This window comes from Denticeps clupeoides, chromosome 2 (genome assembly GCF_900700375.1).
Source record: "Denticeps clupeoides chromosome 2, fDenClu1.1, whole genome shotgun sequence".
Taxonomy (NCBI): Eukaryota; Metazoa; Chordata; class Actinopteri; order Clupeiformes; family Denticipitidae; genus Denticeps; species Denticeps clupeoides.
In genome coordinates, this window is record NC_041708.1 from 38,671,149 (window position 1) to 38,739,053 (window position 67,905).

The 67,905-nt window shown below is 45.1% G+C and overlaps 6 protein-coding genes across 26 annotated transcripts in view; 2 read left to right on the forward strand and 4 right to left on the reverse strand.

Moving 5' to 3' along the window:
* The first annotated feature begins 8,129 nt into the window (after positions 1–8,129).
* Positions 8,130–18,836, forward strand: LOC114784793 (SH2 domain-containing protein 1B). 8 transcript variants are annotated; one of them, XM_028970490.1, is made up of 12 exons: positions 8,130–8,700; positions 11,637–11,742; positions 11,816–11,893; positions 11,973–12,381; positions 12,485–12,660; positions 13,272–13,385; positions 13,532–13,691; positions 17,029–17,172; positions 17,256–17,398; positions 17,640–17,703; positions 17,794–17,956; positions 18,054–18,836. In XM_028970490.1, the coding sequence occupies exons 9-12, from the start codon at positions 17,265–17,267 to the stop codon at positions 18,092–18,094; spliced, it is 402 nt and encodes a 133-aa protein (XP_028826323.1). In that variant the 5' UTR covers positions 8,130–8,700; positions 11,637–11,742; positions 11,816–11,893; positions 11,973–12,381; positions 12,485–12,660; positions 13,272–13,385; positions 13,532–13,691; positions 17,029–17,172; positions 17,256–17,264; the 3' UTR covers positions 18,095–18,836. The 8 variants fall into 8 exon arrangements, 5 of the variants coding, with proteins under 5 accessions (XP_028826323.1, XP_028826324.1, XP_028826322.1 ...); XM_028970491.1 differs by lacking the exon at positions 17,029–17,172; XM_028970489.1 differs by lacking the exon at positions 17,029–17,172 and having other exon boundaries at positions 13,532–13,682.
* Positions 18,837–21,462: 2,626 nt separating this feature from the next.
* Positions 21,463–28,623, forward strand: cip2a (cellular inhibitor of PP2A). 2 transcript variants are annotated; one of them, XM_028965965.1, is made up of 21 exons: positions 21,463–21,942; positions 22,007–22,154; positions 22,234–22,346; positions 22,433–22,527; positions 22,599–22,695; positions 22,779–22,901; positions 23,051–23,196; positions 23,288–23,363; positions 23,632–23,859; positions 23,950–24,109; positions 24,184–24,316; positions 25,044–25,143; positions 25,210–25,328; positions 25,392–25,575; positions 25,674–25,748; positions 26,527–26,637; positions 26,950–27,146; positions 27,653–27,766; positions 27,845–27,927; positions 28,007–28,125; positions 28,198–28,623. In XM_028965965.1, the coding sequence occupies exons 1-21, from the start codon at positions 21,841–21,843 to the stop codon at positions 28,345–28,347; spliced, it is 2,673 nt and encodes an 890-aa protein (XP_028821798.1). In that variant the 5' UTR covers positions 21,463–21,840; the 3' UTR covers positions 28,348–28,623. The 2 variants fall into 2 exon arrangements, with proteins under 2 accessions (XP_028821798.1, XP_028821799.1); XM_028965966.1 differs by having other exon boundaries at positions 25,680–25,748.
* Positions 26,864–33,911, reverse strand: hhla2b.2 (HERV-H LTR-associating 2b, tandem duplicate 2). 7 transcript variants are annotated; one of them, XR_003744479.1, is made up of 11 exons: positions 32,547–33,911; positions 32,168–32,314; positions 31,675–31,752; positions 31,067–31,384; positions 30,714–30,971; positions 28,902–29,368; positions 28,631–28,750; positions 28,184–28,239; positions 27,958–28,083; positions 27,710–27,861; positions 26,864–27,532 (listed from the first exon to the last, which is right to left on the reverse strand). XR_003744479.1 is itself a non-coding variant. In XM_028965989.1 (8 exons), the coding sequence occupies exons 3-8, from the start codon at positions 31,745–31,747 to the stop codon at positions 28,661–28,663; spliced, it is 1,128 nt and encodes a 375-aa protein (XP_028821822.1). In that variant the 5' UTR covers positions 31,748–31,752; positions 32,168–32,314; positions 32,547–33,911; the 3' UTR covers positions 28,396–28,660. The 7 variants fall into 7 exon arrangements, 4 of the variants coding, with proteins under 4 accessions (XP_028821822.1, XP_028821816.1, XP_028821812.1 ...); XR_003744481.1 differs by having other exon boundaries at positions 27,958–28,239; positions 28,631–28,747; XR_003744476.1 differs by having other exon boundaries at positions 27,958–28,239.
* Positions 33,912–34,243: 332 nt separating this feature from the next.
* LOC114773834 (adhesion G-protein coupled receptor G2-like) lies at positions 34,244–47,510 on the reverse strand. 7 transcript variants are annotated; one of them, XM_028966005.1, is made up of 30 exons: positions 47,279–47,504; positions 47,059–47,184; positions 46,917–46,989; positions 46,119–46,207; positions 45,015–45,602; positions 44,873–44,911; positions 44,636–44,770; positions 44,409–44,459; positions 43,367–43,431; positions 43,263–43,294; positions 43,131–43,176; positions 41,759–41,793; positions 41,560–41,678; positions 41,378–41,480; positions 41,134–41,220; positions 40,669–40,976; positions 40,392–40,584; positions 40,143–40,299; positions 39,884–40,063; positions 39,690–39,809; positions 39,567–39,612; positions 39,373–39,479; positions 39,193–39,299; positions 38,785–39,056; positions 38,616–38,703; positions 38,232–38,515; positions 38,061–38,162; positions 36,384–36,533; positions 36,228–36,303; positions 34,244–35,430 (listed from the first exon to the last, which is right to left on the reverse strand). In XM_028966005.1, the coding sequence occupies exons 3-30, from the start codon at positions 46,952–46,954 to the stop codon at positions 35,364–35,366; spliced, it is 3,684 nt and encodes a 1,227-aa protein (XP_028821838.1). In that variant the 5' UTR covers positions 46,955–46,989; positions 47,059–47,184; positions 47,279–47,504; the 3' UTR covers positions 34,244–35,363. The 7 variants fall into 7 exon arrangements, with proteins under 7 accessions (XP_028821838.1, XP_028821848.1, XP_028821867.1 ...); XM_028966015.1 differs by having other exon boundaries at positions 34,244–35,288; positions 35,368–35,430; positions 46,917–47,184; XM_028966034.1 differs by having other exon boundaries at positions 40,212–40,299; positions 46,917–47,184; positions 47,279–47,510.
* A 2,144-nt stretch (positions 47,511–49,654) lies between these two features.
* On the reverse strand, positions 49,655–56,920 carry ptchd1 (patched domain containing 1). The gene is made up of 3 exons (XM_028968312.1): positions 56,314–56,920; positions 54,637–55,303; positions 49,655–52,453 (listed from the first exon to the last, which is right to left on the reverse strand). Exons 1-3 carry the CDS (start codon positions 56,662–56,664, stop codon positions 50,796–50,798), a joined length of 2,676 nt encoding a protein of 891 aa, XP_028824145.1. The 5' UTR covers positions 56,665–56,920; the 3' UTR covers positions 49,655–50,795.
* Positions 56,921–59,696: 2,776 nt separating this feature from the next.
* The window catches only part of phex (phosphate regulating endopeptidase homolog, X-linked), a 9,335-nt gene continuing 1,126 nt past the window's right edge, over positions 59,697–67,905 (reverse strand). The window contains exons 2-22 of the mRNA XM_028968512.1: positions 67,636–67,692; positions 67,399–67,560; positions 67,246–67,329; positions 66,932–67,158; positions 66,764–66,832; positions 66,562–66,678; positions 66,399–66,482; positions 66,173–66,315; positions 65,790–65,883; positions 65,588–65,716; positions 65,413–65,514; positions 65,242–65,319; positions 65,066–65,169; positions 64,929–64,987; positions 64,792–64,846; positions 64,645–64,712; positions 64,383–64,513; positions 64,233–64,298; positions 61,812–61,916; positions 60,369–60,445; positions 59,697–60,201 (exon numbers count right to left, since the gene is read on the reverse strand). Of these exons, the coding sequence (XP_028824345.1) occupies positions 60,099–60,201; positions 60,369–60,445; positions 61,812–61,916; positions 64,233–64,298; positions 64,383–64,513; positions 64,645–64,712; positions 64,792–64,846; positions 64,929–64,987; positions 65,066–65,169; positions 65,242–65,319; positions 65,413–65,514; positions 65,588–65,716; positions 65,790–65,883; positions 66,173–66,315; positions 66,399–66,482; positions 66,562–66,678; positions 66,764–66,832; positions 66,932–67,158; positions 67,246–67,329; positions 67,399–67,560; positions 67,636–67,692 (2,114 nt within the window). The 3' untranslated portion in view covers positions 59,697–60,098. The remainder of the gene's footprint in view (positions 60,202–60,368; positions 60,446–61,811; positions 61,917–64,232; positions 64,299–64,382; positions 64,514–64,644; positions 64,713–64,791; positions 64,847–64,928; positions 64,988–65,065; positions 65,170–65,241; positions 65,320–65,412; positions 65,515–65,587; positions 65,717–65,789; positions 65,884–66,172; positions 66,316–66,398; positions 66,483–66,561; positions 66,679–66,763; positions 66,833–66,931; positions 67,159–67,245; positions 67,330–67,398; positions 67,561–67,635; positions 67,693–67,905) is intronic.

A 67,905-nucleotide genomic window follows, 5' to 3' on the forward strand; every position in this document is an offset into this window, starting at 1 on the left:
TCAAAAAACCCACATTAAACCCATCTCTACTGGATAGCTACCGCCCAGTCTCCAACCTTCCTTTTCTTTCAAAAATTCTTGAAAGAGCAGTCCTGGCTCAACTTTCCTCATTTCTCCACAAGCATGATCTTCTTGACCCTTTTCAGTCTGGTTTCAGGAAAGGGCATTCTACTGAAACCTCCCTCCTGGCAATGATGGATGACCTTCGTGCTGCAAGAGCTGCCCGCAGATCATCCGTCCTTGTTCTACTTGATCTATCTGCTGCCTTCGATACAGTTAACCACGAAATTCTTCTCACCACACTCTCTGATTTAGGAGTCACAGGAACCGCACTAGATTGGTTCACCTCTTATCTCTACGACAGGTCCTTCAAGGTATCATGGGGAGGTGAGACATCTGTCCTCTCTAGGGTAACCACAGGGGTTCCACAAGGCTCTGTCCTTGGCCCCCTTCTATTCTCAATATACACTCGCTCACTTGGTCACATCATCCAATCACATGGCTTCTCCTATCACTCCTATGCTGATGACACCCAGCTCTGTCATTCCCACCAGAAGATGCTACTATAGCAACAAAAATTTCGGCCTGCCTCTCAGACATATCGGCATGGATGTCTGAGCGACACCTCCAACTCAACCTATCCAAAACCGAGATTCTGATCTTTCCGGGCAACAATTCTCCTCAGCAAAACCTTTCAATTCAAATTGGATCGCTATTGTTAACACCCACGGCATCTGCAAAAAGCCTTGGGGTTTGGATAGATAACAAACTGAGTTTGAACCATCATGTTGCTGCGATCTCCAGATCCTGCAGGTTCACTCTCTACAACATTCGCAAGATTCGGCCTTTTCTCTCACAACAGGCTACGCAGCTCCTCGTCCAGGCAATGGTCATCTCCAAACTCGACTACTGTAACTCTCTCCTGGCTGGAGCCTCTGCAGTCACCATAAAACCACTCCAGATGGTCCAAAATATGGCAGCCCGCCTCATCTTCAATCAGCCAAAATACACCCATGTTACACCTCTCCTTACCTCCCTCCACTGGCTCCCGGTAGCTGCTCGCATTGAGTTCAAATCCTTGATGCTTGCCTACAGGGCTGTAAATGGAACTGCGCCCTCCTACATCAACACACTACTACCTAGATACACTCCTACACGCTCTCTCAGATCGGCAAACGAAAGGAGACTAAAAATTCCTTCTTCACGGGGTCTCCGATTCCAATCATGTCTGTTCTCCGTTGTTGTCCCTGGCTGGTGGAACAACCTGCCCTCCTCTACACGACTAGCCGAGACTATCACCACTTTTAAGAAGGTGAAAACCCTCTTATTCCAAAAATATTACAGACAAATTTAACACATACACATGCATACACATTTAACAAATAAATATAAAATGTATAAATACATTATAATTTTTCTTAGTCTAGCACCCAACACTCTCCGAGCATGTTCTTCAATGACAAGTCTAAGCCTGATCAGGGCTCTTAGTTTGTATACTTGATATTCTATAGAAATCGAACGAGAATTGCTGGTGTCTTCCCATTGTAAGTCGCTTTGGATAAAAGCGTCTGCCAAATAAAGTAAAGTAAAGTAAAGGAACAGTTTCTACCCTAGTGCCATCAGGCTATTCAACACACAGTAACTGTGGTTCTCTCTCTATGTTCTTCACACAATAATACTGGAATACAAAACAATGTATACGGCACTGTCACCTTACACTTTACTATATGCAACTTAGCCTGTGACTTATTTATTGCTTCTGCACCACTTTGTCTAATGTCTTCTGTGTTACGTCCTGGTCTAGGTCAGGAACGTGAACAATTAGAAAGAGGGAGGGAAACGTCACAACTGTTGGAACTAAGTGATTTTTAATAAAACAAAACAATACAAGTCACGCCTTGACACACAGTCAGGCCACGAAAAGCACCGGGTTGACGAAATGTGAACAGGCCATCTGTCCTGCGTATTTTCCCTCTCTCCTTCTTTTCTGTCCCCCCCTCCACGTCGCAGCACGCCGTCTTTAACGGCATCACTCCGATGGGAGCGCGAATCAGCATCAGGTCTGGGAGGAGTTCCGTAAATTACAGGCTCCTCCTACAAAAAGGAAAAACACCAACAAGACAGAACATACAAACCACACATCACATGATCACGGGACGCAACATCTGTGTATCATGTCCTATGTTCTGTCTGTAAGGGAGGGGTTTAAGTAAGAATTTCATTGTACTCTGTACTTTGTACATATGACTAAACTTCAACTTGACTCACTGATGCTCAACCATGCCTCAGGTCACACAGAGAAATTATAGGATAAAAAAAGGATAATAAAAAAAAAATAATAATAATTTTGTTAGCAGGAACGGCCCACATAGCAGACAGGTCTGGCCCAGATCTGGTGTCAAGCCGGCACTGCTGGCTGACTTCTGGCATGGTAAGTGGTATGTCATCCAGATGTGGGCCAGGTCTGGCAATGATGGCACTGATTATGTAATTGCATTCCACATCTGGCCCAATTGTGGTTTGGTTTATGCATCCCAGATATGTCACCTAACAGGCATGAATGTGTTTTCTAGCAGCATCAAGTTACTATTTGCAATCAACTTTTCTCGACTTTCAACCGCCTCCTGAATCCTCCACCCCCTCCACTTCTCTCTCATCTGAAGACTTTGCTACCTTCACAGAGAAGGTGGCTGACATTAGCAAACAATTCTCACCGCCTAACCCCAGACCCCATCCTGCTGTTACCTCTGAAACCAGGACACTGTCTTCCTTTACTCCCCTCTCTGAATCAGACGTGTCTAAACTTCTCCAGTCTAGTCACCCCACCATCTGCTCCCTGGATCCAATCCCCTCACACCTACAGCCCACCATATTATCTGCTCTGACACAAGTCTTAAACTCCTCACTCACAACAGGAACATTTCCCACTGCTTTCAAACAGGCAGTCATTGCTCCCCTGCTCAAAAAACCCACATTAAACCAGTCTCTATTGGATAGCTACCGCCAAGTCTCCAACCTTCCTTTTCTTTCAAAAATTCTTGAGAGAGCAGTCCTGGCTCAACTTTCCTCATTTCTCCACGAGCATGATCTTCTCGACCCTTTTCAGTCTGGTTTCAGGAAAAGGTATTCAACTGAAACCTCCCTCCTGGCAATGATGGATGACCTTCGTGCTGCAAGAGCCGCCCGCAGATCATCGGTCCTTGTCCTACTTGATCTATCTGCTGCCTTCGACACAGTTAACCATGAAATTCTTCTCACCACACTCTCTGATTTAGGAGTTACAGGAACCGTACTAGATTGGTTCACCTCTTATCTTCACGACAGGTCCTTCAAGGTATCACGGGAAGGTGAGACATCTGTCCTCTCTAGGGTAACCACAGGGGTTCCACAAGGCTGTGTCCTTGGCCCCCTTCTATTCTCAATATACACTCGCTCACATCCAATCACATGGCTTCTCCTATCACTCTTATGCTGATGACACCCAGCTCTGTCATTCCCACCAGAAGGTGCTACTATAGCAACAAAAATTTCGGCCTGCCTCTCAGACATATCGGCATGGATGTCTGAGCGACACCTCCAACTCAACCTATCCAAAACCGAGATTCTGATCTTTCCAGGCAACAATTCCCCTCAGCAAAACCTTTCAATTCAAATTGGAACGCTACTGTTAACTCCCACGGCATCTGCAAAAAGCCTTGGGGTTTGGATAGATAACAAACTGAGTTTGAACCATCATGTTGCTGCGATCTCCAGATCCTGCAGGTTCACTCTCTACAACATTCGCAAGATTCGGCCTTTTCTCTCGCAACAGGCTACGCAGCTCCTCGTCCAGGCAATGGTCATCTCCAAACTTGACTATTGTAACTCTCTCCTGGCTGGAGCCTCTGCAGTCACCATAAAACCACTCCAGATGATCCAAAATATGGCAGCCCGTCTCATCTTCAATCAGCCAACATACACCTCTTCTTACCTCTCTCCACTGGCTCTCGGTAGGTGCTCGCATCGAGTTCAAATCCTTGATGCTGCCTACAGGGCTGAAAATGGAACTCCGCCCTCCTACATCAATACAGTACTACCTAGCTACACTCCTGCATGCTCTCTCAGATCAGCAAACGAAAGGAGACTAAAAATTTCTTCACGGGGTCTCCGATTCCAATCATCTCTGTTCTCAGTTGTTGTCCCTGGCTGGTGGAACAACCTGCCCTCCTCCACACGACTAGCCGAGACTATCACCACTTTTAAGAAGGTGAAAACCCTCTTATTCCAAAAATATTACAGACAAATCTAAACACTTACACGCACATGCATACACATTGCACAAACAATACAAAAATGTTTAAATACATTATAAATTTTTCTTCGTCTAGCACCTAACAATCTCTGAGCATGCTCTTCACTGACAAGTTGAGCCTTATCAGGGCTCTTAGTTTGTAAACTCAATATTCTAGAGAAATTGAACGAGAATTGCTGGTGTCTTCCTCTTGTAAGTCACTTTGGATAAAAGCGTCTGCTAAATAAAGTAAAGTATTTTTACTGGATGTCGCAAATCCTCACATCCTGTGAGTTCGGATGCAGATTAAATCATTTTTATGTTCAGTTTCCGGGAATTTTAATTTGATGTTAAAAAAAGGTACAAAGTAGATGGTGTGTTGGTTTAGCCACCATATGACTCATTTCTTTTACATGAAATGTGTTAAAATTGTAATGAAACAGAGTCATAATGTCAGTTTGCTGATAATGTTTGAATTTAACAAGCCAATAGAAACTCAAGGCATGCATTTGATTATTGATATATGGAATAATAGCTATTCGTTGCAAAAATAAGTCTATATTCATGGAGACTTGGTTAGAAAAAAAGTCTGGCTCATTGTACTAGAAATACCCATTTTGGATTATCTAAATATCAAGTATTAATATCTCTATTCAAGGCTCCAAAAAAGTAACAAAAGCACTCATCTGTTTAGTGAAAAAAAAAAACAGTATAGGTAATATCTCAGTGCCTAAACTGAAAAAGATTACAGTGGAAGGTGTGGACCTTTTAACTGATAAATGTAACCACCATTTTTTGAGACAGCAAATAATAAATATATTATATCTTTGTCCAAACAAAAGATCCTTCCTCTTAAAAATATTCTAAACGTGAATTTTGAGCCATGAGAATTTCCTATTCCCAAATCCAAGTCCCTAAAAAGAAACTACTTCCCAAACCATAAAACGTTATAATTTTTTCTTGGGATGTAATTTTTCATAGCCCCTTGTGTGTTAACTATTCAATGATTCTACTTCTGTAATCTGTATTTCTTTTTGTTTTCGGTACATTTGACCTGACAATCCTGGCATTTTCTTGTGGCTGGTGGCTTGACAAACAACCGACAGATCAAACTTGTCCTTCACGCTCATTGGCTCTCCCTTCGTTTCCTACGCCGTCATTGGTTCTAGCTACATTCTGTTGCAAAGAGCGCAAAGAGGAACGGATGCGACATTTCGAGCAGAGAGAGAAGTCAGGGTGAGTTTACAATTTTAAATCTTGTTGGAAAAATGTATATATATGTTATGTAATTACTTCTTTTATTCATATCCTTTAAGCACGAATATGTATTAATCCTTGGAATATTACTGACAACTCTTAATCATTAGCAAATCTCAGAGCAAAGGTTTTAAGTTTGCAGGACAGCATGACTGCGACCTGAGGACCAACAACAAGCAGACTATGATGAACCAGAGTCCAATCACCTGAAGAATCTACAGACGAAGATGAACATGTCACCATGACTCGACCAAAGATCAATTCATAAGACTACGTGTAATACACAATTATTAACTAATATGGTGTGATTTTATGTGAACCCTAATGAACCTACCAAATAAAAGAAGGAGATGCGATGAAGGACGCCAGAGCTTTTGGAGGCCTGTTGTAAGGCGTGACTTCCATTCGCTCTCCTTGCAAGTAAAACGGACTCAAATGCTTTGTGTCTTTCTTCTCTTTGTTTAGTAAATGTTAGACTGACAGATAAACCTAACAAATCTTTAATTTATATTGTTCATTAGGAAATCATTTGTTATCTTAAATGGCATTAAATCTGAGCAGAGAAGCTGGGCCATTGAGTTTGGCATTTTCCTGATAAAGCCATCAGCCCTGCTCTCCATCCTGAAACTTCACCATCCCTTTCTGCCCAACGATGGAGGAACATTGCTCAGAACAAAAACATACAAAATTGAGACTTTAGCAGGGGGAATATTTCACTATTTTGGAATATTGAAAGCATTTCACAGGATTCTGGATAATGTGTGGTCTGCTCTGCCAGATAGACACACCTTTAGACTACCGCTGAATTTTGACGTCTTCCCCTTTTTAAGAGCACAGGTACTCACTTTTGGCCAATACTTGGCATGTTGCAGGGGTACAGTAAGAAACCAGTGGTGATTGGCCTTTTTTGTGGCAACTCTAAAAACCTAATTCTTTGTCAGCATCTGGTGAATTAATTAAACATGCTGAGGAGTGGATTTGTTTTTAAAGGAAAGACATTCCTTTTGAATATCAGCTCTGTTGTGTGTGACACCCCAACCCGAGCCTTTATCAGAACTGTCAAAATCACATACTGGATACCTCAGATGTGACAAGTGTTGTTCGAATAGGTAGCCGGATGACATTCCCTGAGGTCCATGCAAGGCGAAGAACTGACAAATGTTTTAGACAAGCCACTGATGAGGACCACCACCATGAACGCTCACCCTTTTCCAACCTTGATATTGACATGGTTGCCACCTTTCCTCATGATTACATGCACTTGGTGTGCTTAGGGGTAATGAGGCGTCTACTTGATTTGTGGTTGGGTCCTCCTGGCCCATTGTGTTGTCAAATATCATCTAACCAGGCATCTTTGGTTTCAGAGAGACTACTTGCTTTGAAGGATTATATGCCAGAGTTTTCTAGAAGGCCACGTACACTGGCTGAAAGAAACAGATGGAAAGCAACTGAACTGCCCCAGTTTTTGTTGTATACCGGTTCTGTTGTACTGAAGGATGTGTTGAAGCCTCAAATTCATGACAATTTCATGCTTTTGTCTGTTGGTGTGTACATTTTAGTGAGTTCTGAAAATTGTTTGAGAATGAATGACTTTGCAAACTCTTTAATGGTTTCATTTGTTGAACACTTTGGCTGTCTTTATGGCAAAGAATGTTTAGTTTACAATATACATGGTCTTGTGCACCTTAAATCAGGATGTCAAATTGCACAGCAATTTGGATCTCATTTCAGGTTTTCCATATGAAAATTTCTTGGTGCAACTCGTCATGATCTTTCTTCTCAGACTAATAAAAAGCATATAGGTTGGAACATGAAGATGGACCAGTTCCAGACCATTAGTGAAGTACTCCAATTTAAAAAGTGTTGTCCATGGATGGTATATCTGTCAACTTCAAGAAGAGATTCATGCATCAAAATTAGGAATGAAGTGATTTTGGTAGAAAACTTTTTTTATTGATTGAGGAATGGAATACATATGCAAGGAACCATTCTTTGTATATCCAGTTGATTCCAGAGAGTTAGGAATATACAAAAAGTCTCTAACCTGTCCAAGGATGTGAAGTATTTTCAGATGGAGTGTACAAAAGTACATCAGATTGCCATACTATGATGACTGTTGTTGTGCCCCTGATACATTTAAACGAATGTCTGTACAGGAATAAGTGAGTAGATTTGTGAATTGATTAGCTCTCCTCAATTTGAATAGCATTGTGTAGTAGCACCTTCTGGCACCAAATACAGTGTTTAATGTCTTCTCAAATTGCTCCTGCGTTCTCCAGTTCTTAAATAATAAATTACAGTAAGAAGAAACTGACCAACAGTCTTTACATTTTATATAGGCAATGTATCACATTGTTATTTTTGAGAAAACAAATGAAGTGGAAGTGCCATCGATGTGAGTCAATGGAGAACTGTATGTGGCCACCAAACAAAGTGTATGTTGTTAAAGCAACAAAAAGCCAGGAAGAACCTGGAGCATGCTGGAAAACATATAAGGTCCGAGTTATATTCACATCAAGTAAGTACAATTGTGTGTGTTTTCTGGTACGCGTTGAGATTAGTCTTTGGTAACTGTGTATATAGGCATAAGTAAACAAACAAATCCAAGATGGCGGCGCGTGCACACGCAGCGGCTTCTCTCTCTCCCGACCAAACAGCGTTTTCGTGTTTTTCGTCCTGTAAGTCGCAGTGTTTTTGTACGTCTTCGTCGCGTTTATCTGCCCTCAAGCGTTCATATAGCCGAACATTTTTGCTCGACGTCGGAAGAAACAAAGTTTTTAAGTTGAACTCTGTGGACACTGAAGAGCTGAATGGACTGGGTCTGCTCCGGAGGCCTACTCAATCACCGACCCCCACTCCTGCACCTCGCCCACAATGGAGGCGCCTCAAGCGGTGTGAGAGGAAGCAGAAGAGGGGTAAGCGCGGAGGTGTCCGAGCTAGGCTAGCGGCTAGCCCACACAAACCTGCTATCCCTTCCATCGTTCTGGCCAACGTTCGCTCATTGGAAAACAAACTGGACTACATCCGACTACTACGTTCATCCCAAAGGAACGTAAAGGACTGTTGTGTTTTTGTGTTCACGGAAACATGGCTCAGCGACAGTGTCCCGGACCGCGCCATTCAGCTCGACCAGCTGACATGCTATCGTGCCGACAGGGTCGTCGTCACGGGGGGTAAGACCCGCGGTGGCGGACTTTGTGTTTATACCAGTGACGCTTGGTGCCGCGATGCTGTTGTAGTCTGTAAATACTGCTCACCAGTGCTGGAAGTTATGGTTATTAAGTGCCGACCGTTCTACCTACCGAGGGAATATACAGCTGTACTGCTGTGTGCGGTCTACATCCCTCCCACCTCCAACAACAACAGGAGCGAGGCACTACATGAACTATACCAGCACATCAGTGAGCAGCAAACAGCCCACCCTGATGCTTTTCTCATTGTGGCGGGGGATTTCAATCATGCAGACTTAAAGAGCGTGTTTCCAAAAATACAGCAACACATTGACTTTCCAACACGGGGAAATAACACACTGGACCTTGTTTACACCACCCAGAGAGGAGCCTACAAAGCTTTTCCCCTCCCCCACCTCGGCGCCTCTGATCACATCTCTGTCATGCTAATGCCCTCTTACAGACCGCTGGTAAAAGTCAACAAACCGGTTCGTAAGCAGATAAAAGTGTGGCCAGAAGGGTCTTCAGAGGTGTTACAGGACTGCTTTAACACCACAGACTGGAATATGTTCAAACAGGCTGCCACTTACAACAACACCATTGACCTCCAGGAGTACACAGAGACTGTTACAGCCTACATTAACAAATGCACTGAGGATGTAACAGTCACCAAAACCATCACTGTCCGTGCCAACCAAAAGCCATGGATGACAGGGGAGGTCTACAGACTGCTGAAAGCTCGGAACGCTGCCTTCAGAGTTGGAGACGAGGCGAGTCTGAAGACAGCCAGGACCAACCTTTCCCGTGGCATCAGAGAGGCAAAGAGACAGTACTCCAGAGAAATATCTAGTCGCTTCAAAGACAGCAGAGACACACGGAGCCTGTGGCGGGGCATACAAACCATCACGGATTACAAGCCCCCTCCACAGACCTGTGATAGCACCATCTCCCTGCTGAACGAGCTGAACACCTTTTTCGCTCGCTTTGAAGGGAAAAACAGCACCACAGCACAGAAGACCACACCCCCTCCTGGTGACCAGGTGTTGACTCTGTCCCCGGACAGTGTGAGGAGATCCCTCAGCAGGATCAACGCTCGCAAAGCTCCGGGCCCTGACAACATTCCTGGTCGTGTACTGAGGGACTGTGCAGTGGAACTCACTGATGTCTTCACAGACATCTTTAACATCTCACTCTCCCAGGCTGTCGTCCCCACCTGCTTCAAAGACACAACAATCATTCCGGTGCCAAAAAAGTCATCTCCTTCCTGCTTTAATGACTACCGTCCAATTGCACTTACCCCCATCCTCATGAAGTGCTTTGAACGGCTAGTCATGAAGCACATCAAGTCTGCCCTCCCCCCCTCACTGGACCCCTTCCAGTTTGCATATCGGCCCAACCGCTCAACCGATGATGCCATCTCCACTGCACTCCACTCAGCACTCACACATCTGGACAAAAAAGACTCATATGTCCGAATGCTGTTCATAGACTTCAGTTCAGCATTTAACACAATAATCCCACAACAGCTCACACAAAAACTGATCCAGCTGGGGCTCAACACCTCACTGTGTAACTGGCTGTTGGACTTCCTCACAGGAAGACCACAAGCAGTACGGGTTGGCAGTAGCACATCCAGCACCATCGTCCTTAACACGGGGGCTCCTCAGGGATGTGTGCTGAGCCCCCTTCTCTTCACTCTGCTGACCCACGACTGCACTCAGTCACACTGCTCCAACCTCTTCATCAAGTTTGCGGATGACACGACTGTGGTGGGACTCATCAATAACAGGGATGAGTCTAACTACAGAAGCGAGGTGAGCCGCCTGGCCAAGTGGTGCGGAGACAACAATCTCTCCCTGAATGTGGAGAAGACGAAAGAGATTGTTGTTGACTTCAGGAGAGGAAACACTCAGCATGCTCCTCTGACCATCAACGGTGCATCTGTGGAGAGAGTGAGCAGCACCAAGTTCCTGGGTGTGCACATTACCGAGGATCTCTCCTGGACAAAAAACACCACTGCACTGGCCAAGAAAGCACAGCAGCGTCTTTACTTCCTCCGCAAACTAAGAAGAGCAAGAGCACCAGCCCCCATCATGCACACATTCTACCGAGGAACCATCGAGAGCATCCTGTCCAGCTGCATCACTGTGTGGTTTGGAGCCTGCAATGCGTCCTGTCAAAAAACTCTCCAACGCATAGTCAGAGCAGCTGAGAGAATCATCGGTGTCCCTCTCCCCTCCCTCCAAGACATCTACAGTACACGCCTCACCAAGAAAGCCCTCTGCATAGCAGCTGATCCCACCCACCCAATGCAAACCTTCTTCAGCCTGCTGCCATCAGGGAGGAGACTGCGGAGTCTCCAGGCCAGGACCAGCAGACTGAAGGACAGCTTCACCCATCAGGCGGTCAGGAAACTCAACTCCCTCCCGGCTCTGCCCCCACTCCCCTCACTCCCCTCTTCTGCTCCACAAACTTTCTGAACTCTAAATCACACAAACTGACCATGCACCAGTCACTCTGTGCAGCTCTGGTCTGCCATCTACCTCACTTTCACTTCGTCACTTTAAACTAAAAACTCTGTTGCACTATTGGTTTTTGCACTCTCCTGATGTTGCACTCTCCACCATGTGCCCTTATTTGTACATGGTGTTTTTAAAATTGTATATTGTGCCTTTCTTTTTAAATTGTATTTATACTCTGTATTCGTTACTGTTACTGTTTTTGTATTTAATGTTATTCTTATGGGTCAGAGAGTAACGTAATTTCAATTCTCTGCATGTCCTGTACATGTGGCAGAATTGACAATAAAGTTGACTTGACTTGACAAATGTAAATACAGTATTCCTGTGTAAAGAAAGTATTAGTCACATTATTTAAATATAACCAGTTGTGTTTTGTGCATGTGACTAACCCAAAATTAAGTACTTGTTATTTTGTAGATGATTATAAAATCGAGGCGAGGCTAAAGCTTCCAGAAGCTGTTGAACATACTGACCTTGGGACAGATGGGGAGGATTCTCCAATTAAACCCAAAAGGAGAAGAATGTAAGTTATGTTATATTTTTACATGCCTGAAATTGTGCATTTTCAATTGTAATATCATCAAGTATGTAATTAGACCTAAGAACATCCTCTTCCCTGGTGAAGATGAAGATGAGAAGACACGTGTCCTTCCAAAACCTAAGCCATGGAAAAAGTAAGACGTTTAATCTTCTGCTACTGGTATGTTAAATGTTAATCCAGTATGTCATTTTATGTTTGTTATGTCATTGCAGACTAGCTGAACTGCCTAGTGCGCCAAAAAGTCTTCATTCATTTGGCCCCAATCCCGAAGGAAATGATACTAGGGAGAAAGCGGTCTTAACAGGAAAACCACAGTAACCCCCTACTGTTAATTTGAATTTGATAAGCTATTAATTTTATCAGAAATTTTTTTGATCGTATTGATCTGTTTCTTTGCATATGAGATGGATTGTCAACAAAAGGAATCCAATACAAATACAAAACAAATAATATCTAATGCTAATAATGCTACTTGCAGAGTTCACTATAATCCTGAGCTGAACCAGAGAGACCATACATCCCCCAACCCCAGCCAGCTGGACCATGCGTCCTCCAGCGTCAGCCAGAGAGACCTAGCGTCCCCCAGCCTCAGCCAGAGACCACAAACCAGTCTTCATACATGTGAGTATTTTGTTGTATTCATAGGCTGTGCAGTTGAATGAATACTGAATAATTTTTGTAAGATCAGATGTTTAACTACTTGTCCATTACTTTTTCTTCCTAGCACTCCTGAGAAATACTCACAAATCAACTGATGGACCAAATGAAAATTATTTTCTCAACTGTCCAGGGACTGAAAACTGTGGTCTTGAACCAAATCTGCTGCCATTAGCTGATTGCCAGTCTGTTGACAACCTGGAGGAGCGGCTCAGAAATAGTCCCGACCTCAAAAACCAACTGGTAAGAACTGATTCAACTTCAGGAGTCTGGATATTCTAGTGCTAGCCCTGTTCTTAAATATGTTTTAAAATGTTGCTGGGACATAATTTACCGTTTTAGCCTTTTGGTTGCCTCTGTAGTTGGTCTTTATTTTTGATGCGTTTCCACTACTTACATATCCGCTGTGTATCCATTTCCAAGGAAGGGGTACTCATAGATCCACTTAGTCAGGTGATTAAGTACAGTTCATGTTCAAAACTCCTTCACACTGCTGACACACACTGAGCTTTTCCACATCTGTATTTTCTATTACAACGCCAGGAGGCACCCATCAATCTTTATAAACATAATAATGATTATCATAGTGATCCAAATTGTATTCAAACAACTCTTACTCAAACGTAATAACTATGTACAAGACATCATAGAGACACCTGGTTGGTACAATGAAAGTAAGTATGGGGACACTGATGGTCACTCATATCCTTTTTTTCCTAACTTTACATATTAAAAATGTTAAGCTTTCATTGCATAGGTCCCACACGACTTAGACTGTCAGATCAGTTCAATTTTTTGGCTGAAATTTTGAAATGTTTGAAAATGTTAGTGTATGTTGTACTACTGATTCACAGATAAACACACTGGCTCTCAAAAGGTGGGGCAGACGTAAAAGAGTGTGTTGGAAGAGTCATGGGTGCAACCTTAACTCACAGTCTTGCCAATAATGTCAACATGAGAGACGATTGGTAAGTTTGTTTTGAGGTTTGAATCTGACTCAATGCCTCATACCCTCACTCTGGTTATGCATCTTTTATGGCTGGGTTTATACTGCAAGTCTTGATGAATTTTTGCCTATATCAGATTCTTGAAAAGTTTTATGTCTGTGTTTTAGGGGCTGTGCGACGTAAATAGTCTTACTTCCAATGCCACAGACCAAGAAGTTGAGATGAGAATAACCATGGCTCCAAAACGCGCCTGATAGGAATGGAAGGCGAACTCAAAGGATGAGAGGAAAGGACCTGTGAAAGTGAAACTGTGTTCCAGTGCGTAATGTGTGTTCAATTTGATTGTTCCTGTCCAAAATGTGTTTACTTTTGCACTATTACTATGATATATTGTTAATTATTCGATTCAAAATAAATATTTGTGTAACAATCACTTTAGTTGAGACATTTTCCCTGATTCTCTTTTTATAGTCCTCAGGGATTTCAACAGAGCAAAACTGAAATCACGAACTCCCAAAATACAGACATATCGATTGCCCCACCAGGGGAGAAAAAAATAAAAATAAAAAAAACACACTGGACCACTGTTACACCACCATGAAAGACGCTTATCGCTCTGTTCCCCAGGCAGCTTTGGGACATTCTGATCTAAAAGACTAAAAAGACTGCACAAGAAAAACATTGTTCCCTTATCAGGAACAGGGCACTATAAAATAAGACATGAGTCTCTGAGCCTTTTTGCTGGTTTGCTGGAGGGGGCTCCCAGATGCACTCCCGAGTTGTTCTTTTGTCTCTTTCGACATACCAAACAACTTACTAAATCACTAGAAAAGTAGTTTTTATTCTAGAAAATGGACAAGCTCAGCTACACCTCACCACATTTACAGAATTTATCAGACGCCCTTATCAAGAGCGATTTACAAATCAGTAGTTACAGAGACAGTCCCCCCCTCTGGAGACACTCAGGACACTCAAGTCTTGCTCAGGTACACAATGCTAGTAAGTGGGATTTGAACCTGGGTCTTCTGGTTTATAGGTGAGCCTGTTGCCCATTAGGCTAGTACCACCCTATACCACATGATGTGCCAACAGTTTAAATGCTAGGCAGGTGTGTCACATTGAATATGAACTTGTTTTTCTGTGGAACTAATAAAAAAAAATAATAAAAAAAAAAAGCAAGTACTTGAAAACTTCTGTGGCTTAAATTGCAGGGCTCACTGTGCTTCTCTCATATGTGATTTGGCCAGTACAAAATACAGTGGTAAAAGTACATTGATCTGGATGTAATATCTGTATTCATTTGAAATTTTAGAAGAACGTTTGCATTGTTTAATAGTCTACTTATTTCAGGGAGGAACACCATGAAAGTGGCATGATTGCTCAAAAGAGGATTCACAGCTTGCTGAAAAGACAAACTGTCTGCTTTCTAAGAATATTATTGGTGGAAATCTAGCAAAGGGCCTAGCGGAAGCGGCCCTGTAATCAGAAGGTTGCCGGTTCGAATCCCGATCCGCTAAGGTGCCACTGAGCAAAGCACAGTGCCCACACACTGCTCCCCGGGCGCCTGTCATGGCTGCCCACTGCTCACTCAGGGTGATGGGTTAAATGCAGAGGGCAAATTTCACTGTGTGCATCGTGTGCTGAGCATGCTCTTCGCTGACAAGTTGAGCCTTATCAGGGCTCTTAGTTTGTAAACTCAATATTCTATTAGGAATCGAACGAGAATTGCTGGTGTCTTCCTCTTGTAAGTCACTTTGGATAAAAGCGTCTGCTAAATAAAGCAAAGTGCATTATGTAGATTACCAAATTGGTAATCTACATAATGTTTTTTAGAATACAAATTGAAATTACATCTATCTATAAAGTTGTGGGCCCATATGTGCCCAAAGAATTGTTAGATGAATAAAACTAAAAGATAATTGCATTTCAATTCTAAAGATGTGGAAAGTGATCATTGGCCCAGTGGCTCAGAAAAAGAGTTAAATCACTTTGACAACCTTCTTAAGACGTACATTTTTTCCCTCTCCCGCCTAACTCAAACCCTGATCTTCTCTAACCATAGTAGTACATTTCTGGCCTCAAAATCCTCTCTTTGACCCAAATACGAGAGTCCTGTTTTGGGATGGAATTTTTCATCCCATTCAAAATGATTTCATAACCCTGTGGGGGTTATCAAAAACATACTTTTTCATAGTTAAAAAAAAAAAAAATAATAATAAAAAAAATAAATAATTGAAATGCTACAGACTATGCAGATTACCCATAGATTTCTCAGAAGTCAAACTCCAATTGTTCACAGAACTAAAAAAATAAATAAATAAATAAAATAATAATAATAATTTAATGTTCCCCTCAGCAATCCAGTCCCTCTATAGACATTAAATGTCACAAGATTATTAATCCCTCTCATTACTACTTTTCATTCACACAAAACACAGATATGATGCTGCGCTCTTGGGTGATAATTTGGACTAAAAAAAAAAAAAAAAAAAAAAAAAGTCCAGGCCTCCCTCCAAACGACCTTAAAGATTATTTTGTGGACACCATTCATTCAACGTCTATAGATTTAATCATCATGTTGGCTTGGAGACCAAAGCAGATTACTGAAGCTCAGACCTTCAATATTATTTTTCACAAACTGATCAGTCCAAACCTCATTAGTGCCAAAAAGAATTATGATTTTAAATCATATAGGTTATTCTTGGCAGCATATTTGATTGTCATTCCAGATGCAGAAATAAAAGACAGATTTAAATAAATAAATAAATAAATAAATAAATAAAATAAAATAAATTGCATCAGAGTTTTCTGTGGTGGTTATTATATTTTACATATATAAAATGTATTTCTTATACAGCCCAGCAGTTTGACACCCCATACCCTTTGGTTTCAATTGGAGAAGCGGTTTGAAATATGAATCTGCCTTATGGCTCAACACAACTAGGGTCCTGTTCAGTTACCCAGATAACAGACACATAAAATACAGTTTCACTTAATTTGCCTTTTTTGGTAATACAAAAACATAACACTCATAAGCAGGACTAAGGTTTGAAATAGCCACACTTCAACACAAGTTTCCTCCTCCCCGACCAGAGACCCATTTAAAAAAATTAGACATGGCATCTATCAGACCCACAGCACAAATGACACAGTTTGCACACCAGCAAGTTCTTATAAAGGCGTTTCTGATTGGGGCAGGCAGGTGTAGGCGATCATGATGATTGGAGCAGAGCCGGGAGAACTGATGAAATAATTATTCAGGGAGGTCTACGGCACACCTGTCCAATAGTCATGCTGTCTAATCAGCACCTGTGAGGTGCTCACTAACACAGATTTAGATCTGAAAACACTATTTGAAAGGAATGGGTCTGTGAATGGGTGTATGTAGAACATTCATTAGGGGCAGTGGTGGCCTACCAGTCCGTAATCAAAAGGTATCCGCCAAAGGTGCCACTGAGCAAAGCACCGTCCCCACACTTCTCCCCGGCGCCTGTCATGGTGCCCACTTTCATCTTAAAAAAATGTTTCAGGTCTTATCTTTATAATGATGACCAGTTTTTCTGTTTAGGCTGAATATGCTGGACACCCAATATTGAAGGATTCATGTGGCGTAAATAAGGCCAGGCCAGCAGTCTGTGGTTTTTTTTTTTTTCCTTGTTTGCAGAAGCCCCGTCTACTTGTAGTGACGAACACTTAACCCACACTGAAACGCACAAACACAGACCATGCTCAAACTTCCTGTGTGAAAATCTAGAAGAGCTTTTTACACTCTACAGAGAGCAGCATTTTCATTAAGACCCTTAACAAGGTAGATGAAACTGTGGACATTTTATTCATTAGTACTTAACATAAAAAATAGCCTAAATTCAATGTTCTATTTTTTAAATGTAGCGAAAGAAAATGGATCATCCAGTGTACCACGGGCCAATCAGCAGAACGAGATGTGAAGAACTACTTGCCAAGAAAGGAATGGATGGATCTTATTTGATAAGAGACAGTGAAACTATTCAGGGTGCCATGTGTCTGTGTGTTTTGTAAGTAAAATGGTTTGTTAACACTTATTATTAACAGGGTGCTTTGTACCAGTGAGCCCCTTTCTTCACAATTTGCTGTCTATGTTTGACTGTGGTTCTATTGAGAATTTTAGACCACGTAAAATATAAACGAAGCATGTCTGTGAGTGAAATAATGGAGAATCCAAGCAATCAGTAAGGATTAGGAAAGCCATTTTATTTCGGTTGTAGTTTTGGAGTAATTTCTTCTCTTTCTCTGCAGCAAGCAAAAGATTGTATATACCTACCGAATCCTACAGACTCACACTGGACACTACACCTTACAGGTATGATATTAGTCTTAATCAACTTTGCTATTTTGTTCAGCAGACCCATTTCTTCTCTATTCTTCTCTGTCAAATTGTGCGATGGTCCAGACGAGTGCAGGTGTAGAGGAGAAGTTCTTCAAAAGCCTAGAAGATATGATCAAACACTACAATAAAAGGAACAAAGGGTTGGTAGTCCACCTTCGTCATGCTGTCAAGCGTAAAGTTATACCTGAACATCCTCCCATACCAAACGAAGAAGTGGATTATGAAGGTAAAGGACCGTTACACCAGTTACTGCCGCCTTTAAAAGGAATGCGGCTTCAGATCAAAACGAAATATTCACTGCTGACATTTTCTCTCTTGTTCAGATGTTGAATCTTCCGAATATGTTGAAGTGCTCCCATCTTGACCTTTTGTGGCCCTGTCCACACAACTTGTTGCAGGATCCATCAAAACGTATTTGGTGAGAGATTATGCACGGCCTGTCTCCACCAGCAGTTGTAAACGGTTTGTTTGAGTGATGGTATAGATTCCAACATCCATTTCAGGGCAGTGCAGAGTAGGTTGCTTACTCATGTCTATAGAATCAAACGAATTAGAAAACTATTTTAATACTTTTCCATAATTTAGAGAAATCACATACTGTATTATGGGGTATTAGAACTTTCTGGTTCTAACTGTGGCATTCTAATTTCAATTGGTCTAGCATTTAGAATGACTTCTGTTGGCAATGTCGTTATGATGACTGTTAATGTCAGAATTTTAACCTTTGTGAACATTTCTTTTTTTGCACACCAATAACTAGAGTAACATGCCACAGTCCTGTGTAAACTGTAGTCAGGATATTTATAAAATTTTACACATGTACTATACTACAGAAATAAGAAGAAAAGTACAGGCACAGACTTCGTCTGAATATGAGTTATGTAAAAAAAATGAATAAGTAAGAATGTAAATTAGTTTTGTGACTAATGGAAAGAACTGCACAAAACCACACACCAGGCAAAACCCTCGGTGTGGTCTTGGGTCCCTACCTCTGCAGTTTCCTGTATAAAGATACGTGAGTACGATGTGGCAGAACTCTTTGTTATTTGTCTTTGCATGTATATCTTTATGATATTAAAGTCTTCTACTGGATATTCATTACACGACCTCTGAGTGTGCAGTCAGTGCTGACGGAAGTTTGGTGGGTTTTTGTACGTCGTGTTCTGAGGGAACACTGGAAACGGCCTGTACGGTGGGCTGAGTCATGCTGGAGTGCCTCCTTACCCGCTAGGACACCACATGCTGGGCAGCTCGACCTGGAAGTAGAGATTCACCAATTTCTCTTTTCTGCCCACCAAATCAGTGTAAAAATTGCAGATTTTTCACTTAATGCATTTAGGTTATCGGTGTGACGATCCAAGTAAAGAGGGGTCTGATCCATCTCTCTCCAGGTGTAGTAGCCTAGCGGGTAACACACTCGCCATTGACGCACTTTGACTATGAATACAATCTTTTTATTCACTCATGTATAGAAACTAGAACAGAGTCGGACAATAAGAGGGTTATATATCTAAATATTCTCTAAAGAGGAAGGTCTTGAGCTGCCATTTGAAAGTGCTCAGTGACTGAGCTGTTCTGACCTCGAGGGCAATTGAGGACAGAATAGGTGTGATGTGCTCAAATCTCCTTGTTCTGGTTCGAATTCTTGCAACTGATTGAGAGATAAATGCTGTACTTTCAATAAGTAGAGCGTTACAGCAGTCGATTCCATTACAACTTTTGATAAATGAATTTCTTCTCTGCGTCTGATGATGTACAGATGTGAATTTCACAGTACACATGCAAAACATATAAAGGAAATTATTACTGTTCCTCATGATTATACTTAGCTCTACTCCTGCATAACCCTAGCACATAACTAATGTTGACCCCCTCTCACACTGATCTGAGTCACACTGATCTCACGGAGCTGAGACGCGGTGGCGGCGGAGCTGTGGTTCCGGTCGAGTATTGTGTCCTGATACCAGAATAAAGACGCACAATAAAGGGGCACAATATGAACATTAACTTAACATGATAATATAGCATGCTGAAGTGTCCCAGAAACAACATTCTCTGTGAACACGTCACCCAACCTTTTTTGAAACTTGTGCATTGTCCACTTGCACTGCTCTGATGTATATCTCACATCTTTACCCGTATTAAACGGGGAAAGAACATGAGAACACGATTCTGAGAATAGAATACAGTATGACTTTTAATAACCTCAAATCTACACCAGTGGCAACGTGCAATATAGATCAGCACATTTTCATCATGTGCAGTCTAGCCTTCTAACAGTGATATGGAGTAGCACTGCTGGTTCTGAAGTTCACCGGCAGGATTCTAGCAGTTCCCTACATTTGTCAGGTTGTGGGGCACACACCGTCCCCACCCACTGAAACTATACAGAGACAGGGGTAACTGCACTATATAACTCATAACACAGACCTAAAGACAGGATGAATCTTCACTATCCACCTCAGTGGTGGTGGTGGCCTAGCGGGTAAGGAAGTGGACCCGTAATCAGAAGGTTGCCGGTTCCAATGCCACTGAGCAAAGCACCAAAGTCCCCACACACAGCCTGTCATTACACCTCGCACTGCACCTCGTTTACTCCGAGCCTCCAGTACTGCTCGCCTGGTCCCTCCATCTCTGAAGGTAAAAGGAAAACATTCATCTAGACTCTTCTGGAGGTCAGAACAGCTCAGTCACTGAGCACCTTCAAACGACAGCTCAAGACCTTCCTCTTTAAAGAATATTTAGATTAAATTGTAATTTTCTTGTTGTCGAACTTTGTGTACAGAATCTACAACAGAGTGAATAAAATAGATGTATTCATAGTTGGGGTCCTAGTGAACTGGAATTGATCTCTTCATCGATGGTAACTTGAAAGCACGTTGTAAGTCGCTCTGGATAAGGGCGTCTGATAAATGCTGTAAATGTAAGCTTCTCCACTAGAACCCTGATGTGGAACCTTTCACCGGAAATTCCACACTGATTCCAGACCAGCTTGTCCACTGGAACCCTGATGTGGAACCTTTTGCCAGAAATCCCTAATTGATTCCAGACCAGCTTCTCCACTGGAACTCTGATCCTGAGCCTTTCACCAGAATTTCCACACTGATTCCAGACCAGCTTCCCCACTGATCTGGAACCTTTCACTAGAAATCCCACATTGAACCCAGACCAGCTTCTCCACTGAAACCATGATCCTCAGCCTTTCACCAGAATTCTCACACTGAACCAAGACCAGCTTCTCCACTGGAACCCTGATCTGGAACCTTTCACCAGAAATTCCACACTGATTCCAGACCAGTTTCTCACCTGGAACCCTGATGTGAAACCTTTCGCCAGAAATCCCTAAATGATTCCAGAGCAGCTTCTCCACTGAAAGACAGATCCTGAGCATTTAACCAGAATTTCCACACTGATTCCAGACCAGCTTCTCCACTGATCTGGAACCTTTCACTAGAAATTCCACACTGTTTCCAGACGACCTTCTCCACTGGAACCCTGATTTGTAACATTTCACCAGAAATTCCACACTAATTCCAGACCAGCTTCTCCACTGAAAACCTGATCTGGAACTTTTCAGCAGAAATTCCACACTGATTCCAGACCAGCTTCTCCACTGGAACCCTGATCTGGAAATTTTCACCAGAAATCCAACACTGATTCCAGACCAGCTTCTCCACTGATCCGGAACCTTTCACCAGAAATCCCACACTGATTCCAGACCAGCACGGAACGTCTCAAGGTAGGAGGGGGGTTGGATTTTATTCTCTTCGTAACGAAGAATAAGAACGAGTGGGATGAACAGAATGGACAGACGTTCACAGGCAGAAGCCCACATTTTTACAGAAATAATTGTTCTCATGGCGATTTAAACAGAACCCCCCGTGCTTTCTGCGAGTTGGTCTCGTCCGCCGTTCAAATCTTCTGCGGGAGGAAGTTGAGGGAAAAAAACCGCTTCAGCGGGACCAGAGTTGCGGTTTAAAGTGGCGTTTTTGTGCGAAATAAATATAGTCGAAGTGGCATTATTTCAACACCAACAGCGAGTGTATATATAGCATCCACATTTGAAACAGAACGTCGCCGATCCGGGCGGCTTTTTACTCGGTGTGCAGGATGGACACCACCACCTGCCTAAAGTCGCTTCTTCTGGCCGTCAGGCAGCACCGGAACCACAGCTCCGCCGCCACCGCGTCTCAGCTCCGCCGCCAGATCAGTGTGAGTTTCTCCGCCGTCCCGCGTCTGGTCGCCATCTCGCCTCGTAAACAGCGCGTCTGTTCAGCTCCTGTCAGGGTTCGAGTGCTGCAGGTTCCTCATCTCCGGTCAGGTTCTTCCCAGCGAGTGTCTCAGTGGGCTTCTGGATGTCGCAGGAGACCCCAAGAGCAGCCCCGGTCTGGCAGGCTCCATCATATCACTGCTGGCTCAGATGGGTGCTGGACATCTTCATATTTCAACCGCCAGTCTTCATCGTTTTATGTCTTTATCATTTATCCTTGTGTTTTTTTGCAGCTTCAGATGATGAAGTTAGGGAAGCCCTTCACAGCAGTTATAATGTCACCAGTACGCTGGCCTCCATCATTCACTGTAACCGAGCCACTCCAGAAGAACCCCTCGTGCTGCAGGTCAGTCTTCTTTGTGTTTCCTCGGTTTGGATCTTGTTCTCCTTCGTTATGGCCTTGAAGATCAATGCGAACGGTCTTCTTTTCAGTGCTTGCAGGTGCTGCAGAAGGTCACATACAACGTGAAGATCCTGCCCTGCACCTCATACATTGATGAGCTCATCAACTTCCTCATGCAGAATATGTACGTTCTCAAAATTCCTGCTAAACGTTCCTCTTGTGTTGGTGTCTCACGTCTCGCATTGTCTCCTCCAGAAAGTCGTGTAATGATGAGATGATCAAGCCGTGTCTCGGCCTGATGGCCAATCTCTGTCGCCACATCTCATCGGTCCAGACTCACGTCAAGTCTCAGGTGCTTCTCACGTTTCCCGTGATCACGTTCCGCCCGCCGTGCATGATGTTCTGTTTTAATCTCGTCCCCCTCGTGTCCTGCAGAGCAACGTGAAGGTTCTGTATCGGTCCTTAATCGACCTCCTGGCTCACAACTCCCTGACGGTGGTGATCTATGCACTCTCAATATTAGCCAGCCTGACTCTGAACGAACAGGAGGGCCAGAAGGTAAATTCCACTCTTCTCGATGTGTGTGTGTGTGTGTGTGTGTGTGTGTGTGTGTGTGTGTGTGTGTGTGTGTGTGTGTGTGTGTGTGTGTGTGTGTGTGTGATTTTCATTTCGTTAATAGTCTTTTTTTTAATTTTTTTTTATTGTAGCTGTTTAATGCAGAGAACATTCATCAGACCTTCCCACTGATCTTCAACATAACCATTAATGGTGACGGGACCCTGACCAGGAACTATGCTGTTGACCTTTTGGTGGATCTGCTGAAAAACGCCAAGATCGCGGACCACCTCACAAAGTGCGTGATTCTGACTCTGTACGTCCAGATGAAGTAAATGCTGCTGGAACACGTGAAATAAGATATTTTTCCTCCATCATTTTCTCTGCAGCTACAGGCTGCTTCCAGAATGCCTGTCTGAGGTTTTAGGGCTGTTGCACAGCAAGGATCCAGAAACAGCGGCTAAGGTGAGCAGTCATCTTTTCAGGTTTGATGTGAACCTGACGTTGTCACCATTTATGCTGAGGAATTTCCAAAATATTCACTGTATTCAAATGTTCAAATATTCAAATGTCATTTTCATCATGCTTTTAATGGCAGCATCTCAGAATAAAACTCCCCACCCCTCTGTCTCACTCTCTCCTCCCTCGGGCATTCCAGAAGATGGAACAAAATGCACCATGGTCCTGGAGGAACACTGTAGATAAATGATATTTCTGATCAACACTGCTGTAGGTGCTGGAACTGCTTGTGGCCCTGTGTTCTGTCCCGGGTTTGCGCCGGATCCTCTGTGAAACCACCTTCTGCTCCTTCAAGCCTCGTCTGCAGCCCAGAGGGAGGAAGGGCGGCACCGGCAGGCCGTTGGAGCCAGGTGTGGCCCTGCTACAGTGGAGCACCAGGCCTCTGCAGGCTTCGGAGCGTTGCTACCTTCGAGCTCTGGACCTCACCACCCAGCTGTTTGTGGTGTGTTCCTCAGATGCCACCGATTGATTGAGGAGCATTTTTGTTTCCTCTCGATGTTGCTTATTTGTCTGCTTTTCTTTCCTCCACCAGGAGGCCATCAGTTCACACATGTCTGGACCTGTCCACTCCTTTGCGGATCTCCTGCTCCCAGCTCTGTTGGGCCTCCTCCAGCCTCCAGAAGGACCGGAAGAGTCAGCACTGCTGAAGAAACACTGTGTTCGAATGGGCCGAGTCATGGATCTTCTGCTGGATATCCTTCCCGTTTTTTTTAGTTTGCTGTAGGGTTTTATGTGTTCAGAGATTGTTAAACCTTGACTGGTTCACTCCTCTCTGGAGACGATTTTCTGAAGACTCTGGTCTCAAAGCAGCTCAAGTCTGAACTCTGCGTCTCTCAGGTGGAGCTTCTGTTGTCCAGTACTGTCTCCTCCAACTGCCCTGCCACCGACTCCCTGCTCAGGTTGCCATATTTTTTATGTTTGTATGTACTTCTTTGATGAAGGGCTGGGTAGTAGCCTAACAAATGACATTTACATTTTTACATTTACAGCATTTATCAGACGCCCTTATCCAGAGCGACTTACAATCAGTAGTTACAGGGACAGTCTCAGAGGAGCAACTTATGGTTAAGTGTCTTGCTCAGGGACACAGTGGTAGTAAGTGGGATTCAAACCCAGGTCTTCTGGTTCATAGGCGAGTGTGTTACCCACTAGGCCACTACCACCCAAATGACCACAAAGTCCCAGGTTCAAACCCCACTTGCTACCATTGTGGCCCTGAGTGTCTCCTATTCCCCCTCATTAAAATATTACAAAACAAATATTACGTTACAAGTTACGAGGTTACCCCGTTACGAGGCCCTGTTACGGCGTTTACGTTACTCGTCCCTACGAGGTCCTATAACAGCGTTATACCCTCACAGACTCGCCTATAAACCAGTGGACCCAGGTTTACCATCGTGCACCTGAGCAAGACAATTAGGGGGGGGGACTGTCCCTGTAACTACTGATTGTAAGTCGCTCTGGATAAGGACGTCTGGTAAATACTGTAAACGTAAATGTATTACATGGTGTATATGACGTTAACTAAGAACAATTACTGCTAGTTTTAATGTTTCCAAACTCTCTAATGTAATTTATTCAATCCAGGATTGAAGTTTTGTCTTTATTAAAATATGATTTTTGCAGCCAGGTGAGTTCCGAGGCGCTGCTAAAGACTTTGGAGCTGATGAGCTGCCTGAAGCATCAGGTGTTGGACATGGAGACCTGCTTCTACCAGATCCTGCAGGTAAGTGCCTCCTCAGCTCCTCCGGTTTTCAGCAGCACAGGGCTGTTCGGTAAAATCTCTCTGTAGGACCAGAGGATCGTGACTCCACTCTCGCTGGCCATCACGTCCAGTCAGCGGGAGCATGTCCAGGCCGCTCTGCGGATTCTCTTTGAAGCTGCACCCCTGCCGGACTTCCCTTCTATAGTGTGAGTAGAGTAGACTGGCTACATCTTATTTCTGGTTCACGTTTTAACCCACATGTTCTACAGGCTGGGTGACAGCATTGCTGCAAATAACAGTTGCCACCAGCGAGAGGCGGAGCTCTGTGGCCAGAGGCCACAGTGTCTAGAGCTGAGGTCTTCAGGGAAAGGATCATCCGTTCCAGCCAATATATCTGTTCCCAGTCGGCAGAACATTGATGCACTGATTGAGAAGCTGCAGAACAGCATGGAGGTGCGTGTGTGTGTGTGTGTGTGTGTGTGTGTGTGTGTGTGAGAGAGAGTGTCTGTTGTCTCCTGTATCTACTGTGTCTCTGAGCTGCTGTGTTTCAGTTGCAGGAGAACATGAAGGACATTCACATGTCGGAGGTGATCGACGTGTATGAACAGAAGATCTCTGCCCTGGCGGTATGCTTCTTATAGAACCCACCGGTCACTGCTTCGAAATATCATTAATTACTAGTAATCCTTAAACCCAGAGTTAAAGGTCTTAAAAATACTGCACATCCCAATAAATTTATTTAGTCGTAACCACTAAATAGCTGGCGAATTTCTATATGGCATTAATACGTTGGGTGACATTTTCTGTGCACAGAATGTCTTGTTACGTTTGCTCAAATGTGGCACAACTATAACTCCATAAAAGCCACGCCCACCCCATACAACAGCGCTGCTTTCTTAAAGCACCCTGCACATTTTACAAGTCGTGTGGGACGTCACCACAACAGCCCAGGTGGGACAGATGTGGAGTCGGGCTTTAACTTGTAGTTAAAAATGCATCAACATGAGGCAACACAACCATTTGGTATCAGCAGCTCCTACATACAACTATACGTAGTACATCTTTCTTAAAATATACCTGTTTGTAAATGTTTTTTTTTTTTTATAATTTATTTTTAATATCAGTTGCTCCTAGTGGCTTGCTGCAGTACATGTAATGTGAATCTGAATTAATCTTGGAAGGAAAATTATTAATTGTACTTTATTTTAAGAAATATAGTATTTTAGAAGAGCATCTGTCCCTCACAGAGCCTGCCGAGAAAAACTGGCCCTTGGAGAAATGTAGTTGATGACCTCGATGAAGGGTCTTAAATTTGCTGACTGTGGCTTAAATTTGGTTGTTAAAGCTGCAGAAGCCCTGGTGTGTGGGTGTGTGAGACGTTTCTCCATCTTCTGTTGTGTTCAGTCGAAGGAAGCGCATCTTGAAGATCTGTTGGAGGCGAAGTGTCTAGCGGTCGCCCAGGCCGATCGACTCATCGCTCAGTACCGCTGTCAGAGAGCGCAGGCCGAGGCTGAGGTATATGAACACACACTCGCCACCGGTGACCGTCACCAAATTTCAAATTCAAATTTTATTTGTCACATACACAGTCATACATGGTATGATATGCAGTGAAATGCTTTTGGCGACTGCTATAGACCACAGTATTGCAAATGTTGCAAGTAACAATGAACCAATATGCAAATATTGCAAACATAACCAAATATTACACCTTTACGTTTTTAACATAAAATATGTGTAACTGGTAGGGTGAAGGTGTGCAAATGAGTTAAAGACCACGTCCTGTTGGACGTCTCTGATGACTGCTGGGTATTTTTTGCTTTTTAGGCACGGAAGCTGGCCGGGCTGCTAAAGGAGGCGGAGCTTCGCAAAGAGGACGTTCAGCAGCAGCTGGATGAGCGGCTGTTGGAGGTGCAACGCGTTAAAATGGACGTCCAGCAGCTGCTACAGCACAACGACCGTCTGCAGAGCGTTTCTGAGGAACACCAGACACTGAAGGGGGCGTACAACGGACTTCTGAACAGGTGATCATGGACGCTTACACGCTCGTGTGCAGACCAGCACATATCTGTTCTTTCCTCACAATGCCCCCAACAACATGACTCTTCCACCCCCGTACGTCTTTTTGTCCCCGTGTCCCCTGCATTTGCAGGTTGTAATCGGTGTTTCTTTTGTACTTGAGACCTTTTCTTCGATGCAGGACAGTCTTACCAGCTTCTTTAGTGTAACATTTTGCACTAAAACATGTCCGTCTCCGGGACACTGAGAACGTCTCCTTCCTGGCAGGTATGATGGCTGGGTGTGGCACCTGCAGGCATCTGGAAATTGTGGCTTCTCTCGCTGATATCTTGGTGGATGTCACACGTGGTCACTAGTTGTAGAACCTGCATGATGTCCCTGGATGTAGAACCTGCATGCAGAGGATGTGAGAGATGGCCACCGGTTCTGTCTGATTTAATGTCAAAGTAAGAACAGAGCGGCTGTGCGTTTTTTGCACGGTGTGTGTAATGTGTGTGTGTGTGTGTTACAGGTATAACGATAATGAGCGGCTGCTGAAGGAGCTGCAGGCGGCTCATGTTTCCCTCACCCAGCAGGCTGAGAACCTGAAGAGGACCAATGAGGCTCTGCGGCTGCAGCAGGATCGGTGAGTGCCGCCCACCTCACTGCTTTTAAGAAGCGTTCTCTCCCTGTTCTCTCCTCTTTAAATGTATGTGGGCTGCAGGATTTTGGCCGAAGTGTCTGAGAAGGAGAAGAGGATCGAACATTTAAATGCTGAATCGGTGGAGAAGGACGAGAGGATCTCAGGTGATTTACTGAGACGTGGTTGAAACGTACACTGCACAGATGAATCAAATAATTCATATTTGTGATGGTTCCCCACCAGACCTTCAGGGAGCTCTGAAGAGGGACCAGGATCAGATCAGTGAGATGGAGGGGAATGTCAGCGTACTGCGCAAGGAGCTCAACAAGATGGAGCAGGCCAGGAAGGATGTCAGTATCAAGGTAAGGCTGGCATAACTTTAGCATCTATCTTGAAATAACCTTATTTATTTATGAAAACCTCTTTGTCTCCAGGCTTCTTCTCTGGAGCTGCAGAAAGTCCAACTGGAGACCAAACTGCAAAAAAAAGAGGAGGAACTGAACAAGAACATGCAGATGATTGCCATGATTCACAGCCTGAGCAGCGCCAAGGCCCATCCTGACACAGCCAACGTGTCTCTCTGAGAGGAAGTCACACACTCTTCAGATTATACAAATAACACACACAACGCAGACGTTTGTTCATTTTATGGAAATGATAATAAATGTTATAAAATTGAGAACAACATGAACAACATATACATGATTATTCTGTAAGCAGGAAGTATGAATCGTGTAGAACACAACATTCCAACACCGATGTTGAGATCTTCATATTTCCTTTTCACCATTGGAATGTGATGCCTTCAGTTTTCTTCAGTCACTGATCTCATTTTGTAAATTATTACATAAATAATTACATAAATACCCTGTATCCAGGGTAAACACTTCTCTCTGCTCAGCTCAGTGTCTTCTCTGGTTCTCTATGAAGTGGTGACATTTCCAAGTTAGTCCCGTTGTTCGATGTCCGTGTTGCCCTGTTGTCCTGCTAAGAAATGAACGTTTCTTTTGAATAGGTTCCATGTTCAGGCCCGCTGTCCCTGACCGGTCACTTGTTCTTTAAAGATCTAGTTTGAAAGCAGGACCACTGGGCTACAACTTCTTCAAATATTAACAGAAAGAAATAGCATCATACTTACCGCTTTACTTTTTTTAAGCCTTCTTACTAGCACGGTTATAGATATTATTATTATTATTATTATAATGAGTATTATTAAAACTGCTAATATGCTCCATTTTACTCCTGAATGAACTTCTGAAGGACCTGAAATGACACAACGAGAAAGTGGTTTTGTTTGGAAGGTTTGAATCTGATTTAAATTAGTGCTTTTTAATATACTTTCAGTCAGTGGTTCCTCCACCCTGAAGAGGACGTAGTCCATCCTGTGGACGCTTGTCTGTCTGCTGCAGACGTATGTACCAGTCCTGTTCAGGTTGTGCAGCGATCGCTTTGAGAAATGGTCTCTCCACTGGTCCGACACCTTCTGGTGAGAGGTGCGATTGTCGTATGTCAGGATGATGTCATCATTGAAGGTCCAAGTGAGGGACGAGTTGATGACCTCTTTGTCTGTGCAGGTCAGGATGAGGTCCTGTTGCAGGCTTTTGACTGTGAAGATCCAGGTCATGTTAACATCAACTCTATTGCAATTTAGTCTCATTTGTTTCAGGTTTACTTAATATGAACAACAGGCAACTTCTCAGAACAGACACCTCCATAGACAGATCATCTTAATGCACAACTTTGGACTGTTTTTTTTCTCCTTCAGCAACCTTACCACTAAACCTGTTTCTCTTGGACAAACCAGCACTGACACCTACTGTCCACTCACTCCACCCTGGATGGTCGTCCCTCTCTCACTCCTCCACAAGCTTTCTCCCTTTTTTAGTGGAGTCTTTCTACCACAGTGTCCCTGAGCAGAAAGGCTCAAAGTGTGTTGGGTGTCAAAGCCCATTGAGACAAACTTGTATGTGATGTTGTGCTCAATAAGAAATAGGTCCAAGATTCCAGATCGGTTTACTTTATTTAGCAGACGCTTTTATCCAAAGTGACTTACAAGAGGACGACACCAGCAATTTCTCATTTGGTTTCAATAGATTTTGAGTTTACAAAACTAAGAGCCCTGATAAGTCCGAACTTCTCATGAATAGAACATGCTCGGAAATTGTTAGGTGCTAGATTAATTTTTTTTGTGAGTGTGTGTTAGCGTGTATTAATGTTAGACTTGTTTAAAATACTTTTTGAACAAGTGGGTTTTTAGCTGCTTCTTAAAAGTGGTGGTAGTCTCTGCTAGTCGAATGGAGGAGGGCAAGTTGTTCCACCAGCCAGGGACAACAAAGAACAGAGTCGATTGGGATCGGAGACCCTGTGAAGAGGGAATTTTTAGTCTCGTTTCGTTTGCAGATCTGAGAAGGCGTGCAGGAGTGTAGCTAGTAGTGTATTGATAAAAGAGGGTGCACTTCCATTTATAGCCCTATGAGTTTAAATCAATGCGAGCAGCTACCAGGAGCCACTGGAGAGAGGTGAGAAGAGGCATGACATGGGTGTGTTCCGGCTGGTTGACCATCTGAAGTGGTTTTATGGTGACTGCAGAAGCTCCAGCCAGGAGATAGTTACAGTAATCGAGTTTAGAGATGACCATTGCCTGGACGAGGAGCTGCCTAGCCTGTTGTGGAAGAAAAGGCCGAATCTTGCCAATGTTGTAGAGAGTGAACCTGCAGGATCTGGAGATCGCAGTATACCGTGTACTGAAATAATGTTTCACACAGACCCCCCCCACCCCATGGAGCAATAATAAAAGAAAAATATATACGTATATACATACTAAACTATACTAACTAAAGCTTAAATACTGTCAATGTAGAAACTGTAAAGTAATATGAAACATTCACATAGTTTTTTTAGATGTTTTGGACTAGATGAACCATGTGGTGGTAGTCATAGCAACACTCGCCTGTCTGTTTCAGAGTTGCTCTGATTTCCAGTCCTTCTGATCTGATGGTGCAGGTGTAGATGGTATCCTGCTTCTTGTTGAAGTCCAGTGTGCTCTTTACTGAGAACAGGCCAGAAGATTCTGGACTGATGACTGTTTTTGCATTCATGTCTGAAGGGGGATCTGTAGTCCAGGACAGTTGAGGGTTTGGGTCTGTTTGGGTGGAGCTGCACATGAGTTCATGGTCCTTCACTGAAATGTTAACCCTGGGAATTTCATCTGAAAAGGGAATTGAAAGAAATTGTGAAGCGCAAATGAAGATCTAAAGGTGTCGTTGGCTGTTGTAGTGATTGGTGGTGGCACTTGTTATGTACCTTTCACTGTTAAAACCACAAAGCTCTCCTGGCTGGCCTGCTTGGTGCTTATGTAGCACTGGTACCTGCCCTGGTCCTCCCAGGTGACGTTCCTCAGCAGGAGCGAGGCGTTTCCTCTGGGGATCTGAGAGCTGAACAGGGACGTCCTGCCGCTGTATCTGGGTATTTGAAATTTAAACTGATCTTTCTTGTGGTAATAAGTATGAACAGTTTGGTCTGTATTCAGTCCGAAATGCCAGTGGATTATCTCCTCAATAGATGGTGGGAAGCTGCAGGGCAGGATGCATTCAGCACGGAAGGGACAGGTGACCTGAGAGTCTTCAAGAAACAAGTCAGCAGTGATCAAGAATTTAGTAAATGTGGTTCACACACACCATGTTCCCTGAGCTTTCAGAACTTTCCTGTGTTGTTATATGTATTCATCTAAATGGGATTTTAATGTTCACCAGGATTACATGTTATTCCCATATTTTACCACATACACGCTAACCTCTGAACTAAAAGCACAATGTTTAGGTGTTCAGCCAGAGAAGTTGAGTTGTTCAGATGATTTCTGATCCTGAAATGTAACTTGTTGAGGTCCTTTGTAATTAAGACATTTAACTCACCCTGCCCTTTAACCTGTCTGAGGGTCCACTGCAGGGTCAGCAGGAGCAGCAGCATCGTCCGTTTCAGAGCCATAGATCCTGCAAATTATGATTTTTACTTTCTCTTCTCTGTAAGAAACTGGTTCTTTAAAAATGTCACATGGAATGTGAACGGACCGGTCCTGTACGTTTCAATGAGGTTCACGTGGAATCTTCAGGACATGGACCTCATTCAACACACAATTTACCATGATTGATGCTGAATGGTGAAGAGATTGTGAAATGTTCTATTACAACTGGGGGTTTTGTTTTATGATAATTGTCAGATAAGAAATAAAATAGTTTAAATAAATTACTTAGACAATTTAAGGTTGTTTCAAGTCTGAGCTCTATTTGATTACACATTAAATGCAAGTGTACTTTGTACATAAACTCCTGTCGAGTAGGACTTATTGTTTCAACACAGAAGGGCCAGAATTATAATCATGAACATATGACAAGAACATGAACGTACATGTTTTGTAAGAACGTGAGAGCACATCTGGGACGTCGTGTCCACCAATGACACGTCCACCAAGTGACAGTCTAGGCCTGGGAGAAGATCACTCAGGAGATCATCCGCCACCTCATCAGGAGAATGCCCAGGTGTTGTAGGGAGGTCCTACAGACACGTGGAGGACACACACAACTGAGCCTCATTTAGACTTTTTTGGATCAGCCTGTAGTGTGTTTTTCCACTTTAATATGTGAGTGTGACTTCAAATCCAGACCTCCATGGATTGATAAATGTGATTTCCATCAATAATTTGTGTGATTTTGTTATATAATCAGATTTAAGTAAAATATATGTGTAGTTTTAGGGTGACTGGCATTTCTTTGTGTTGTTCTTTTACCTCGTCCTTCCACAGGAATCCAGAGCAGCAGCAGACACTAGGGTTCCCCGGTCAGCCGGTTCTGTGTTCCTTTCCAGGAAAATAAATCTGCGCCGTGTTGAAGTAGGTCCGCACTTTAGCCCTTTAACATGCTGTTTATCTTCACCTTTGATCCCTAAAGCAAAAACCAGATCCGGAAACAACAAGGGTTTACGAGCTGGTTGTGAGGTTTTTTTTTTTTGGTATTTTACATGGAAATAAAAATATAATCTTAAAATACTGCTAAAGTCTGTCAGCTTCAACTTTATGCCTTTTGGTGATTAGTTAATCTTCTACTCATTTAACTATTCATATTCAGAGTATTCATTGGGCTGTGATGGTCGGTGTCTTTCAATAATACAGTATAATAGTTTTATTTATCGCCTTTCCTAAAATAAATGTTTAATAAAAAATTGTGTTGAAATGCTAACATTGAGTTAATGTAAGAATAAACCTAATAATCATAAAATAATAGTTTATGATTATATAATAACTTTTGAGCTGCTATCTGTAAAATATTTTTGAAAGTTATTCCATAATTGTGGCCCATAAAAACTGGTCCATCAACTTCTGATGACCAGAGACGTTCTGGCATCTGTGGTCCACCAGGTGGCGCCACATCATCGTTTGTGTCCTTGTCTCAGCCCTGATTTAGAAATTCCAGATGTATCCTGTCTCCATCGCTTGTCTGTGGTGTACCATCACACATCCATACCTGGAGTATGAAAAAAGACTCTTATGTTTGAAGTAATGGTATTTGCAAATCAGGTCCTACATTGATAGACATTTTGAAGTACTTATGTAAGTCGCTGTCAACTCGTCTCCTCTGATGTAAGCTGTGTGTGTACGTAGAGCATGTGTTCACAGGTCACATGATCAGCTGCCTCACAACTGGCAGTGCTGATACTGAGCCTTCAGATGTCTTCTAGCAGCTTTGAGTGAAGAGGAGCCTCCTGGTCCACTGCAGCTCAACCATGGGTCTTGGTCCACATCTTTTAATGGAAGAGTTCTGGATGAGATGGGATGTAGGTCTCCAGACTCCATAGATGTGTGCTGACATGTTATCAGTTCTTCTCCATGTTTGTGGTTCAGTCTCTGTTCTTGTTGGTTGGTCTGCATCACACAGCTGTCATTAGATGTGAACTAGAACTAGAGTAGATGTCTATGGTATGAAGACCAACATGGACCATGTGTGTTTCTGGAGGACAGCTGAGGTCAGCACCAGAGGATGGCAGAGGCTAAATGGATCCAGACAGGCCTGAGGGGTCGCAGAATTTAGACACTAATTACCACTTTCAATTCTGCTGCTCCTCCCTCATTGTTCTATCACCATGGTTACAGAGAAGCTATACTTATCTGCAGAAGGTTTAAAGTGCAGCTGAATTAGAGGGCAGCCAGAGATTCGTTTTAATGCTTTGATATTATGATATTTTATTTAAATCTTATTTTCTGGGATCTGATCTGTCTGTGCATGACATCCTCTCTGTAAATTCAGGAATAGAAGATAAAACCCAGTAAGATGGACCAGACATGAAAAGCAACACCTGCCTAGCCTGGTGCAATATATTTTGTTGTAGCCTAGCGGGTAACACGCTTGCCAATAAACCATACAAACCCCACTTACTACCACCGTCTCCCTGAGCAGGACACCCTGAGTGTCTCCAGGGGGGGGGACTGTCTCTGTAATTACTGACTGTAAGTTGCTCTGGATAAGGACGACTGGTAAATGCTGTAAATAAAACCAGAAAGGTATTTTATTGTGTTGCCAACTGGCCCCAAAATTCAAATATATCATACATTTAACAATAATCAAATACAATTTCTAAATATTTTTGTATCACACTCCTCAATAATCATCACATGCTCATGTGCCTTCTCTGTCAATCTCACATGCTCACACACACATTACATTTACATTTTACGCCGTTTGGCAGACGCCCTGATCCAGAGCGACTTACAACGTGCTTCCATGTCACCATGGATGAAGTGATCAGTTCTGGTTCACTAGGACCCCCAACTATGAATACAATCATTTGAATCACTCCGTTGTAGTTTTTCCTTCTATAAGTCAGACTGTGAGAAAGTTATATGTTAGTCTAAGAGGAAGGTCTTCAGCTGCTGTGCAAGGTGCAGTGTGAGGTATTATAAGGGCCCCGAGGTGGGATGGTGCTGCCCCATGTTTATCTTTGTAGTCCAGCATCAGTATTTTGGGGTGGTGTGTTAGGTAGACCTGCTAGTTGTGAGAATAATAAGGACTTAACCAGTATGTGGGTTGACAGATAGGGGCGGATCCGTGTGACACTGTACAGAAGGAATATACATGAGTGGGAAAGATTGGTGATGCATGTTGTGTAGGAGACTAGACACATTACTGAACCTTGAAAAAAGATCCTGTCTTTTAAATCCCATTCTCTGTCTCTCCAAACAGCAGCTTAGATATAAATGAAAATTTTTTTTAAGTCATTTATGAGAAATGAATAATAATTTATGAGAAATGAATCACCCCTCGCTGCTACATTTTAAAAGAATGTTTACATACATTAATAACCATCAACTGTATTAGATCATATTGTTGATTGAAAAGCCAAGGAGCTTTTGGCTAATGTTGGCCATAGGGATCTGTGTTGAAGACCAGGTGAGCAATTCCAGCAGTTAATAACATGCCATCTTGAATCCTTCTTCATCTCCCACTCCTGTTAACTGAGTGTCTCAGTAATATCATATCTGCAGTGGTGAGAACCACCATAAGCAATGTTACAAAAAACTAATGCAAAGAGCAGAGGACAATGAGCAGTTGACCTACCAATCAACCAGTTCTGGATCAGAATGCCCATTATTGTACCCCATTCTGCAAGGTCTGAAACAACTTAAAAATAAAAATAAACAGTAATATTTAATTATTTTCATATCTTAGTTTCCTTCAAAGGTGCAGACATAAAGCCAATGTCTTGTGGATTATTATTCTAACATGATATTATTTTATTATTCCTAAACAAACAGCAATATTCACATAAAACACATTAGTTTACCACAGGTAAGAGCGTACGGTCATAAACTGTGACTGTGAGTGCAGGTACTCATATTCCTGACATGCTTGTCCAACATTACTGGCCATCATTTTCACCTGAAACCAGACTTTGAATACTGTTTCAGTAGTAGGGTGACCAGATATCATGTTTGGCCAGGTTTGTGGAATTGTCAATTTTTTGGAGCTATTCAACATTTGTCACATCATGGGTGTCCCACACAGCTATTCACTTCCACCCGCGCTAGTGGATCGGTTTCCCGCCCTCTCACCATAGTCAAAGTATCACTAACACATCCCATCCCATCCCCAAGGTTGTGTAAGTGATATTTTTACTAGACACCAAAGCCTTTTTTTCAGAAGCTGGTCACCCTAATTTCAGACATAAGGGGAAGTGATGGCCTAGCAGTTAATCACCAATTCTCAAGGTACCACTGAGGTCCCTGAGAGCAAGGTACCGTCCCCACACACTGCTCCCTGGGTGCCTTGTCTATCACATCACAAATAATCACTTTCACAAAGTTTCTTCATTATAAACCAGATACTCTGGAAATTAACAGGATTAACCAGTTTTCCAACAACAGAACTGCAGGACACACGGCAGGAGGATTCTTCATGATGACTGTGGGTTAGCAGACCTGCACCGGCTGCTGATGTCATTAAGGACCACATCTCCACTCGGGTCTGACAGAGAAACACTCAAGGAGCCTTCATCTTAGACACAAAACACACAAAAAGTTGTCACTGTACACGAACATGACCAGTAACATTTACACTACAGGTGTGTTACCAACCGACAGTGCTGCCCAGCTCTGGGGTGTAAACACTCCCTAACGAGTGTCTGGACTGGTCCAAGGTCAGCGTGGAGATGGACGAGTGGAGGGATGGAGCTGTTGTCCAAGATGTTACTGATTTTACACCGTGGGCTGCTGTTTTGCACCATGCTATATAAGAGTCACAATGTTTTAGTTGTTTCATTTGAGTGTCTGTGTGAATTAGTTTGATGGTGAACATGTCCATGTGTATATGTTTATGGGTGTATAAGTGTGAGTTTGATTGTGAACATGGCCATGTGTTTACGGATGTAGAGTATAAGTGTGAGTTTGACAGTGAACATGGCCATGTGTGTTTACGGATGTAGAGAATAAGTGTGAGTTTGATGGTGAACATGGCCGTGTGTGTGATTATGGATGTATAAGTGTGAGTTTGATTGTGAACATGGCCATGTGTTTACGGATGTAGAGTATAAGTGTGAGTTTGACAGTGAACATGGCCGTGTGTGTTTACGGATGTACAGTATAAGTGTGAGCTTGATAGTGAACATGGCCGTGTGTGTGATTATGGATGTATAAGTGTGAGTTTGACAGTGAACATGGCCGTGTGTGTTTACAGATGTACAGTATAAGTGTGAGTTTGATAGTGAACATGGCCATGTGTGTTTACGGATGTACAGTATAAGTGTGAGTTTGATAGTGAACATGGTTGTGTGTGTTTACGGATGTACAGTATAAGTGTGAGTTTGATAGTGAACATGGCCGCGTGTGTTTACGGATGTATAAGTGTGAGTTTGACAGTGAACATGGCCGTGTGTGTTTACAGATGTACAGTATAAGTGTGAGTTTGATAGTGAACATGGCCATGTGTGTTTACGGATGTATAAGTGTGAGTTTGACAGTGAACATGGCCGTGTGTGTTTACAGATGTACAGTATAAGTGTGAGTTTGATAGTGAACATGGCCATGTGTGTTTACGGATGTACAGTATAAGTGTGAGTTTGATAGTGAACATGGCCATGTGTGTTTACGGATGTACAGTATAAGTGTGAGTTTGATAGTGAACATGGTTGTGTGTGTTTACGGATGTACAGTATAAGTGTGAGTTTGATAGTGAACATGGCCGCGTGTGTTTACGGATGTATAAGTGTGAGTTTGACAGTGAACATGGCCGTGTGTGTTTACAGATGTACAGTATAAGTGTGAGTTTGATAGTGAACATGGCCATGTGTGTTTACGGATGTATAAGTGTGAGTTTGACAGTGAACATGGCCGTGTGTGTTTACAGATGTACAGTATAAGTGTGAGTTTGATAGTGAACATGGCCATGTGTGTTTACGGATGTACAGTATAAGTGTGAGTTTGATAGTGAACATGGTTGTGTGTGTTTACGGATGTAGAGTATAAGTGTGAGTTTGACAGTGAACATGGCCGTGTGTGTTTACGGTTGTACAGTATAAGTGTGAGTTTAACCCATCACCCTGAGTGAGCAGTGGGCACCATGACAGGCGCCCGGGGAGCAGTGTGTGGGGACGGTGCTTTGCTCAGTGGCACCTCAGTGGCACCTTGGCAGATTGGGATTCGAACCGGCAACCTTCTGATTACGGGGCCGCTTCCTTAACCACTAGGCCACCACTGCCCCTAAGTGTGAGTGTGAGTTTGATAGTGAACATGAATAGTGAACATTGTGTTTGTAACCTGAGTTCTCAGCCAGTCGCAATCGGCCACAGCAGAGATACGTTCTCCACTGGCGCCGAACGTTCTCCTTCAGAGCACAGTGGAACACAAAAACGAAAAATCCTGAAAATGAGGGAGAAAGTCTTTAACTGTAAGCTCAGCACGTTGGTGCAGCAGAAATCCGGCGTTCACCTTGCAGAGAGTTGAAGATGGTGAAGAGGTAGGTGAAGGCCAGGCTGACTTGGCGCCCGGGGAAGAAGGCGAAGCCCCAGGTGAGGCCCAGCAGGAAGGAGAGCCCAGCAACGCTGCGGAGATTCTGCATGCCGCTGCGCTGCTTGTTGTTGTGGGGGTTCTGCCGCTTGATGCGCTGCAGCTGCACCAGGACGATGAGGAATATGGCCAAGTTCAGCAGAAATATGATGCAGAAGTACGCCACCACACTGGTGTAGAAGGCTACTTCATTTTTAAACCAGCAACTAAAAGAAAAAGCGTTTGATTCATTTCTCTCGGCCATGCAGTAGCTTCATTTTTTATTTTAGAACACAGACTGATCACTACAGACAGTAAGCAGCTTACAAATCATCTTTGGACCCATTACTAGCCACAAGGCCATAGCTGTCCTTGTTCACTGTGAGCGTGATGATGACCACAACAAGCGGGATGCCTGAAAGACACAATCGCTTGACAATGAACATCAGGTGGAGCAGATTATCTTCTCAACCCAGCAGTGACCTCAAAAGCTCACCCCAGCCCATGAGGGAGAACTTGAGCATGTATCGAGACACGTAGCTGTTGAAGACCTTGATGATGGCCAGGTACATGTGGAGGGCCTCCAGGCCCATCCAGCTGAACGAGGCCAGCAGGAAATAATGCAGGAAGGCGGCAGTGGTGATGCAGAGGCCTGGCGTCTCATGGTAGAGCGCCAACCAGGCATCCATCAAGAAAACGATGTTGAGCAGAAACAGAGAAAGGCACAACTGGATCAGGATCTTAGAGGGAATGTCCCTGCGGATTTTCCTGGAAACATATACGCTGGTTAATGAATCGCTGTTTAAAATGGTCTTCATGAAATGATAACAGAGCTCTGATGAAGGTTCCATCTTGGCTGTTAGACCAGCCTCATAAAGTGGAAGGCTGTTGTCATGTGACTTACTCAAATGCTACATAAGACAGGATGGTGACTGAAAGGAAGATGGCAGAGATTCCACAGCCAACGTACGTGATGTAGGTGAGTATAATATTTTCTGGAGTGTTGAGATCCTGTGACAAGGAGAAGCAATCGTTTGGAGACTTTTATTTCAAGATGGCGCAAGGGTGGCGTGTGGATTCGTACCAGAAGCACAGCGAAGCTGGTGAGGTGGTTGCAGGTACAGATGGAAATGTTGTCAGAACTGTTGTTACTCAGTGAACAGCCAGTCTGGTTCCAGCCACCTGAGCCATCTGTCCAAAAAAAAAAACAAGGAACAGTTCATGTGACAGAAAATCTTCAGAGACTTGAACTTGGTGTGAAAAATGAAGAGCATGTACTGTTTTTGCTGAAGTCCCAGAACATGCAGAAGACATTATTCTGCCCCTAGGAGCACAGAGTGAGGTCAGTGGTTGGACAGACATTTTGAAAACTTTATTGAAATAATTCATAATGCAACCCACTCGAGGTTTAGTGTTCCTCAGGATGATATTCACATTGTCCTTCAGTCCACTGATAGACACATTTGTCACACTTGTCCCCAAAATCGGACTATTAAGACTCAAGCTTTTAGTGCTATTGTCCTGTGAAAAAGCACAAAGTGTTATTGTCCTGTGGAGAACAAGAAAGCTGAGGGAAATGAGCTTGTTGCTGATACCTGAAAGAAGGTCGGCTTATCAAAGAAGGTGACCTGGACTCTGGATATCCACTGAAGTTCGGTAGAGAGACCACTGGTAAGGGAGGCGGGCAGTATGATCATGGCCTGGTCAGAGGGCTCCAGCCAGTTCTGGTTGGTTGAGCTCATCTGGCCCAAATCCCTGATGGAGGCGTTGAAGGCCTGCAAGAGGGATGTTTTAAAGTATCTTATTAATACGCTTCCCTCTCACGCGTTAGTGCTTTGCCTCATACACGTCTACCTGCTGTCCTGGATCCCTGGAGATGACAAAAGACCCTCCAGAAAAATTTGCCCCTTCAGATTTACTCACGCTGAGGAGCAGTGAGTCCGTTGAGATCGTTGCACTCTGGTCCTGTACGACCAACCTCTCTGCCAAATCATCCACTACTTTGATCAGCCTGGAAAACATTTGTATTCTTCTATAAGTATCTGCATGAATTGTTCATTTGAAGTTCAAGATTCTTTTTTTTTATTCATAGTTATGCCTCACTTGTTAGCGGAGGAGGCCACAGCATCTGCTGAAGCACTCAGAAGGTTGTTGACAACCGACAATACGTCCTTTGCGACATTTAAACTGAGTTCTGAGGTGACCAGTTTCTCCAGAATATTCACCACGTCCTCCACCACATGTGAATTTAAGGTGGAACTGGAACTGGTCTTGCCTAAGAGGTTGTTGACCAACACTTGAAGACAGAAAACAGGAAAAATTCCAGTTAGCACCGAGTTCACCTCCAGGCTTTGACTGATAGGTGGTGATATGTTGGTACCTGTAGTTGTGGAGATGTTGGGTGTTACAGCTGATGATGATTCTGAGGGCCCTGGCGATGCAGTCTGGTTTACGGTCAGGCTACTGCCGTAGGACATTTCTGGGACTGTGTTCCGTCTTTCGATGATCTCTGTCTCGGTTTGTTTTGTGCTTTGTTGTGTAGTGAAGGGTGGTTCAGTAATTTGGTTATCTGTTGATGACGTTGAGATTGCTGAAGTTGATGATGTGTTTTGTGTCAAGTTGCATGTGATGAGGGGTGTGGTTAGGATGAAATGAAGCTCCTCGCATTGGAATGCCATATCTTCATTACTGGTCAGAAATTAGCAGGACAATCGTCATTTACTCATCCTTCTTACTAAACGTTTGAGCATCATGCTTTCTGCGTCCTTGGTGTGAGGACCATCTCTACCAACACGTTACATAAATGAATACACATCAACACACATTTTGCAGGAGACACACTCACCATTTGTTTTGTGTCAAGTTGCATGTGATGAGGGGTGTGGTTAGGATGAAATGAAGCTCCACGCATTGGAATGCCATATCTTCATTACTGGTCAGAAATTAGCAGGACAATCGTCATTTACTCATCCTTCTTACTAAACGTCTGAGCATCATGCTTCCTGCGTCCTTGGTGTGAGGACCATCTCTACCAACACGTTACATAAATGAATACACATCAACACACATTTTGCAGGAGACACACTCACCATTTGCTACAACAGCTGCCTTGAGGTCCACAGATCTGGTAAAATCTGAGATCAGAGAAAGTCCAGCAAAACCCAGCACCTGTCTGACAGGAGTTCCCACAAACTGCCGGCGTGTAGTTATGAGAATAATGAACATTAAAGATGAGAAATTCCAGTTGCTCTACAAACACACGCACACTAACCCATTTTTGCAGTGTTGCTGATGTGACCAATGTTCAGCAGTAGTGACGTCATGACCTGACTGACTACACCCATGTCCACTTGTGCGTTTAGCTTCAGCACCACCATGCAGCTGTGCAGACTGGTGCACAAAAGAACAGTCAGGACACACACTTCACATAAAAGTGCATGCACTGTTCTACACAGACGACACACACTTACCACTGGTTATTACCGTCACATTCGACATAAGCTGCCTGAAAGTTCCAAAAAGACGTTAATGATGCCGCTTAAACACTAAAACAGTCAAATAAGGAGCCTGAACTCCACGAACAGAACCGCAGCACAGAGACGTCCAGCCTCATGCTAAACACTTTTAATGACGTCCTGTCCTTGTCCATTTCAAATTATCAGGGGTCTAATTTCTTCAGCTTCGCATAGAACTCGTACTAAAAGTGTACGTGTGATAAAAAGACGAAAATGACGTACGCCAAGAAAATGTGCGATTTATGAAACTGTGCGATTTATGAAAACATGCTTTATAAACCGCATGTATCTGCTTTCTAAACTCTGCTCGGGTGAAGAAGGAAGTGGTCACAGTAGCTAAAAGAAAAGCAGTGAGTGCAGCAAGCAGGACGGTGCCGAAATAAAAGAAATGGTGATTATAAAAAAGAATTGCAGCGCATCTAAAGAACGTGTCTTCTAGCAAAGGCGGTACATTTTATGAGCGACTTACAACGTGCTTCCATGTTACAATCAATGAAGTGATCAATTCTGGTTCACTAGGACCCCCAACTATGAATACAATCTTTTTATTCACTCTGTTCTAGTTTCTATACATAATTCAGACAATAAGAAGGTTACAAGTTCATCTAAATATTGGTCTTGAGCTGCTGTTTGAAAACACTCAGTGGTTACACGCCTCTGGTATAACCGCATTTTAGCATCACACACTCCTCAACGCTTATTTGAATTATGTACTTGACTTATATATTCACTATTATCAATATGTGACTAAATGCTGAGTGCAAAATTATATATAAGGTGTATTACTCACTAGCAAAAGGAATGATTATATATGTACTAATATACGTATACAATGGCACATATGTGCACATATTTACACAAACTCTACAACGTATGCATAGGAAGAGGCATCAGGTGACCAGGACCAGTTTATCTGTCCTGCTGGGAGGTCAGACAACTGCAGTATAATCCGTTCTGCTTCTGGTTAGAAATAAATACCATTCTGCAGTGTGTGATGAATTTATCGTTGTCTATTTTTCTGTATTCCTCACTTAACTGAAATCATAGAGAAAGTAAAGTATTTAGATTTTGCACACTAGCATATAACTTTTGATTGTGATTATATTATGTTGACAAAATAGTGTTAAATTATATTTAATACATTTTTGGATGGATGTATTATTTGTTACAGAAAACTTCATTTCTGTGTGATTTCTGATTTAAAAATTAAGAAACTGCAATAACACAAACAGCACAAATACAAGAAGACAGTCACATTCCACACAAGACAGCGACATACTGTACACATGTACACATACACATGAGACACACAAGAATCCAAAATGACCTGAAAGTTATTCCATGCTTGACTTGTGTTGCTTGTACACGCGTTTCTGTAGGAACACACATGAGTGGAATGTGACTGGTGGTGTAGTGTTTTTGAGCTGTGTGTGTGTGTGTGTGTGTGTGTGTTACATACTGAACATCACAGTACGAACTCATATTGCAGATCTGGAAATCAGAAAGAGAAAAGGTAAATGGAAAACAATAATTCATATACACACGCACACAGAAAATACATACCATGTTCTGAATATCTGTGATAGTTGTGTTGGGATTTGTGATGTTCAAAAACACAGCATATGTACCTAAAAGAGAGTGAAGGCTTGATGATTGCTTGAATCCAGAAGTCTTGTGGGGCTGGTCACTAATGTCACATTCAGTGATTGTTGTAATTGTCACATGTGATACACAGCAGCACAGCACACGGTGCACACAGTGAAATTTGTCCTCTGTATTTAACCCATCACCCAGTGAGCAGTGGGCACCATGACAGGCGCCTGGGGAGCAGTGTGTGGGGATGGTGCTTTGCTCAGTGGCACCTCAGTGGCACCATGGCGGATCAGGATTCGAACCGGCAACCTCCTGATTACAGGGGCACTTCCTTAACCGCTAGGCCGCCACTGGCCCAACAGGCCACCACTGCCCACATGTTACGAGAAAATTGCATCCGTCTCATGTAAACTCCAGCGAAACTTATTGTTGTGGTTTCAAGCTGTGGGGTTCGTGTTTCTGTGTTTTCCTGTGGAATTGTGGGTGGGAATTTCATTTCGGTTCCACATTACCTGTGCCGTAAGGGTCAAATTAATGGCCTCGGTGGAGCATTCTCCATGTTATCGGTTGTATGTATGTGTATTTAAGTAATAAATGGCTGAAATGATTGTGTTATTTATTAGGCTTCACATGATAGGTGGTATTTTCTACAGATATGTTAAATGTTTAACGTATGTAATGTACCCATCATACGATCTGCCATTTCCCTGTGCGTATTAATGTCACTGTTAGGCTGATCTGTAAATAGTTGTGTTATTAACAATTTAATAATTAGTAATGGGAGGGGGGAATATAATTGAGTCACTGTTTGAATTCACGATATGGTTGGTTTCGTGTTATTTTGTTGGCTGCTGAGTCGGCACTTTCATCTTTTAGAGCCGGTTATATGGCCAAATATTTTGTATTATTAGGCAAACTGCGTACAGGGTTTCAACATGCTGTGACATTGCTGTGTTGAGAATAGGGAGAGAAGAATGGAGGCTGGTTTCAGGCGAGGTGTTGGGCAACTCACTGTGATGGTCATTGTCCTCTTTAGCACGTTTCACCCGAGTCCGGCCTGTAACTTCAGTCAGACAGAGAGAGAAGCAGACATGCATCTACAGATCAGAAAGCCTCCACCCCAGCGTTCTACAGACCTCCTGGTTTCAGTACTACTGATCATGCAGACGCCGTTTCGGGGTTAACAGTCGGGAAAAAGAAGGTTAATATGGACGTTCTTAAGAACGTGGCCGTTCTTACTCTGCTTGGATGAAGATGGTCCAGTTGGTGTGAAAGGGGTGGTCAGAGTGGCTGCAGTGGCCTCGATGGGTGTGGCTGGTGGTTCTTTAGGGGTCGGGCCAGTCTGAAAGGGGGGCGTGGCTGAGCTTGCCACTTCTTAAAAAGGAAAATGCTGATTATCCCTCACTCTCACCCGACCGACGCAGAATGCACACAGATGGTCATGCATATACCCGAGGACCGCTGCAGGTCACTCACCTGGCACCGCCATGGCAACTCTGCCCCCTGTGGTCTGTGCTGAAGGAGAACAAGCGCATGTAAAAATGTTTATATCGTTTTTCATAAAAGCCGACTTTCTTTCTGCTCGTCTGTCGCCATCCTGGATGCCGGAGCTACTCACCGCAGTGCAGAGCTTCATCGTGGGCCCTCGCACGTGGGACCGTGATTCCCCAGAGGCGCGAGTCCCAGCCCACCACTGTGCCATCTTCACAGGAGTGGTGGTCCTGCACGTCGGCCCACATGCGGAAGAGGTAGAGCTCCACCCTCCCCTGACTGGATCCCGGTGTGGCGTCCTGCGGCCGACAGCCGAGCAGCAGCTGGCCCGACGGGGGAATGGCGTGTGCGACGACCATGCGCTCGTACGTGCCGGGGTCCCCGCCCACTTCCAGACGGAAGCGGTCGTGCCGGGAGTCCCGCTGCAGGCAGATCTGATGCCAGCGCTGGGGGGACAGGCGCACTGGGAAGCGGTGCTTGACCCCCAGGAGCCAGACGTAGAGGAACTCGGGGTCCCCTTGCAAGGCCAGGTCATGCCGTGGGGTGTGTGGAGAGTTATAGGTGAACGCCGTCCATTCCCCCTCGGCCACCACATTCACGTCCACACAAACGGTCATTTGGAACAGCACCGGGATGCTCCAATGGTCCTGCAGGGTCCAGAAGTCACCGCAACCATTCAGGACAGCCTTCGAGTCCTGCATGAAATATGCGGTGGCTGTAGAGAGGTGACAGGACAGCAAAAATCGAATTAACGCTGCACTTATCCTATCCAAGGCGCCATTTTTATGGGGCGCCGATGGCCTAGCGGGGAAGGAAGCGACCCCATAAACGGAAGGCTGTGGGTTCGAATCCTGAACCGCCCAGGTGCCACTGAGGTAATGTCCCCACACACTGCCTGTCATGGTGCCCACTGCTCATCAGGGGTGCCATCTGCTTCCACCTGCTCCAGTGTATGTACGCTCTTCACGGGTAAGTGAGTCATGTGATTGTGGTGTGACGGTGACATTATGATCCCTGTTTCTGTTTGATGCCATTTTTAAGTGATATCAGTCCCTGCAAACACCACCTATCTGCCCGACATGTGGTTATTGGTCAGAGATTAACATTAAGACTGATTTCTATGTGACTAATTCGTTCTTATTGTCATTTAAGAATAAAACATTTTCTCAGTTTCTGTAAATGTATCTGTGTGAAGATCTCCACAAAACTCATTAAGCAAAACTCATGTTACCTGGAGATCCCAGAACCCAGAGCCAAAGCAGACAGGGAGCATGGAACCAAAACCCAGAGGCTCCTCCAGGCACATCCAGACGTATCATCCTGAAAAAAGTTGAGAAACAGAGACGGTTCTGATACTGCGGGAAATTCTGAGAAGAAGAGGAGGAATGTGTGGCCCCTGGGCAGCGTGTGTGTGTGTGTATGTGAGGAGAAGGTATTAAATGAACATTTTTGTATGGAGTATTGTACTGAGAAATGTGATATTTGAAGTTCTTAAAACTTTTCATACAATTTGCATTACCAACCACCAACAGAACAGGAACAGATACAGAAATAAACCTCCCGCGGTTCATTATTCATGAATTCTATAATATGAATACAGACAGAAAGTAACAATTGAAGAATGTCCACAGCCGAGAGAATCAGAATCAGAAGAGATGAAGAATATGAAGATAGTTTTTTTCTGTGGTGTAAGAAGCAGGTAAAGGGATTTCTGTCCCTGACCTGGAATGTTATTGACCATGGGAAGCAAACGCAGCAGAACATCCAGATGAGAGAAATGTCAAAGTAAACAGCAAGGTAAAAAAGAAATTTTAATTTTAAATTAATGTAACTTATTAAAACAGCCAAATTATATATTCTGGGATCGTAAAATCACTGACATTAAAAAGTTACTTGGATCACAGTCCCAGACTGTGGTTCTCATTTCAATTTCCTCTGGAGACAGAAAAAGGAATGTAGTCCCTTCATCCTCTCATCCTCTCTGTCAGGTGCTGTCTATAGAGTTATATAAAAAAAACAATGTTTTTACCTTCTGCTGACTAGTGAAGCAGCTTGGTGGTACTCCATTACGCTACTGCTCCATACCAGTTCCAGACTGGACACTGTGATAAAACACACAGATGGAGTTAATGTGACATTCCCATCAGCATCTGTAAGGTTCTTCACATCACCTCGTCCTCTGTTAGAAAGTGAAGATGGAAAAGAGACAAGTTTTCTTCTTCTGCTCTTCCATCTGAGGGCGGGAGGCAGCAGCTGCTGTGGTTCTTACTGGCCAGCGAAGCAGGATGCTGGAGTTCCTAGACAGAGTGAAGAGTGCCCATCACCATCTGCTTTGCATTCTTTCATAATCTGCCTTGTGAAAAAAAATCATATAGTCTTCTCTCATCTCACCGTGATAAATTCACAGCTGGGAGTCCACCTCCATTAAGCTGCTCATAGCTCCAGGGAAGTCAGGGAAAACGGGCAAGACTCGAGTACAACTGGAGAACCTGTCTCAAATGAGAAAAAAAGGGTCCCTCCTCTAACAGATCTACATTTTATCAGGTCATCTTTACCTTTACCAGACATCCTGTCCTGCTAGTCATACACTGTACGACTATTCTAAACCACATTTACTTTAGAAACCAGAGGAAAACAGAAGATGCAAGATACAGGATAGTCTCCACAGGGTTGCCAGATTGGGCGGTTTTGTATTTGATATTTTGGGGAAAAGATTTAAAATTTTAAAAGAGCAGTGCCACTGAGGTCCCGTCCCCTCACACTGCTTCCCGGGCGCCTGTCATGGTGCTTACTGCTCACCAAGGGGGATGGTTCGAGGAAGCCAATTCTCATTTAAATATGTAACGTTATGACAGTTGTTATAAATACATGACTTACAGGAGGGAGTTTAAATAATCCAGAATGAGGAAGCATGCGATCTGTCGGTTTATGTAGATCCTGTAGGCAAACATCTATTACAGCCATAATCTATATCTCTCAATAAGGTTCTGAGGCTACACTAACCTTACACTATTTTATATTAATCTACACTAAATATACATTAACACTGCTCTAACATTACACCACAAGTACACCAACGCTTCCCTATACAAACACCAGGCAAATGTAGACAGATTTAAACATTCTTAATTTGTTGCTAAATTTGAAGCAGGATGAGAGAAATAAACGTAAAGGTTTAAAACACTGGCTTTCATATCAGTGGTATTTCAACACACTGTTAAAATGTTTTATCTGCTCCTCATATGCTTGTCTGTCATAGGTTCCACTCCACAGACCTATAATTGGGGGCTGAATTCTCCCGCACCACTCCACTGCCGTCACAAGATGTTCCAACGGCTTCGAACGCAAGATAAAAAGCTTCCTGTTTAGAGAACGCTTATAGTAGCTGGATAAGAGTGTCTTCCAAATGTGGTAAATGTAAAATGTAAATGCTTTTAAGCTTTGCTCGGATTGACTGAGGAGGTGGGGGGCAGAAGACCTAGGTTCAAATCCCACTTACTACCATTGTGTCCCTGAGCAGGACACTTAACCCTGAGTGTCTCCAGGTGGGGACTGTCCCTGTAAAATCTGATTGTAAGTCGCTCTGGATAAGGGTGTTTGGTAAATGCTGTGAATGTAAGCCACCCAGCCCCTTTACAGGACATAATCACATTATGGTATCTGGTAAAGCACCAGATTCATATCTGATTGAAGTTACATGTGCGGTACAGAATATGAAGTAAAATGGACCACCTTCTACACTGATCTTGTACATCTAATCATTACAAACTCGAATTAGTGTTCTGTGATTATGTCTGAACAGGCCACTGTTCTTGTTCCTCTTGTTCCACACTGTTTGATGGACAGGGGGTGAAACCTCCTCATATTCACTTACGCTCTTGTGTTTCCATGACGATGGCGTGACTGTTCCCCGGCAGCTTGAGGGAGAACGTCTCCGCCCACAGCTACTGTTCCACTCGGACGCAGTGCACCACCATGACGCCATAGACTCGTGTTTGCATACCGACACACGCAGAGCTCACAACTTTCCCGCCACCATGGATTCCCAGAGGATTTTTGTAGGTTCTGAATCTGAAAGACGCATTCCGTTTCCCAGACACTGGGGGGTGCTGTGCAGCCATGTCATTAAAAAGGCCCCAGACCCCCACATCACGGTGCAGACCGTAAAAAATAAACACGTGCTACGCAAATATAAAGATTATTTGACTTTTTCAAAATATTTTTATTTTATTTTGAAATTTGTATAAACAAATACAAAACCAAAAATAGCTGTCAAACATGTTTGTAATTCAAATGTGTACATTTGCGTCTGTGTACATGTGTGTTTGTGTTGGTGTGTGTGCGGGTGTGTGTGTTCGTATGTCTGTGTGTTTCGTGTGTGTGCGTGTGTGTATGTGGCTGTGTGCGAAACTGTATTCGTGTGTCTGTGTGTGCGTGTGTGTTCGCGCGTGTGTGTCTGTGTGTTGGTGTGTGTGTGTCCGGTTGTGTGTGTTCGTGTGTCTGTGTGTTTCGCGTGTGTATATGTGGGTGTGTGCGAATGCGTGTGTGTGCATGTGTATGTGTGTTCGCGTGAGTGTGTCTGTGCATGTCTGTGTGTGTGCATGTCTATGCGCGTGTGGGAGTGTCTTTGTGTGTGTGTGTGTGCGTGTGTCTGTCTGTGTGCATGTCTGTGCGTGTGTGTGAGAGTCTGTGTGTGCATGTGTGTGTGGATGTGTGTGTGTTCGCGCGTGTGTGTCTGTGTGTGCGCGCGCGTTTGTGTGTGTGTGCGTGTGAGTGTCTGTGTGTGCGCGCGCGTTTGTGTGTGTGCGTGTGAGTGTCTGTGTGTGTGTGTGAGCGCGCGCGTGTGTGCACGTGTTTGTGTGTGTGTGTGTTTGTGTGCCTGTCTGAGTTTGACATCATTATAGGCTGTGAGCTGCACAGCTGAATGTGAATTGTGTTTGTGAGTAAAGCAGCAGGATGAACTCCGTGTGACGAGATGTGACCTCGTCACAGATTCAGTTTGTGAAGCTCTAACATGATTCATCAGACAGAAAATGAAGACCAGCAGCACAGAGGTCTGAATATCTTAAAGGGTCAAAATTCAAGTAAAGTCTCCCACAGAGGAGATGAGTGACACCCATTTAGGTCACCCCACCCTCGAAGCTGCACCCATGGCAATGCTGGAAAATTCTGGGCCACAGCTGACACTCCAGCATGAAGGAGGGGAGCAGGCCGCCGTTCTCCAGAGGAACACAGGAGAGGAGAAGCCCGGAGCAGCTGGTGAGGTCCACATCCTTCACTTCGCCTCAGCATCTGAGCCCAGAATGCTGGAGCTCAACTGAAACAGCTACGAAGATGGAGAAGGAGAAATGGAGATGGAGAGGGTGTGACATACAAACGGAGCTCCTTGATGGAAACAAATTTAAATATGAACAAACTGAGTTAAAATTGTGGCCATATGAATTGAATTGTATCCAAGACTAGTCACGTGTTGCCATGGAAGCACTGAACCTGAACTCACTCTCTCACACACACACAAACATGGGCACACACACACGAACACACACTCACAAACACGGGCATACGAACACACACACATACGCGCACACACACGCTGCCCTTAAAGGACGTCTATTACAGCAGGAAGGAACGGGGGGAGTGATGCTCTGGTGAAGATGTAACTCCTCCGCTGTACATTTGACCTCTTGCATAATCACTCTGCTACTCGTCTACAAACACCTGCTGAAGACTATCAGCCTTCTCCACCAGCTGAAGTTCCAGCACCATGGAAACCAAGCAGCGCTTCAGCACACCGCAGCACCAGCCCGAACTGGGCCCAGCTTCCAGCCTCCAGCATCTCCAGCGAGATGCACTGGCAGGTCCAGTCAGGCCTTTCTGAGACCATCTCTCATCCCATTTCCCATTCTCCTCAAACTGTAGTAATCTGGTCAACCACCCGTGTGCTGTCCACCATCTCCATGCACTCAATCTCCTCCTGGTTGTTGGCCCCGCCCTTTCTGTCCCTCCTCTTCTTCTTGGAAGGGGGCAGGAAGGTGAGGAGCACGGGCAGGATGGCCAGGCAGTGGAAGGCGGAGATGATGCAGGTGAGGAAGAGGCAGCGGAAGAGCGTGCGCGTCAGGTTGGATGGCACCGCGGCCAGCGGCAGCAGGGCGGCGCCGTAACACACGTAGCTCTGGAGCGCAGGAACGCCGTGGTGCTCCAACACCAGCTTCACCCAGCGGGTGCGCGTGTACTCCCGCCCGAGGGCGAAGGCCGACACGAGCGGGGCGCTGGAGTCCACGGCGTAGTTTACGCCGTAGATCAGGCACAGGACCGAGACGCAGTCCAGCTCCACCCTCAGGAGGGTCATGAAGCCCACCACCCCAAACTCCACCGAGGCCACGGTCACGGTCAGCCAGGCGTTGACCAAGGGGTCGGCCGCGAGGAAGGTGGAGAAGAAGAGGAGGAAGAGCGCGGCGATGCAGGAGTTCTTGAGCGGCGCGCCCACGGAGGAGGCGTAGCGGTCCATGTAGACGAAGGAGGGGTTGAAGATGATGAACTTGACCCGTGAGGTCAGTGACAGCTTGCGCAGCGTGTCCAGTAGAATGGACATCTCCTCTCGTTTGTTCTCCGTGGTCTTGGCGATGAGGAACATCCGCGAGGCCACGACCTCGTACTCGCCGTCGGCGCGCTTTCCGAAGATGATGTCGTCGGAGAAGTGCGTGAACCTCTCCTGCCGCAGGAAGCCGGAACGCAGGCGCTCGGTAAAGTTGTTGCGAGGCTGGCTGGTGCTCACGTTCAGCAGCCGCAAGTAGTTTATGTAGCTCTCGAACCACGAGATGCGCTCAAAACCTTTGGTGTACTCAAGCAGGTCCTCCTGGACGCTGGCGTTCCAGTACTCGATGGATTCGTAGATGTAGAAGCCGATGACCGGGCTGTAGCTGCTGAAGTATCGCTGCTGTGCTCGCGTGTAGGAGATGGTGCTGGTCTCTGTGGCCACCACGTTGCTGAGGTCCGAGCCCTCGCTCACCTGCAGGTAGCCCATGAGGGCGAAGGAGACGTAGACCAGGTAGAAGAGCACCACGAAAGGCTTGACGTAGGTGTTGGTGATCCAGTCGCAGTAGTAGCGTTTCATGAAGGCCACCAGCAGGTGGCTCTCGTATGAGTTAAGGTCCCCAGGCTCGGATGAGGCCGTCTCTTCATTGTACTGCGTGTACATGAGGAAGCGATACCAGGCTGGCTTCTGCTGGAGCATGTCCGGTTTGGGCACGCGCCGGCAGAAGAGACTGTGGCGGTAGTTGTTCTCCAGGTAGCCGGCGAAGACCAGGTTGGATCCGTAGAAGGTGAGGATGTAGAGGTAGTTGAAGAGAACAGATAGGCAGGCGTTGCGACAGAAGAGCCGAACGGCTTCGATGTTGGTGAATGGACTGGCGCCGATGCCAAATGTGACCAGATGGAGTGCGGTGCTGGCTGTGAAGGGAAGCATGCAGTCGGAGAAGACGGCCGCCACGCGTTCTTTCACGTGTTGGTCCTCTCGCGTCCTTCGCCATGAAGACAGCATCTCAAATGTCCCGAACAGACCGTGACCTGGAGACAGCAAGAGAGAGAAAGAGGTGCATAAATCTTCCTTCTACCTGACATGAAAGAAATGGCTGCTGGAAATAGACAGGATGGAGATAATTCAGTTAAGGGGGCTACACAACGACAAAGGAGACCAATTTCCTCCCTCGTTCCTCCTAATTTAATATAATAGCTTTAATGAGCGCACAGCAGCGTTCTGCTCGGTATTTAGCAATGGAAGGAGAAGAGACCCCTGCCCTCACCTGCTTCAATTCGCTCGCCGCTCAGCCACCAGTCATGTAAAATTGATCTAATGGGCTGAAAGCTTCTGGTGCTTCCCTGGGACCCATGGGCGATGGACAGATGCAGTTAACTGGGTCAGGCTACTTTTAGAGGTCATCAGAAGAAAACCAGAACGCACTGCAGAGAGATGGAGCTACGAGCTAGAGCCCTAGTCATCAGGGGTTATGATTACGGTTGTAGGAACATCTATCTCCCCCTGTTCCTTCTTGATTCCAGTCTCCTGGCTTTTTCCCGCCTTTCCTGCCTGATAGAAGCAGATGGCCCTCATCTGCAGGGGTTGTGACTCATCAGGCACGAGGGAGGATCACACCAGCCAGCGTCCACACCTCCCACACCACAGTTTCCATTCATTTACTGAAATCTCGAAATATTTCTCACACTGGTCTGGACATCATTCGACATTCACTGCATTTAATGCTTCGTTAGGATGCCACACCCTTCAACACACCACAGCAAGGTCAAAGGGCACCTGAGTACAGAGCTAGAGGTGTGTGCAGTCATAAACATCCCCAGGATTTGCATGAATAAATAGATAAAGCCAGACAGAAGCACAACTTTTAATAAATACCATGTGAGGTTGCAGGTTTAAATCATCCAGAACGAGGAAGTAGCGCGTGCGTGATACGTCTGCGGTTATGTTGTACCGTGGTGGCCTAGCGGTTAAGGAAGCGGCCCCGTAATCAGAAGGTGGCCGGTTCAAATCCCGATCCGCTGAGGTGCCACTGCTCACTCAGGGTGATGGGTTAAAAGCAGAGGACACATTTCACTGTGTGCACCGTGTGCTGTGCTGCTGTGTATCACATGTGACAATCACTTCACTTTATTATTTTATTTACCTTTTACCTATGTGTTATCCGGTCAGCAGTGACAGGGACTGCTGTAGACACTCAGGGTTAAGTGTCTTGCCCAGGGACACGATGGTAGTAATTGGGGTTTGAACCTGTGTCTTCTGGTTACCAGGCCACTGGTTACCACTAATGATGGTTCCAGAAATGTAAGGATTAGAACCCTCTGTTGCATTGTGCTCCTCGTTGTTTAATATCAAAGTTTAATGTGAAATTGTTTCCATGGAGACCTAGTGAGGTGACATAATGGAGAGCATTTAAAAAAACGACAGAAATCATTTCACAACGTAAAACCTGGGGACGCTGGACCTCCCAACACATGCCCCCGCCTACAGGATAATTACTGCATTTCAGTCACTAACAAGGTATTTAAAGTGCGGCTTCGATGCTGGTAGGGGTTTCAGGAGGGGTCAGATTATTGGCCTACTGAATGGTTAACGGGGAAGAGAAGAATAGTGAGAAGGTGAGTGAAGAAAAAAAGTTTGGTCTGAGCTCTATTCAGCAGTGACAGTACCAGCATAAAGATTGGACTCTGGATCAATCGAAGAAGGTCCAGAATTACCCTGTTCCATCACGTCTAGCTCCTGCTGGCGCCATGATCTGGGGCTGCTGCAGTGGGTTCAGGTCGACTACCTGAATCTACCGAATTCTTTCAGGATTCATTTTTACAAAGTGAGCAACCTCCACAGAGTCCAGACCTTCACCCCACTGAGAATCTGTGAGATGTGCTGGAGAAGAACTCACACAGTTGTACGGTTGTCCCATCATCTCTACAGGGTCTTGGCAGATTAATTCTGATATTGCAGCAATGAGCTGAACACTGACTGTAAATTTGATGATCAGATAATTATTTACATCTAAACATCATCGTCATCACAAGCCCATTAACAGCCTGATGTCTTGTTCCAGATAAGACCCACGGCGCTGGTCGGCATTCGTCATTTAACCCCAGGTCATGTCCCATAAACACAACCTCATGCACTTTCCGTTCTGGATCCATTTTACCATGACGGACAGAGAAGATGACCCACATCAGCCCACCACTGCAGATGAAGCCCTCACCTAGCGTGACAAATGGGATGCCAAGATAGGTGGAGTTGTACTTGCTGCCGGTGAGGTTGAAGATGCCGGCTGAGGTGAGCGTGGCCAGACTGACGGTCACCAGCGCCAGGAGGCCGAGCCAGGGTTTGGTGCGGACACAGTCCCTCATGGAGCAGCAGAGCACGGCCAGCGACAGGCACACGGCCAGGCTGACCAGCAGGGGGCGTCTGGACACGCGGCTGGTCCGCTGGAAGTCGCGCTGCAGCGAGGACGACGTGAAGGGGAACAGGGCCAGCTCGGGGTGGGCGTGTCCGAACCTCTCCAGCTCCTGGCAGAACATCAGCTCCCAGCGTGCGGCCACCAGCTCGTTGAGGGGACTGACCACCTGCAGGTAGTAGGTGAGCTGCAGCGCCCTGGCCACACGCACCCCGTCCCTGCCGCCGGGCGAAGGCTGCACCCCGCCCAGCTGGTGGCCGATGTAGGCGTCGCGCCCGTCCCGCATGCGGGTGACGGGGTAGCGCAGGGTCGGCGTGGAGCGGTTGGAGGTGCGCGCCGCTTGCATCTCCTCCAGGGCGTGGATCATGTCGTCCACGATGCAGCTCTTGCTGTTGTCCAGCAGGCAGAGGTGGGTGAAGGTGTAGTTGAAGCCCCGCATGGGCACCCGCAGCTGGGTGATGACTCGGTGGAGCTGAAAGCAATTTTAAAAAGAAGATGCTCGTTACCAACTTCCATCTAGAACTGCGACAGGAACATCATGATAATGATGTTCTAAAAGCATCAAAAACACCCAGATACGTTGTTACTAAGCAACAGGGGGCAGCATCAGACTGACTGGCACATGGTGGAGCTCCTGACTCTTCAGTTCAGGAATTTAAACTCAGCTGACGTCTGCAGGCATCTACAGAAGGTCCGGGACTCAGATAGTCCTTCTTCTGTTCCTCCATAAAACCACAGGCAACAGGCTGGAGAATAACCCGGTCATACTGTGAGGTGTGTGTGTCTACAACTCATACAAAATGCAGCAGCACGACTGATCAACCTTCCCAAGTTCTCCACACCACCCCTCTGCTACGTTCCCTCCACTGGCTCCCAGTAGCTGCACACATCAGGTTCAAAATACTGATGCTGGCCTACAAAGCCAAACATGGAGTAGCACCATCCTACCTCACAGCCCTTATTACACCCCGCACTGCACCTCGTATACTCCGAGCCTCCAGTACTGCTCGCCTGGTCCCTCATTCAAGGTAAAAGGAAAACATTCATCTAGACTCTTCTCCGTCTTGGCCCCTCGGTGGTGGAATGAACTTCCAGCTCAGTCACTGAGCACCTTCACACGGCAGCTCAAGACCTTCCTCTTTAGAGAAGATTTAGATGAACTTGTAACCTTCTTTTTGTCTGACTTCTGTATAGAAACTAGAACAGAGTGAATAAAAAGATTGTATTCATAGTTGGGGGTCCTGGTGAACCAGAACTGGTCACTTTATCCATGGTGACATGGAAGCACGTTGTAAGTCGCTCTGGATAAGGGTGTCTGGTAAATACCGTAAATGTAAATATGTAAATGAGAATGTGAATGTAAATATATATATACATAAATGTGAATGTAATGTAACTATGTAGATGTAAATATGTAAACATAGATATGTAAATGTATGTAAATGTAATGTAAATATGTATATGTAAAAGTGTGTCCGTCACCTTCAGGACCAGCTCGGCGTGGTTCGGGTCCAGGACGCTGCCCCGGCGCGCCGTCACGATGAGCCGGCCGTAGCGTCCCGGGGTCTGCAGGTCGGAGTACAGGGCGTGTCTGGACCTGTTGACGGGGAACAGGCTGTCCACCAGGCTGCCCTCGATCCTGGCCAGGCTGTGCTTGGGGGCGAGAAGATGCTCCACGTCCTCCTCCACGCGGTAGCGGCTAAAACTGGCGCCCAGCAGGACAGACAGCAGCACCGGGCCGGAGGCGAAGAAGACCGGGTGGTTCGCCACGAAGCGACCCAGGCGGTGGAAAGACGTCCGGAGTCCCTCGTGCAGGACCTGCCGCAGCATCATGGGCTGAACCCGAACCCGAACCACCCGGATCTTCGTGGTCCAGCCCCGCCACGCCACGCCACGCCCCGCCGCGGCGTCACAGATCCCCGCGAAAGATGCGCGCGAGTGGGAGAGGAGAAGAGATGTGGAGGGCGGGGGGTGTGGCTAAGTTCTGACCCACGCTGAGATGATGCTGCGCTGCTTGGCCGTTGCCATGGTAACCATAACCCGGTTTTATCACTCTGCGACGCAGATAAGCTTCAGTTCCCATGGTTACTGCATTCAGGACTTCTTCACTGAGAGAGAAACGAATGCCTCAGGTGTGTGTGTGTGTGTGTGTGTGTGTGTGTGTGCCCAGCTGATCTCCCCTCACCTGCATGGAGCTTGAAACTGGGAGAGGGAGAAGGGGCGGAGCTGGAAACACCATCCTCTCCCTCAGGCTGCGAAAGAGACTCTGCAGATCTCTGGGTGTGTCACTGAGCTGCAGTGTGTGTGTGTGTGTGTGTGTGTGTGTGTGTGTGTGTGTGTGTGTGTAAAATGACTGCATAGCAGTAAATGCAAGTTTGAAGTTGTTTGATCAGACATTTTTCTTAAAATATTGTGACTGTTGCTATGAATCCAGGACGGTTGATGTCCCACGTTCCGGTTGATGACGTTCTACAGCCTGTCCTGGTCTGAGAAGAAGAAACCTGGTCCTACACGTAACATTTAAACAACGTTACATACTGACGTAAAGTGCACGTGTGCAACACAGACAAACTAAATAATAAATGTGCAAAGTAAAATAGTGCAAATACTGCTGTGCAAAATGGATCGGTGCATCAATAGATAATATTACAGGTAGATAATATTACAATATAACAGCGGTAGTGTGTGTGTGTGTGTGTGTGTGTGTCAGTCCAGAGTGGAAAGTCCCTGGTCTGTTGGATGAAGCTGTTCCAGAGTCTGGCAGTGAGGGCCCAACTGGATGGTAGGAGGGTGAAGAGTGCATGTGAGGGGTGTGTAGATTCCTTCACAATGCTGGTGGTTTTCCTGATGCAGTGTGTGTGGTAAATGTCCGTTATGGAGGGAAGAGAGACTCTTCCTGATCTTCTGAGCTGTCCTGTACGGTTTTGTGGTTTAATACAGTGCAGTTCCCAAACCAGACAGTGATGCTGCTGGTCAGAATGTCTCTCTATAGAAGGTGGTGAGGTTGGAGCTGTGCATCGCTGCACAGTCAGCAGGGTGAACAGCACTGGACTGAGCACACAGCCCTGAGGAGCTCCAGTGCTCAGTGTGGTGGTGCTGGAGAGGCTGAGATCCAGTTGCAGAGGGAAGTGTTCAGACCCAGCAGGCTCAGCTTCTCGACCAGGTTCTGAGGAACGATGGTGTTGAATGCTGAACTGAAGTCTATGAACAACATTCATGTGTCTTCAAATGGTTCATGTTCAGCCTCTTGAAAGTTTTCATCATGATGGGTGTAAGTACAATGGGACGGTAGTCATTGAGACACCACACTGAAGACTGAGAGATTGATGCCCTGTGACAACAGAAGTTTATTTTAAATCTTGTGGCCACCAGTCGACTTCTTGGCAGGATACGAGTATAAATTAAACAGCAGTCATCACATCAGCGTTCCCTTCTTCTTTACTGCCATCGTCATTTATTTAAAAGCCTGAGGGCCTGCCTCATGGCGTCTGCAAATCTGATTGGCCCTGCCTTGCCACTTGTGAGTTTTTGATTGGCCCTGAGCTCTTCCTCGGCGTACCGACACGAAGTGCAGCTCCAGGAGACACCGAGTCCATCCAGCCATGGCTAATGTCCTGAGAGAAGCTTTCAACGCTGTCCAGCTCCCCCCTCCAGAGACAGGAGTCTGAATCAGAATTACATTTATTGCCCAAGTATGTGAGTGAACACACACAAGGAAACAGATTTCCAGTCGATGGTGTCTCTCAAGTACAGAGAACCACAATATATACAATATAGTAAAGAGCTTATTTATGTTCAAGCTGAGAATCAAAGCAGATTCATCATGTCTGGAAAGTTGTGCAACTAGGGCTGCACAACTAATCGAATTTTAATCATGATCACGATTTTGCCACGATTAAATTAAGATTATCGGCTGGGATTTTTGCATTTAAATAACCAACCACCAGGGGGCAAACAAAACGGGCAGTGGCCTAGCGGTTAAGGAAGTGGCCCTATAATCAGAAGGTTGTGGGTTCAAATCCTGATCCGCCAAGGTGCTACTGAGGTCACCGTGATGAAGGTCTCGTCCCCACATGCTGCTCCCGGGGCGCCTGTCATGGCTGCCCACTGTCGACAAAGGTGACGGTTAAATACTTGTACAGACAGCCAGACCTGTAGCTCCAACCCTGAACGAGAGAGACTGAGGAGATGAGGGAACAGACGTTCTTACTAATTCAGCAGGAAACGGAGCTACTGGTGTTTGGATGTTAAATAAGATTCATTATCTGCATGCTAATTGGCTGCTTGTAATGTACAGGTGGTGTCAGGTTTAAAAACCAGCCGTGTCCTGAGAAGAACCACAAATCCACCGGAACCTGCTGACCAGCAGCTCTGGGTCTGCAGCAGCCCGAAGATTTCTGATCTTCAGGACCTCAACACCAACCTCAACTGAGGAGGATGGAAATTTTCAGCTGGATTTTCATTCACGTCTGCTGGTTTTATGATTTTATGGTTCATTATGTGCTGATAACTGTCACCCTGACCTACAACCGGCATATCCAGGAACAAAAATGTGGTCAGGAGAACCCAGGACTGGAGCGCCAGTGAGACAGTGACCATGGGAACAGCTGAATAAACGTCATTTTCTCCCTTTAACCAGACAGAGGACAACAGCAGGCGAGGAGACGAGAGGAGGACGGAACCGTCTTCAGACAGACGCTGTGTTGTTCTGTTCTTCCCAATCACGACCAGGAATCACGGCGAGTCACCATGACGACCCCTGTGTCACGCTGGGATTTACGAGCCACTATTCCAGGAAATTCAGCCAAGAAAAAATGTGAGTGTGTGTGTGTGTATAATGATCTATACACCAATACAGAGCCAAATTTAAATTTAGATCTAGATTTTATTTAACACAACTGAATTTATTTACGTCTCTCTCTCACACTCACACACACACACACACACACACACATACACACACAGCACACTCCCTCAATGACAGGACAACATTTCAGTAACAATTCTCTTTTTCTCTTTTGGTAATGAATAATTCACAAATGTTATTAATAATTCACCACAATTCTAGTATTTATAAATATGTATAAATTCACCAGTTTTAATGATAGAAAACAGTGCTAAAAGATAAAGAGAGTTAATCTGCACATTAGAAAATTGTATTTACAAGAGGAATCATAATCACAGACAAGCCAAAAAAAAAAAAACTGGTCCAGAAGTTCCAACACAGTTCATCTGGACACCATCCCATCCAACTTCTTCACAGCCTCCTACCAGACCCGACAGGCAGAGGAGCCCCTGTTCATGATGGACATCTCAGGACAGTTGAAGGCGCGGTGGAACTCTTCATAGTTACTCATGGCCCCGATCACACTGCAGCAGGACAGCAGAGCAGAGCAGCTCTTCATCATCCAAGACAGAGACACTTTTATTCATTATAATCTGCATCATATTTCATATACAAGTGTAGGTCTGGTTATGTCCTACTGCATCAAGTTGATAAAGGGGGACAACTCCAGTCTGAGCCCAAATTTACCCACCGGTACTTGGGGGGGCTGTGGGCTCCACTCTGTATCTGGTCACGAGCCGCCTCCGGTCTGTACGAGTTACAGCGCACCTGGAACACACACACACACACATTTTACTGCAATGATGAGAATAATAATCACTGCGGTTACAGAGTAACATATGATTAACAGAACCAGCAGGGCCGGTCGTGGAACAGGCGGAAAAAAGGGTTTCTTTAAACTTAATGTGTGTTAATATGAAAAGAACAAGCCCACGTCATTTACCCGCGTAGCAACGCCTAAAATGTAGTATAAGTAATAATGATACGTAACCACTGCACTATGGAATGCCGAGAGCCGTAAAAAATACACTTCAAACCTTCATAACGGCATTCTGAACACCCATAAACGCCGGCAAGTGTCACCCTGCATAACAAGCTAATATAAAAAGAAGCAGTGGTAAAATATATTAATCAAATGTATATAAATAACTTTGTTCTAAGAAAGTACCTTAAAAGTAAAAAAAAATTCAAATCAATCCTTGAATAAACATACTGTAGCGTTGGCAGTCAATAGGGCTGGTCTAATTTGCATAAGGGCCGCCTCTGGGGTTAGTGAGGCAAGAGTCTACCCACCGTTAGGGTGAGTGTTGGGGGAATTAGTGGGCTGTTGGGGCATTAGGGATCCAATTTAAACAATAAAGACAGCCTTTTATGAAGCTTGTAATGGTCAACTGTAACTGTAATTATAGCAATAACAATAACTGTATTTGAAACAGTAACGTTGAGGTACTAGTAACAGTAGCAGTAATTGCAACAATAACTGAATAATGTCTGTTATTCCAATGATGGCAACATCTTGTAACTTTCTTATTATGTTGCATTAATTGTAACAGTTACAATAACTTACATTAGAGCTTTAATTTGTATTTATACAGTAACTTTAACATTAACAGTCATTTTATAGTGAAAGAAAATAACAGTAACAGTAGATTTCTAACAGTGTGTGTGTGTGTGTGTGTGGATGTGTCTGTGTGTGCGCACGCATGTGTCTGTATTTGTGTGTGTGTGCGCGTGCGTGGATGTGTGTGTGCACGGGTTTATGTGTGTGTGTGCGCATGTGTTTGTGTGTGAGTGTGTGTGTGTGTGTGAGTGCGCGTGTTTGTGTGTGAGTGCGCGTATATGTATGTGAGTGCGCTTGTGTATGGACATGTGTATGTGTGCATGGGTGTGTGTGTGTGTGTCCATGTGTGCACGGGTTTAGGTGTGTGTGTGTGCGTGCGTGGGTGTGTGAGCGCACGGGCTTATGTGTGTGTGTGCGCGTGCGTGGATGTGTGTGTGCACGGGTGCAGCACCAGAGAGATATGCGCGTTTATGTATGTGTGTGCACTTGTGTATGGACGTGTGTATGTGTGCGTGGGTGTGTGTGTGTCCATGTGTGCACGGGTTAAGGTGTGTGTGTGTGTTATATACTCACGTGGGCGTAGCTGAGGAAGAAGAGCTGGTTGTTGGTCAGACTGACTCCTGGCAGCTGAGGTTCCTCTTTTCCTCGCCTCTCCTTCTCAACCCATCTTCTATAGGCCTGTTATGGAGGACACATCAGTCTTACACACACGGCAGCTGTGGTGCACGGCAAGTTATTCAGGTTGTCCGTGCAATTTGAAATATTTTCTGACGTGAGAAAAGGAAGTTCAAGGTAGCAGTCATTAGACCCCTGATTAAAAAGCCAGATCTTGATCGCAGTCAGCTTTCAAATTATAGACCGATATCCAACCTTCCGTTCATATCAAAAATCTTAGAAAAAGTCGTAGCCCAGCAGCTGACTGTAACAACATCCACGAAGTATATCAATCAGGATTTAGACCTCATCATAGCACTGAGACAGCGCTGGTTAAAGTGGTTAATGACCTGCTGTTGGCCTCTGATCAGGGACGCATCTCGCTGCTTGTCCTGCTTGATCTGAGTGCAGCGTTTGACACTATCGATCACGCTATTCTCCTTGCCAGGTTAGAGAATGTTATCGGGATTAAGGGAACAGCCCTTGAATGGTTCAGATCATATTTGACCAACCGATATCAGTTTGTGGACATCAATGGTGTTTCGTCTTCACATAGTAAAGTAGAGTTTGGTGTTCCACAAGGTTCTGTCCTAGGTCCGTTACTTTTTTCTCTATACATGTTACCTTTAGGCAACGTCATCCGCAAACACGGTATTAGCTTTCATTGCTACGCTGACGACACACAGCTGTATCTGTCAGCAATGCCAGATCAGAGGCAGCAGCTGAACAAAATAGAGAATTGTCTGAAGGACATTAGACAGTGGATGCTCACCAACTTTCTCCTGTTAAACCCTGACAAGACAGAAGCGCTTGTACTTGGGCCTCAAGCAGCCAGGCATAAACTGTCTGACTACACAATAACCCTGAATAGCCTTTCTATCTCACCGAGTATTGAAGTGAAGGATCTAGGTGTCATCATTGATGCAGGTCTCTCATTCAATTCGCACGTAGATAATGTCATTAGAATAGCATTCTTTCACCTTAGAAATATTGCGAAAATAAGAAATATCATTTCAATGCATGATGCAGAAAAGTTGGTCCATGCATTTATTACATCAAGGTTAGATTACTGCAATGCATTATTGTCTGGATGCTCTAGTAGGTGCATGAGTAAACTCCAGCTAGTACAGAATGCTGCAGCCAGAGTTCTAACCAGAACCAGGAAATTTGACCACATCACCCCAGTCTTACAATCACTGCACTGGTTACCCATCAAATTTAGGATTGACTACAAAATCCTACTTTTAACCTATAAAGCTCTAAATGGTCTCGCCCCACAGTACCTGAGTGAACTTTTGGTTCTTTACGAACCGCCACACCCCCTTCGATCAATGGGTGCGGGGTCACTACTGGTACCAAAGGTGCAGAAGGTCACAGCTGGGGGCAGATCCTTCTCCTATAGAACAGCTTGCCTGTCAGTGTCCGGGATTCAGACACAGTCTCAGTGTTTAAATCCAATCTCAAAACCTATCTGTTTTCTCTGGCTTTTTGCTAAAGTCCTAGACCCTCATTTCACTTGATTTTGACGCAGTGTCAATTATAAAGTCCAGTTTATCACAGAGTCCCCCTGTTAGACACAGACAAAGTTAAATTCACCAGTTAGGCTGTCCTAGTTAGGGTACCGGGCCACTGTAGCACCAATATACCATTATAACCACATATTTCAGTATCGGTCGTACAGTGCAACCGTCTGCCGCTGCTTCTGTTTGTTTTTCTCCGAGACACGGAATCAAGCACCCAGACTACTGGCAGACCCCAGTGAAGAGACCAGCAAATAAATCCTGGTTCCTGACAACTGCTAAACGAGGACATACCATGAAACGAACCAGAGGGTCACCACAGCCACCACCACCGTTACAACTACAGCTTCAGGGATCTTCAAATGGACCAGTAACATCATTATGGACACGTAATCTAGACCATGACACTGACTACATCCTGGACTTCTCCAACCCTACAACTGTAGGACTTTATATCATATCCAACCCTGCACTGACACCAATTGCAGGCTCACTCTACCCTGGAAGGGGGTCCCTCTCTGTATCACTCCTTCCCAAGGTTTCTTCCTCTCTTTTTTTTTTTCTCTCTCCTAGAGTTTTTTTTTGTGTGGAGTTTTTCCTTGTGTGCAGAAGGGTCAAGTGTGGGGGGTGTCAACTGTAGGGCCTGTCAAAGCCCATTGAGACATACTGTATGTGATTTTGGGCTATATAAGAAATAAATGTTGTTGTTGTTGTTGAAGTTGCAAATATTCGCCTAGGCGAGGTCCTAAGTAGAAGGAATGACATATCTTTCTTACATAACCCAAAAGCACAAACGGGGACCTCCGTGTGACATCCTCACCCTGAAGGACTCACGAATGCCACCATTGTCCGCAATGTTCTCGGCCAGTGTTCTCTTCCCTCTGATCTGTATAAAGGATGGAGACCACAGATGTGAGCAGTGAGAGCAAAGGGCCGTGTGAGCAGTAAGTGCCCCACCCGCCTACTGTACATTTAGTCCCGCCTCTTTCCAGTGGTAGCTGCTGTACTGGTCCACCATGCACTGAGTTTTCTCATTAAAGTTCACAATGGAGGAGTTGCTCCACCACTGGTCCAGGTTTCCATCTTTATCGTACTTCCGTCCTGTACACAAAAACACACAGCAGTGAGGTGCATTGTGGGAGTAAAAATGCTTTCACTGGGATTTCAGTAAAAAGGTTTATGGTTCTATTGTAGGATGTCGAGGCAGATTGCTTCTCTATGGTGATCCTTACCGTTATTATCGAAACCATGAGTCAGTTCATGTCCAACTATGACCCCGATAGCACCGTAGCTCAGGGACCTAAACACACACACGCAATTAGAGACCCAATGCAGACTGCAGCACCAGAGAGATATGTGACATGTGGACGGGACGTCACCGTGGGAAGTCCAGGCCCCAGAAGAAGGGTCTCTGTAGTTCACCCGCAGGGAACCCTGTGGACAATTCGACAGAAGCTGACATTCTGTGAACACAAGTTGAGTGGAGACTTTGGGATGAACTGTAAATAAGTCTCACTGATCTGATTGGTGAATGAACTGTAGAAGGCGTTGACCGTGGTGGGGCTGGTGAACCATCTGGGAAGTGCAGAGATGAAGAGCGAGCGTCAGTGAGGGGTCTGGCCGGGGTTTAGAGAAGGAATGAACGCAACTCACTCTGTTCGCGGCACAGTCTTCCTCAGCCAGCCGATGTCGGCCTGTGCAATATACCGCAGGGTCTGCATCACGTTTCCAAAGTAGTCCGTCTCCGAGAAGGACAACTGAAATGACGAAGATCGACCCTTCAGTGCTCATCAACATGATCAGAAGCAGACACTGGAGAAGACAGGAACCTGTTTAATGTCCTCGTTGATGTAAGTGTCATTCCGAATGAACTCTGGGTACCCCACCTTCGCCAGAACAGCATGTGCCTGTGGTGGAATAGACAAAACCGATTTGAATGATAATTTAATAAACAATCATAAGCCTAATGCTACACAGTGGGACTGCGTGGACCTGCCAACCTTCTCAACAGCTTTCTTTTTGGTGGCTTCATCCATCCAGTCATTCTCTTGTTCCAGCATGTCGATAAAGGCCCAACGGATCCCATCAACCAGCTCCTCCATCTTTAGAACGCAACACCAGGTTATGTCCACTAGGTGGAGCCACGTCTCTTCTTTTCATTACAGTCAAACTCACCATGTTCTTCTTGTCTTCCTGGAAATGCTTGTCCACAAACAGTCGTCCAGATGCATACATGAGGGTGTTCTCCACATAGTTGACGCATTTGTCCCAGCGAGGGGTCAGGGAGGTCGTTCCAGATGTGACCTTTCAAAATGAACCAAGAGGACACTGTAGGGCAGAAAGTGACCACAGGGTTCCATCTGAAGGAAGGACTTACCCTCTCAAAGTCCAGGTATCTGTAGAGGAAGCGTCGGCTCAGGGTGGAGATCCTGGACAGCACCGCTCTCCAGATCACGTAGTTGGCAACAGTCCTGAGTGGCGACAGGAAGTGGCAGCGTTAGTGCCAGGGGTGGTAGTGGCCTGGCGGGTAACACACTCAACTATGAACCAGAAGACCCGGGTTCAAACCCCACTTACTATCATCGTGTCCCTGAGCATGACACTTAACCCTGAGTGTCTGGGGGGGGGACTGGGAGACTGTCCCTGTAACTACTGATTGTAAGTCGCTCTGGATAAGGGTGTCTGGTAAATGCTGTAAATGTAAATGTTAGCTGCTGGACGGTGGACGGGTTGGCGTGAGGTCGCGTGCAGGACGTTCACCTGGACTCGGTGCTGTTGATCAGCTTGAAGAGGTCTCTGAAGTACTGCGGGGCTCGGACGATCACCGGCTCGGACGAGGACACAGTCAGGTCAGGGTGCTGGTTACTGTCGATCGTGGCACGGACGAAACCGAGCCAGTTAAACTGCGGAAAGGCAGCAGATGGAGGTTTCAAACCCAAGCAGATCAAGCGGACATCATATCTGCACACGAGGTGTGACCTCTGACCTCTGGCACGAAGCGCTGCAGACGGGACAGACTGTACTTGTTGTACATGTTCTCACTGGTGCGGTTCTCGAACGGGATCACGATCTGTTTTGAGGGAGAACAGAGTTGGGTGGGTGGGGTCGATGTTGGGGTTGAAGGTCCGTGAAACTCCGCCTCCCGTTACCTCCGCCAGCTTCGTCTCAAAGTGCAGTGCTGCCTTCATCTGCACCTCCGCCGCCTGCTGATTGGCTCCCAGCATCACGGCCAAGTCCACCATCAGCCTCAGAAGGGCCTGCTGGTACTGCGGACAGGGAAGGGGACAGAGCTGTGTAGTAGGGGGCGTGGCCTGAGACTGAGTCGTTTGGCAGGGGTGTGGCCTCACTCACCACGAGAGATTCTGTGCTGTTGCTAATGTAGTCCTCTCTGGAGGAAAGGGTCAGAGACGTCTGATCGAACTAAAACACACACACACACACACACACACACACTTTGCTTTATTCTGACTTCCTGTTTTGCACTTTTAACCAACGTGGATTGTGAAGGAGCAGAGAGACCTTGATGATGTACTGGCTGGAGTTCTTGTCGTCAGGGGACACGTACAGGCGAATCAGGACAGACTTGCTGTGCTGAGTGCGGATCTGGGCCAGCGTCTGCAGGAGGTCAAAACGAGACTCCTCCCACCGCCACTCAGATCCCAGAGCATCGCCAAGGACCGGCCAACGGAAATCACGCAGTTTCAGGACCTTCAGCAGGGGTGTGGCGTCCTCCTTCTCCAAATTCACTGAATGTTGGTGGAGCACAAATACATTACACACCTCAGTCTCTGCAGAACAAGAACTCTGGTCCTCCATTGGTCGCGCTGACGTACTTTCGTTCATACAGGAGCGGTAGAGAACCTTCGCCTTCTGCACGGCCTCGATCTCACCCTGCCGGCTGGGTTCCTCCAGCAGCTCTGGAAAGAGACGTGGACGAGTTCGAATGTGTTGTTCTGCCGATCTTCAGGAGATCTTGTTGGACTCACGTTTGAGTTTGAGGTCCACGTTCTGCCGCAGCCATGGGTAGATCCCATAGCTGGAGGAATCTTCTGGAATGGGGTTGTTTTTGAGCCATCCTCCACATGCGAACTGGTAGAAGTCCTCGCAGGGTGAGACGGATCGGTCCATTTTGCTGATGATAGACCCAGCTGAAGAACAGAGTGGTTTTTAGGAGAGGTGGGACTGAGAGAAGAAAGGTACACAAATGGAAAGGACAGTCCTACCTGCTTCGATGCAGGCTGGAGTCAGACAGAAGTCGCCATTTTGCTGTCTCTGAGAAACTGGGAACAGAAGACTTCCTGAGGCAAGTGAATTTGGGACATTTGCATTCGAATTAATACTAGAAGAAGCTTCAGTTTCATGGTCTCCCCTCCTGTGTGAACTGTTCTCCTCTCCGTGTATTACTGTGAAGGTAGAACATGATGTAATAAACAGTGAACAAGTGGACCATCTTAAAAAGATGGAACAGCTTCAACAGCTTGTTCTTCCATCTC

What these genes read in the sequence shown, in the direction of transcription:
- hhla2b.2 (XM_028965969.1), bottom strand. Translation starts at nt 31,747, where the DNA reads ATGGCTCTGAAACGGACGATGCTGCTGCTCCTGCTGACCCTGCAGTGG. An exon ending in AGCAACTCTGAAACAGACAG is followed by an intron (nt 29,369 to 30,713) that starts GCGAGTGTTGCT and finishes GGATCTTCACAG; the next exon opens with TCAAAAGCCTGCAACAGGAC. An exon ending in GGCTTAAAAAAAGTAAAGCG is followed by an intron (nt 28,751 to 28,901) that starts GTAAGTATGATG and finishes TTCATTTCTTAG; the next exon opens with CAGGACAACAGGGCAACACG.
- cip2a (XM_028965965.1), top strand. Translation starts at nt 21,841, where the DNA reads ATGGACACCACCACCTGCCTAAAGTCGCTTCTTCTGGCCGTCAGGCAG. An exon ending in GCTTCTACCAGATCCTGCAG is followed by an intron (nt 25,144 to 25,209) that starts GTAAGTGCCTCC and finishes ATCTCTCTGTAG; the next exon opens with GACCAGAGGATCGTGACTCC. An exon ending in GAGCGCAGGCCGAGGCTGAG is followed by an intron (nt 26,638 to 26,949) that starts GTATATGAACAC and finishes TTTGCTTTTTAG; the next exon opens with GCACGGAAGCTGGCCGGGCT.
- LOC114784793 (XM_028970487.1), top strand. Translation starts at nt 8,136, where the DNA reads ATGGCGGCGCGTGCACACGCAGCGGCTTCTCTCTCTCCCGACCAAACA. An exon ending in AAACCCAAAAGGAGAAGAAT is followed by an intron (nt 11,743 to 11,815) that starts GTAAGTTATGTT and finishes GTATGTAATTAG; the next exon opens with ACCTAAGAACATCCTCTTCC. An exon ending in ACAAACCAGTCTTCATACAT is followed by an intron (nt 12,382 to 12,484) that starts GTGAGTATTTTG and finishes TTTTCTTCCTAG; the next exon opens with CACTCCTGAGAAATACTCAC.
- ptchd1 (XM_028968312.1), bottom strand. Translation starts at nt 56,664, where the DNA reads ATGATGCTGCGGCAGGTCCTGCACGAGGGACTCCGGACGTCTTTCCAC. An exon ending in ACGCCGAGCTGGTCCTGAAG is followed by an intron (nt 55,304 to 56,313) that starts GTGACGGACACA and finishes AATTGCTTTCAG; the next exon opens with CTCCACCGAGTCATCACCCA. An exon ending in CATCCCATTTGTCACGCTAG is followed by an intron (nt 52,454 to 54,636) that starts GTGAGGGCTTCA and finishes TGCTGTCTCCAG; the next exon opens with GTCACGGTCTGTTCGGGACA.
- LOC114773834 (XM_028966005.1), bottom strand. Translation starts at nt 46,954, where the DNA reads ATGGAGTACCACCAAGCTGCTTCACTAGTCAGCAGAAG. An exon ending in CTGTCTTATGTAGCATTTGA is followed by an intron (nt 39,057 to 39,192) that starts GTAAGTCACATG and finishes ATATGTTTCCAG; the next exon opens with GAAAATCCGCAGGGACATTC. An exon ending in AGAGCTGGGCAGCACTGTCG is followed by an intron (nt 36,304 to 36,383) that starts GTTGGTAACACA and finishes TTTGTGTCTAAG; the next exon opens with ATGAAGGCTCCTTGAGTGTT.